The following is a 72,089-nucleotide window of genomic DNA, read 5'->3' as shown; positions in this document are numbered from 1 at the left end:
TGTAAGTACATATTTGAAAAAATAATTTTTAGAAAACTTCCGTAGAATTAAAAAATTCAGTAATAATTGTTTTTTCCATCCATTCTCTAAGACACAAATAATATCAAACCAATGAAGGCCTCTTCCCTTTCCCCAAAAAGGTACCAATTCAATTCAACAAGTTTTCATTAAGTACCTCTATCTGCCAGATACCACGTAAAGCACTGAGATAAATATAAGGATTAAAACAATCAAAAAGCCATCCAGGTGGTTAAGGATCTTCTAGTCTTACTTCAGTAAGAGCTGACAGTTGGGACCAAAGAGATTCAAGTGAGGCAAAGAATGGAACTTGGTAAGGCATTTTGTATCATCATGGCAAAGATACAATGTAGAATCCAGCTTTAAACTCTGGATTCTCTTTCCAGAGTGAGGTCCTTCAGGTACTTCTGATTTTCCATGATGCTGTGGTGAGTTCATCAATTTACCAAACATTGAAGAACTTCCTAACTGAAATATATAATCACTCAAAAGAGTTCTAAGATTACCTTTTGCCAAATATATATTTTATCTTTCATATAATGATTTATGAATCTGTCTCTCTCATTAGAATGTAAGCTTCTTGAGGGCAGGGAATGCTTTGCTTCTTTGTGTAGTTAACATTATGCTTAGAACACAGTACTTAATAAATACATGTTGCTTAATTGGCCTATCTATATGGAAAAATTAAAGTAGATAAAATAGTCTGTCGTGCCAGCAATTATATATAAGTTGAATGGACAGCCCGTCCATTCATATATCTTGGAGAGAATAGATGAACAGAACAGAATGAGATGAGGATAGTAGCTGAGGTTTCATCTAGGAAACAGGGATAGTTTAATAATTCCAAACTTCTCCCTGAATCAAAGATTCAGCACTTCAACGCCATATTTCTTTGACACCAATGCTGTTACTTATAGAATATCAAAATCTCTGAAGAATTAAAAGTCATAAGTCACTCAAGGGACAGTGGAGATATATAGGGAGGATATGATTAGGAGGTAGCAAATTAATGAATGATGAATATTTCAACAAAAATTATAAAAAGGACATTCCCAAATAGATGTACATTAGGATGAGGAAGCAAGTTGACCAATTAGGGAGGGGGAGAGAGAGAGAGAGAGAGAGAGAGAGAGAGAGAGAGAGAGAGAGAGAGAGAGAGAGAGAGAGAGAGAACAGAGGAATAGCTTAGGTGCCTTATTGACACACACACATATAATATCCAGAGATATATAGGAAAATTCCCAGAATTCTGTATAAAATCTCTGTAAGAAGGATTCACAGGAGGGTGATGATAAGATGTGTACATTATGAGGAGGTCTAGATGGGTTATATTCTGTACTTATGAAGGCTGTCTCTATATTTGTGATCCTCTTAGAACCATCAAACTGGTACCAATAGACCACTTTTTATCTTACTTCATTTGCTCAATACTTTCTGACCACATTCTCTTTTGTGGACTATTGTTACATTTCTATGGTGTCATGAATCTGAACTTGTCATGTTCACTTTCTTATCTTGTTATTTCTTCCAGTTCTCCTCTCAGTGTCCATCTATGGCCAGCAGTATTTTAAAGCTCAGAAAGAACTTAGGGATCATCTGGTCCATTAGTGATAAGTTAGGTGCCATCTGAAAACTCAACATCTGACTTCAACAGGGAGTAGATAGTTTACTTGAATTACCAGAGATGAGAAATTCTACATTTTCCTCTATGTCACAGGCTGTACATAATTGTCATCTATCTTTCATGAATTAATAAGAAAAGTTATGAGAAAAAAGTCTTTATATATTGGGGTGTTAAACTATTGGGAAGAATATATATATATATATATATATAAAAATGTGTACATATAAATATGTATAACTTTCTTGTCATTCAACTCAGAACTATTTAACAAAATACTATCAGAGTAGGACATATGTCCTCCTAAAGATGGAATCTGGAATTGCTCCATCTCTTGTTGGAGCACTAGATGATTTGTAGTTCCCTCAGTTTTTTACTATGGAATAAAAAAAAATTCACCTAGTTATAACACAAATACATTCCTGTTGAAAAATTTAAAGTAGTAGGCAAGTGTCCCTATGTTCCAATTTGTTAAAATTATTTAATAAGTCAAATATTTTATCTTAGATGTGCATATATATATGTGCCTATTTAATGATACTTCTTTGGTGTTAACTCATTGTTGAAATACTAAATCTGCTTTTAGTTTCTCATATTTGAATCCCTATTTCTTAAATGGCTTAGAAATGTCACTATTAATTAAAACTTGTATTTTAAATTCCAAGTAGATTTTATAATTCTTACATGGTGAAACACACTTTTCATCCTGTGACTTTTCAGATGACTGAACAGAGCAAATTAGGCTGTAATCTTATTTTAAAGAGTAATTTTCCACTAAAAATATAATATAAACTAGACATACAGTAAAAAGCACATTTCACACAATAATTATTAGGTTGTTCCATAATAAATGACATAACTCCACAGCAGCACATTTAGCAGTAGAATGCTTAGAAGCTAAAAAGAGTTTAAGGTTAAAAAGAAAACAAAAAGCTTCCTGAGATTCTAATTACTAATTACAGAGCCAAAAATATCTGTTGTTTGGCTTTAGATGACATCTGGTTTAATAGATATGATTCGGTTTGCCATAGGGGCTACCCTTTCCCCCCTTAGTCACACAAAAACCATAACCAATCAGACAAAAAACATTTTTTAAGCAATGACTATATTTGGGCAGTGTGATATGTGCTGGAGATACAAAGAACATTTAAAAAAGACGTGATTCATATTCTCAAGAAGGTCACATTTTAACAGGGAATACAATATGCAAATAACTATATACTAAAAGATATAGCAAGCTCAGAATAAAAGCATTAATGGTGGAGGATGAAAGAACTGGACAAGGAAGGACAAGGAAGAGCCTACATTTTCCTCTTTTGAGTCAAGTTCTGAAGAAAGGAAAGGAAACCAGAAGGTAGAGTTAAGAAGAGAGAACATTCCAGGTATGGGGACTAGCCAATGAAAAGAGATGGGTATTCTGTAGTAGGAAGAGCAAATAGGCCAATGTAGCTGAATTATAGAGTACATGGGTGAGAGCAGAATTTTAAAAAAGACCAGAAAGTACAAGGAATGGATTTCAAAAACCAAAGAGGATTTGATAAAGCCTGCAATATCCTCATATTCTCTTTTTTTGTACGGATACTTCAAATGCCACTTTTTGTTTAATGATAATATTTTTTTCTCAATTGTTAGACTCAGATTAGTAGAGCATTTCACTTTGGATTGTATCTTGAGTTCATTTGCTCTTTTTGGACACATTATTCCATTCCCTTCTGCAGTTTCTGATGGCTGCACCATAGTCTTGGTCATTGAAAATTCCCTTTCTTTATATTTGAAGATCTTCTCTCAGTCTCTTGCAGAATTTCACGTTTTCAATTTTAAATGTTAAATTTAACCAGTCTGTGTCCCGGAGTTTGCAGCATAATGTTTCCTTCCCTTTTTCTGGAGACAATATGTGGAATCTTGTTCTAGAAGTTCTGGCAAACCGAATCATATCTACTAAACCAAATGTCATCTAAAGCCAAACAACAGTTCTATATTCTTTCCATTTTGACATTCGGGATTTTTGATCAGTTATGTTGTCTTGGAGATCCATATTCCTTAAGTTATCTCTACAGATCATGTTTTATTTGAATGTGCTTGTTCTTTAGCTGTTTCAGTTGTGCCCACTTGTTCATGACTCCATTTAGGATTTTTGTTATTCCTTTTCCAGCTCATTTTACAGATGAAAACACAAGTAAACAGGATTAAAAGACTTGCCCAAAGTCACACAGCTACTAAGTGTTGGAAGTCAGATGGGAATTTAGGAAGATGAATCTTTTTGACTCTAGACCCAGTCTTCTATCCTTCTATCCATCTTGCCTTTTTCTTTTACAGAGATCATCTTTTCTTTTGACATTATTGCACCTTACTTTTTTTTTTCAAATTGTTTTTCATTTCTGTGTATTTGTATTCCATGTTCCAAGAATTGTTCTCTCTTCTTTTCTTTAGAGAAACTCGTCACTGTGGGTTCAGGTTTTTTTCTTCTTCCATTTGACTCAAGATTTCTCTTGCATATGCCTTAAATTTTGATTTCATAATTCTTATTTCTCTGTTGAATCATTCGGGAACATTTTACTATGTTTCCATGCTCTTTTCTTCCTTTCTTTCCTTTTTAAAAAAAAAATAATAGCTTTTTCTTTTCAAAATATGTGCAAAAATAGTTTTCAGCATTCACCCTAGCAAAACCTAATTTTTCAAATTTTTCTCCCTCCCTTCTCTTATCCCCTCCCCTAGAGAGCAAGTAATTCAATATATGTTAAATATACATAATTCTTCTATACATATTTCCACATTTATCATGCTACACAAGAAAGATCAGATCAAAAATGAAAAAAATGAGAAAAAAGCAAACAAACAACAACAAAAAGTGAAAATATTATGTTTTGATACACATTTAGTCCCCACAGTCTTCTCTTTGGATGTAGATGACTCTCTCCATCTCAAATCCATTGGAATCGGCCTGAATTATCTCATTGTTGAAAAGAGCCACATCTATCATATAATCTTGCTGTTGCTATGTACAATGCTGGTTTTACTCACTTCACTTAGCATCAGTTCATGTAAGTCTCTCCAGGCATCTGTGAAATCATCGTGCTAATCATTTTTTACAGAACAATAATATTCCATGACATTCCTATACCATAACTTATTCAGCCATTCTCCAACTGATGGGCATCCACTCAGTTTCCAGTTCCTTGTGTGCCTCCATTCTCTTGAGGAAATACATTTATAAAATCTTTTACCTTATCAGATGTTTCTTCTGTTTTATAACATTTATTCAGTGATATTTGGACTTGGAGATCATTTCCCTTCATTATTATCAATATCATTCCTTTTCAACTTTCCTGTTGGTTTATCTTAAACTTTTCAATTTTCTTTCTCCTGAGATTCACTTTTTGATTTTTTCCTCATTGAGAATAATTTCCCCAAGGGCTGGGCCTTAGTGCAATCTTAGTTTCTTCTCATGTTGGGGAATCTGCTTTTCACTGGCCTTAGCCTCTGCCCCAAATAACTTCTGGGTGATATTAGGTCCCTTTCCTGCCCCAGTGCCTTATGTTCTTTAGTCCTTTGGTTAAATTACTGAGTGGATTCCAAAACAGAAGCCCATAAGTCTTGCAATGTAGCCTTATCAGTGCATGGGGGAGAGTAGGGGAAAAGAATGCTATAGAAACATTAGGAATTAGGAATTATCCTTCTCTGCTATTAATATATCAAGATAGGAATTCATTACAGTGTTTTTGCCCATGGAGGCAGATGCAATTGCTTAATCTTTTGCACATAATTTTTATTTGGGGAGATTTTAAGAGATTATAAAGATTGGAGAAAAGGTCTAATCTTCCATCTTGTATGTCATATAACCCAAAGAGATAATTTAGTATTTGATACTCAAGGTAATGACAACCACTGAGTTTTTATTAAAAGAGAGAGAGAGAGTGACACACACAAAGAGACAGAGATAGAGAGACATAGAGGGACAGAGAAGAGAGAGAGAGAAGAGAGACAGAGGCAGAGATAGAGACAGGAGGAGCGGAGGAGAAGGAGGAAAAAAGGGAGGGAAGGAGAGAGGAAGGGAGGGAGGGAGGGAGAGCATATTTGGAGACATGGTCAGATCTATTCTTAAAGATCTCTAGTTGCTTAGTCAAGGATAGATTGGAATGGGGTAAAGTTGAAGCAGGGAGATCAACCAGCAGGCTGTAATATTAGTCTAGACATAATTGCATTCGGGTTGTAAGTGGAGATAAGGGAGACATATGGGTGACTTGTTATAAAGATTGAGAGGCTAAAACTAAGCAAATATATTGAATATTTAGGGTAAGTATAACTGAAGAGTTGAGGGTCGTGAGTTTGGTTGTGAGTCTGAGGGACTAGGAGGACTGTGACCCCCCCTCAACAATAAAACAAAAGTTGTAAGAGGAAACAGATTAGAGGTTAGGTGCTGTGGCTGGTGGTCTGAGCTATACATCTAATTGATGTAGTAAAATACTTCATCAGATTCATAGAATACTTATATACTCGACCCAAAATTATGTTTCCAATTTAAAAAAAAATATCCTGTTTGTACTTTGGCTTACAAGAATAAATACTGAGTTTTCATTTAGAAGATTTAGGCTTTCAACTTGATGTAGTGCCTGATACATTAAGAACATCCATAACAGTAGGCTGAGTACAGAGGTTCTGCATAGAGGAGACAATAAATATTTGCTGGTTGAATGATATTCAAAATTGAGGGATGAGTTTAAATTTTTTTTCTAGCTTCTTAAAAAATGTTTCCATAAATTCTGAAGTCAGCTAATCTTTAGAATATCTATGATGAGTTGTTTTCAAGATTGTGTATTTTAAACTCTAATTTGCACAGCCTCAGTGGAGACTTCAAAGGGTACCTACCCGTATTTATAGTTCTTGTCTCATATGTATCATTGTTATATGTAACTTAGAGATATGCTCATTTTGAAAGCCTGCTGACTACCTAATTATTCTTCATTTCCTGACATCCTAAGAAAATTAACATCTGGAGGCTTTCTATTTATCCACTATCTAATTCCTTAGAATCTGCTTCCTAAGTAGAGGACTGGGGACATCTCTCATACTTTAAAGCAACGAATGAGTGGATGTTGGTGAGTCAAAAAGTTCCAATTTTATTATGAAAAGCTCTTTTTTTCCCATTCAAGCAATTCATGCTTTTCTCACATATTTGTTACCAAATCTTTGTGATATAGAACAGAGTAGAAAAGCTATATCTACTTAATATAAGAAAACTTTATACACAGAATTGAAAGGAAACCAGGTGTTTTGATTGTGAATTGCCACTCTATTAGTCTGAAATGCTAAGATTAGAATATATCTAATGAAAAAAAAAGGATCATGAGATTTAGATCCAAATTCTCATTAGATTTTCCTTGTCAGTCATTACCTACTACTTATGAAATGGTGAGATATGTTTTGGGGTAGTATCTCATAGTAGGCATTTGGTTCTCTCTCAAAAAATAAAAATAATCCGGTTTCTTCAACTAAGTTGTGAAAAGACTTACGCTAAGTTCCAGATATCAATTTAGTTATGGCCTCATCAGTGTGTTTCTTCCTTCAATGCAGATTATGACCCAGCTACATTTGGCAATCCATGTTGACTCTTAGCCTTGTCTTCCCAAAAGTTTGCCACAGTACATTTACAAAAGGATAAGTCATCCCTGTTAATCTAAATCAAGTCAAGTCAACGAGTATTTATTAATACCTATTATGTGCCAAGTCCATTGTTAAGCCTTGAGAATACAAAGAAAATAAAGATGGTCCCTATTTTCTTAAAGCCCACAGTCTGTAATGTTCTGACTAGCTTTCTGAAAACGTAATATTCTGGCTTAGCTTTCTGGAGGTTCTCAGAATGGGCCTTGGTTTCAGCAGAATAATCACCACAAGAATAGTTAGGAATAAAGTCCAAAGTCTTTATTATTTCCTTCACAGTCTGTCTCTTTCACATGGGGCTGGGCTAGCTTTCTGGGAGACCTTCAGATGGGCCTTAGTCTCAGTGGAGAAGTGAAGGAGGTCAGGCCAGCCACACCAGGGGGTCTCTGTCTTCCAGTCTCTTCAAATCCTCCTTTAGCTCTGACTTTGACCTCTTAAATACTCTATTATAATTAAATCCATTCATCTTACTAAGTATAAGCCAATCATTATATCATTAGGGAACCATTATTTGTTGTAAGATTAAATCAATCATACTGAACTGGAGGCATATTAATCACCATGCTAAATGATAAGACCAGGTCTTATCAATTCCACTAAGTTAATACCTTGTTGTAAGAATTCTTGCCTCAAGTATATTTCTCCAGAGTTCTGGCCATTACAACAGTCCAATGAGGGAGACAAAATATAAAAAGTTATGTACAAAAAAGAACTATACACAAAATAAATTGGAGATGATCTCAGACAGAAGACACTAGCATTAAGGGGGATCAAAAAGATTTTTGGCAGAAAGTGGGATTTTTATCTTAGACTTGAAGAAAGCCAGGGAACCCAGAAGATGGAGATGAGGAGCTGGAAGTAAAGAGAACATTCCAGGTGTGGCAATCAGCCAGTGAAAATATAAGTATGAGAAAGAGGAAAGAGATCAGTGTCACTGTATTTTAGATTATATGGAAAAGAGTGAGAGGTAAGAGGATTGGGTAGTAGAAAAGAGCCAAGTCTAAGCATAGCAATGGATCATGGAAAAATTTAAATTTGAAAGTGATAAAACAAAAAAAATGACATTAAATAAGTCTGTCAAACACATATTTGAGCTAATTTTTATGCCTTTTTCCTTTTGTTATTAGAAAATATTAATTATTCCCTGAATCTTTGCTTTTCCAGAGTAAACACATCCAGTTTATCCAGCTGATTCTTATAAATATGTTTGGCCCTTTCACCATTCTAGTAAATTGTGAACCTCTTCTGAACACATTTCAATTTGACTTCTTTCAACAGTGTACCTATAAATGAATGTGGTATTAGACATGTATATTAGTCAATGTAAGGCAGAGAGGGATGAAAATCTTTTTAATTCTGCACACTCTACTTCTCTTGGTTATTCCCAGAGTAGCCTTGACTTATTACCATTATTATATTACTGACTTATTATTGAGCTTCCTCATTAAAAGCCCTAGATCTTTATTTTTTCTTATTTTTCTTTCAAATGCTCTAATGGTCTCCACATTCTAGAACTCTTTGGGAAAAAGGTACCTGAATAGATTCGGATTATGAAGCATCAATAGCATATACTCTGTAGATCTTTTCCATAGAAATGCCTGTTAAGCTATACGTCTTCCATCTTTTACTTATGAACGTGATTATATGAACCCATGTAAAATTTTACATTTGATTAATTTAACTTTCAACTGATGATTTGCAGCTTATTGTTAGAGTCTTTTTATCTACATGGCAGATATCTGTTTTGTGTTATCTGGAAATTTGAACAACATATGCTTTTATCTAAATCACTGAAAAAAATGGTGAAGCACATAAAGATCAAAGACATTTCTAGAGTACTCTATTAGAGATCTTTTTGTAGAGGCAGGTAGGTGTTCCAATAGGAAGAAAGCTAGACTTTGAATCAGAAAGACTTGAGTTTAAATCCTACTTTATAAGTTTAATAATTATGTGATTTTTGGGGAAATCATTTGACCTGTATCTTAGTTTTCTCCCTATAAAATGGGAATAACAGCACCTACCTTGCAGAATTGTTGTGAGGATGGAAGAAGGTGGTATTTATAAAAGCACTTCACAAATCTTAAAAGTGGATAAATACTACTACTATTATTATTTTATTATATAGATTCACTAAATTTTAAATCACCTTAACTATGATCCTCTAGCCTCTTCTCTCTCCAACTTATCCACAAACATATTAAGAGGGATTTTGTCAAATGTTTTGCTGAAATAGAAGTATGCTACATGGACTCCATCTCCCTGATTGGAACACTTACCCTATTAACAAAAGAAATGTGTTTAACCAGGCGTGAAGAAGCTATGCTGACCTTCAGGGATTACCGTTTCTGAGTACTGACAAAACACAGAATTACAAAAGTTCAGGGATGGAACCATTATGAATCAATTGACAAACATTTATGGAGTACCTATTATAAGCCAAGAATTGTTCCAGGTCCTGAAGAAGGGGGAGAAGGGAAAGGGAACAAACACCTATATTGTGCCCAGAATGTGTCAAGCACTGTGCTATGTGCTTTCCACAAATACTTTAATCTTTAAAAGAATCCTGTGAGATAGGGGCTATTAATATATATTTTACAGTTGAAGAAGCTGAGGCAGATAGAGGTTGAAGTAACTTGTAAGACAGGTAATAAGGACTTGATTTGACTGAATTTGAACTAAGGCTTCCTGACTCTGGAGCCGGCATTGTATGTGTTGTGCTACCAACTGTGTGTATCTGGGGAGAAAAAATATGTATATAATTATATATAGAATAATTATGGAGAATTATGCTCTGACCTCATGTTACTAGACATGTTATATCTACCTTTTAGGATGCTAGGGTATGCTGGAGTATCTCTTTATTGCTGCTCTGTATGTCAGACTCAACCTCTGCTTCCCAACAGATAGAAAGAGAAAAAATAGAAAGTAATTAGACAGGGAAGTCATAAACAAGTGGAGTGATCACATAAAACTTCATGTAGAAGATGGTTCTTGAACTGCATTTTGAAGAGAAAGAGTCCAAGAAGTCAAAAAGAGAAAGAGTTTGTTCTGGGCCTGGGGGATGCATACAAGGCAAGAGAAAGCTGAGAGCCATTTGTGAGGAACAGAAAGGGCCACCTTGGGAGTATCATAGGGGACACAAGGAGTCAAATTGTGAAGGGCTTTATAAATAAACAGAAGAGTTTATATGTGATTTTAGAGGCATTAAGCAGCCAATGGAGTTTATTAAATAGGACAATAAAATGCCCCAATCTGTTCTTAAGGAAGCTCTATATCTATATACACATATAAATGTATATATAAATATACATATACTATAAATATGTTATATGATAACTATATAATATTTATAATATATGATATAATATAATAATATAAATTTAAAATTAAAATATAAATGTATCATATAATAAATAAATATAAACATATGAATATATATGTGTATATATGTATATATATATATTACAGAGTCAATGGAGTTTATTAAATAGGGGAATAAAATGAGTAAATCTGTTCTTAAGGAAGATATATATGCAAATAAATACTATATATGTATAATTATACATATGTACATACATATATTATATATTTATAATAAAATAATATATGACATGCAATATAATATGAATATAATTAAATATAAATGTTATATAATAAATAGATAATATATCATTTGATAAATATATGTAAATATAAATAAATATAAAGATATATACATGTACATATATATGTACATGCACACAGATATATTCAATTAATTAATTAATTTTTCAGCTGTATGGAGGGTAGATTGGGGAGGGGGAACAAAACAGGGAGACACATTGGAAGGTTATGCAGTGGTTTAGGCAAGAGGTTATGACAATCTAAACCTAGGTGGTAACTATCTGAGTAGAAAAAGTTTTCATGTAAAAGAATAAATATAGCAAGGATTGAATACATGGAGTGAGGCAGAGTGAGGTAATGAAAGACTGAAAAAATGGTATTCCCTTTAATAGAAATAAGAATTTGGAAGAGAGATGAGTTGTAATGTTATAGGGAAATAAAGAGCTAAGTTTAGGACATATTGAATTTGCAGTGCCTCTTTATCTGTCTTTGCTCTTGACTGATTGTATACCTAGGATGTAGTCTTTACTCTACTTAGTTTTCTTCAAGGCTTAGCTCAAATGCTTTTTTATTGGAAGCCTTTCCTGGTTCAGTCATTTCTTGCCAGATATTAGTGGCTTCTCTTCCTGAAATAATCTTGTATGTTAGAGTGAGATTGAAGACGATTTTCAATGCCTTCTTCTGGAGGCAATTTTATGATTCTAAAGATAGCTACCCTAAAAACTACCACTCTTACTTCTTCTCTACACCCAAGATACTTTAATTAAAAGCAAAGAAAATATTCAAATTTATTCATTTGTAATTTTCATATTTTAAAATATATTTTTCTTCCATACTTTTAAAGAAACAAGTTGGTTTAGAGTAAAAGATTTGCATCAAAGATTTACAAGATGGAATCATATACATGAATATGTGTATGTTTATATATATACATGTGAAAGTGTATAGATGTTTGTGTGTATTTGTGTGTAAATGTATATTATATATATGTGGTGGATGTTAAAGTAGATCTTCATTATATTATAAAATATAAAATGTATGTAATTATGAAATCACTGGGGAAAAATTGACAGTAATTTTGGAATAAAAACACATACTTCTCTCACAGTGGTTTTGAAGATCAAATGAGATAATATATGTAAAGCAATATACGTTAACTATTATCATGCCATCTTTTAAAAAGAAGTATCTTAAATGTACATCAAAGGTTAGAACATGTATCTCCCTGATTATTTTCCTCCAGGCTGTTGAAAATCTTTCTAAGGGATTACAGCAAATATTAGAGTCATCTTTCTTGGTTTTGTTAGCTGGATGCATAAAGCTCATAAACAGGGATAAGGACTGAATCTGTTGTTTCATTGGTATAGGAAATTCTCTATCAATGCACTTTCTCTGTCTTTAGTCTTAGAGAACTGTCTAGAATACTGAGAGATTAAAGGATTTGTCCAGCCTTTAGTATGTATTAGAAGGGGAACTTGAACCCATCTCTTCTTGCCTCTATACCATGCTGTCTCTCTATAATAATTTCATGCTATTTCTGCCCCCCCCCCCACTTCTCTAACTTAAGTCCTGGCATAATTCTTTCCCTGAAAATGATTCACATGGATCTGATTCTTATTCAACACTATTAATTTCAGGCACTTCTAATGCAGTTCTTGATTTTTTTAGGTGACTTTTTTTTTATATATAATGCTTAGTTGGTCAGATAAAACAAGTGAATTTTTCTAACCAAGAATACAGTGATATCTTAATATGCTACATTTTTTCCTATTCCTCTCATTGTGATATCTCTACTTTCATTAGATTTAGATATGCAAAAATTCTATGAATAAACTCATCTTTTTACAGTCTTAAGAGAAGTCAGTTCTTCCCTCTTTGATCCTAGCCTTCTGGCCTACTCTTTAATTCTTTCAATTCCCCTTCTCTCATAAAGCCATATTAAAGTATCAGTGCCTCCAGCAAATAGTTCTTTCTGTTGCTTAGCTTTCATGATGATGTTGCCTTCCCTGTGACACCATTTTGCAGGACAACCTTCATATCTGTTAGACACAGTCCATTTATCCAAGTCACGCAGTCAATGTGGCTCCCTTCCTTTTCCCCTTGGGAATCATAGCTGTCTCATCAAAATCAGGAAAAGGAACCGTCTCTGGGGTTGTGATTTCCAACCCAGACAATGATGCTTCTCTTAGCAGATAAGAATAAGCATGACTTTTATTGATCTCTTTTTCAAAACATCATTTAGGGTTGATTACTCTCCTGCCCCACTAACCCCAATAATTCTAATTAGAAGGGAAGATGACATAATTAGAGAGCTGAATGGGCGATTGAAATTATCCTTCCCTCTGGAAGTTCTCAGCAAGGAAATAATCAACAATAGAAAATTTCCTTCCTACAGCCTGGTTTTATCAGCATCTGCTGTACCTGTCCTATCACAGACAGGGATTCAAAGGGAAGCCCTTCCATAAGAATTAATGACCTTGACCTTACGGAGAAGGACTCTGACAACTGGCTAATAGATCCTAGGCACATTTATGTCTTTTGGATATGAGTGGCAGGTGACTAATTGGGCTTGAGTTTTTCCAACCATGCTTGTAATTAACAGTACAAAGAAAACTCTGTCTAGGGGCAGTTTGGCTCACATGGATAGCTGCAAGTAGAAGATTCACAAGAAAAAAGGATAGGTAGTTTCCAGCATTCAGGATTTGGCTGCTAGCTCTTTCAGAAGAATAGTTTCTGAATAATTCTCTTTTTTTTCGCTCAAGTAACTTGACTGACTTATTTTTAAATGTTTAATATTACCTCTGGGGGACATATGGGCTGGCATATGACAAGTACCTTTCTTGAACAGTCGGTTCATCCTTGGAAGAAGCCAGTGACAAGAGCAAAACAAAATGACTCAGGAAGGATCTCTATCACTACTCATATGACCTTCATTGATCAAATCTCTGAGAGGGATGTGCCCACCTCTTCCCACAGGGACCCTTAAAATAAACCTGGAGTGTGGTACAGAGTGTGCAAATTGGAGAAAGTGGCACGTTTGCAGCCTACACCGAATTTAACTTTGTGTTGGAAATGAGAAAAAACATTGTCTGATTCTGCCCTGTCTTAATTACAAATTAATCAGGTGCTAAAGGCACCAGTGACCCTCTTAAGATGATGGAAACTAAAGGAGTTTCTATTGCTTAAAGAAATGGTAAGGTTTAGAATTTCTTTACACTTTGATTTGGATCAATTTTTACTTTTTTGGATAGAGCAAAAAGTCCCATTATTTGATGGTTCCTAAAATCAAAACTAGTCACTAAACGAGGATTTGAGTAGAGGTATTATAAGTACACAATACTAGATCACATCAACACTGTGCTTTAAGGTCTTTAAAACATTACTTATCTAGGATCTCATTTGATCCTCACAACAACCTGGGGAGCTAGGTGCTGTTCTCTCCCCCAGCCCCCATTTATGGGATGTGATGGAGAAATATGAGGATACAGATGAAGGAAGTGAGGTTACTGAGTGTCTCAGACAGGATTCAAATTTTCTGATTTTTTGATTCCAGGTCCAACACTGCATCGCTTAGTTGCCATATATTCATATGTATATGTATGTGTATATATTATATGATGTATTTTGTATTATATATTGTATAACATATAATGTATTATATAAACCCTTTATATAAAACCATATATATACATACGTGTATGTGTGTGTTTGTGTGTGTGTGTGTATACCAGCCATCACATACATACATGATAGGAGCTAATATATTTACACAATATGTACATGTATAGATATATATTTATAAATACACACACACAAACACACACACACACACACACACACACACACACATATATATATTACATGTATTGTGTATGATGGCTTAGTTTTTTTATCCATACATGACTTCATTGATATGGTAAACTCCCAGCTTTCTATCAAAGCAGATGACCAATTTTTCTGCAATTAGAGTAGGTAAACAGCCTGAAAGGTAAGAGACTTACCCAAGATTCACATAGACTCTCTGTCATAGTAGTCTGCTTCTCTAATAATGATCATATTTCCATATCATTTTATGATCAAAATTAATTTGTACATATTATCAAATACTTTAAAAAAAATAAAATGATTACAGTACGAAATTTACAAATGGCTTGTGCAAGAGTTCATTTATTAGTTGGTTGTTTGAAATTCAGAATTATTGTCCCATGAAAATGTTTCCTAGTTAAAAGGCAGCCAAGCTCAGACTAATGGTAATGACTAAGTTTGTTCCTAGAGAATGAAGGCTTAAATAAGTAAAATTAAAAAAAAACTTTATTAGGCACCTGTATTTGCCAAGTTTTATTCTAAATTCTAAAGATACAAAAGAGAGAAAATCCAGTGCTTGTTTTCAAAATGCTCATATTCTAATTAGAGGAGACAACACATTTAAGAGAATTCAGTAGCAGGGTAGATAGAAAGACACACAATATTAAGGGTACATGCCACGCAGATGGCAAGGCTGTACCAGGGTGGTCACAGTGTCAGAGGAAAGAAAGCCATTGTAATATCTCAGGTTGAAACAATAGGACTTGACACTGATCAGACATGGGTAGTGAGAGAGAACGAAGAGTCCAGTATAATCCCAAGATTATTGTGTGTACTTCATTCTTTTTTTTTTTTTTTATTGGAGATACATCTTTTTTTTTTTTTTTTTTTTTTTTTTTTTTTTAGATAATTATAACTTTCTATTGACAGAACCCATGTCCGGGTAATTTTTTACATTATCCCTTGCACTCACTTCTGTTCCGACTTTTCCCCTCCCTCCCTCCTAGATGGCAAGCAATCTTATACATGTTAAATATATCACTGTACATCCTAGATACAATATATGTGGGCAGAACCGAACAATTCTCTTGTTGGTGTACTTCATTCTTGAAGAGGACCAGGAGGTAAATTGCAAGTGAATTGGATTTAAGCGAGGGTAGCTGTGCAAGAACACCTGCCTCACTTTCCCCTTCAGAGCCATCTGGGTGGTCAAGATATAGATTAAGATGACTGGAGATGGCTCTGGATAAAATAGGAGACCTTGGCCCTTTTAAGCTAATGTCTTCAACAGGTCTCAGTTTGATTGAGACCACACCCATTCAGTGATGTGGGTCTGGATAATTGATTGAGTTCAAGAAGCCAGAACGAGGGAAGGGTTTGGGGTAAAAGATCATGAGTGCAGTTTTAGTCGTGTTGACTTAAGATGTTCATAGAACATCAATTTGAGATGTTCAGTAAGCAAATGGAGATATGACTTAAAAATGAGAACTGACAAATAGATCTGAGAGTTATCTACATAGAGAGGATAATTGAAACCAGCTAATGAGAACACCAAGAGAAATAGTTTTGAGGGAGAAGGAAAAAGGACCCAAGATAGAGCCTTGGAGAATCCTGTGGCTAATGCACGAAATATGGATGAAGATCCAATAGAGGACAGAGAAGAAGTCATAAGATGGATGGAAAAAAAACCAGAGGTTAATGTTTCTGGAAAGCAAAGTGTATGAAGAAGAAGAGAACAATTAACATTGTCACGCTCAGCAGAAGTCAAGAGGAATGAGGATTGCAAAAAGATCACTGAATTTGGCAATTAAAAGGGCACTGGATACTATGGAGAGAGAAGTTTCAGCTGAATGATGAGACTGGTAATCAGAGAACATGAGGAAAGTAATTGGAGCTACCCATTGTAGAGAATCTCAATGAGTTTATCTTCAAAAGGGAGAAGAGATATAGGATAGCAGTTAGGACAGATTAATAGGGAAACAACCAGTAGACAGGAAACAATTGATAATTAGAGAAAGAGTATAGATAATAGAGGGGGCAATATGTTGGAGAAGATTGTATGGACTGAGATCATTTATGCATAGAGAGGAGTTGATCTCGGCAAGAAGTAGCAGAAGACATTGGAGGGAGGTGAGATGAAGAGGCAGGGAGAAGAAGGCTCTCTCAGGAAATGATGTCATTTCCCCGTCCCCCCCCCCCCCCCCGGCTTAAATATAAGGTCATCTGAGAGAAAGGGGGAGGAGAGTTATGAGAGATTTAAGGAGGGATGAAAAGGTTTGGAAAAGCTGTTGTGGTTACTGAGGCAGTTAATCAATTAGGGAGCTAGGAGTGAGAATCCAGTGGAGATTATGTAACGTAAACTTCTACTAAACCCAGTCAGCATGGTCTTGTGCTTTTCTTCAGCTTTTCTCAGCAGCACATGAATAGGAATGAAGAAATGATGAGTGAGAGTTATCCAAGTTTGGGACTTGCCAGGGTAAGATCATGGACAGGAAAAAAAGGCAAGAGATTTGAGAGAAGAGTAGAGAAGTAAAGATTGAACTGGTATAAAGATGGGGAAGGGAAGAATGTGTAGTGCGTACAGGAGTGATGGACTGGGGCAGAATTGTCTTGGTGAGAAGGGGGTTTCAGAGTTGCAAGGCAGAGGGAGAGATGGAATGACATTAGATTATGATCACATAAAGTATTATCAGATTTTGTGAAAATGAAACTGGTGCATTTAAATGAAAGAAATCAAGAATTTGACCATTTCTGTTTGTAGTTGTAATGGAGTGGAGGAGTAGATCATGTGAAATGAGTAAACTGAGGAGTGGGAGTTTGGAATATATAAGGGAATATCCATCTGTATGTTGAAATACCCTAGTATGAGATCGGGACTTGGAAAGGAGAAAAATGAGTCAGGCATTGAACTCATTGAAGAAGAAAAAAGAATATTTTGTAAGCCTGGACTCAACAGCTAATAGAATCTTAATAGGATGATAAATGCAAATTGAATGGACCTCAAAAGAGAAGAGGTTATTGAATGATAATGGAAGAAGGCGAGCCTAGAAGTGGCAATGGGGAAAAAAAAAGAATATTTCAACTCCTCAACTGGACCGATGAATTAGAATGAATGAATGAAAATATAGTCAGTGTTAGAAAAAGAAGCCAAGGAGGCTGTCATCAGTCAATCAGTCAGTCAATAAATATTTCTTAATAACTTATTATATACTAAACTTTGGGGATAAAAGGAAAGTAAATAACAGTTCCTGCTCTCAAAGAGTTCAGTGTAATAGAGACATCTAATCAGGAGGGAATCAACTCTTAATGCAAAAAAGATGGAGGAATTAAGAAAAGAAGAAGGCCTTCCAGAGAGCACAATGGAAGGAGTTGGGTGACTACAGAGTATAAATAAATAAATCAGAGAATGTTGCTGAATGAGCTCACAGCTCACACAGTTGAGCCTCCTCCATTTATTGCTTAATTGTTATTCCTTTCCTAGAGGAGTTGCAGTCATGTTGACGTTAGTCATTTTATCTAACTATATGTGTGGTCTTCAGCAAGTCACTCCCCTTCACCAGGTCTTAATTTCCTCATCTTTAAAATTAGGCAACCGAACTAGATAATCTCCAAGATCTTTTACACCTCTAGAATTGTATAATTCTAAGACTTAGATCCTTTAAATTCTTAACTTTTATAGTCAATTTTTTATTTTATATTTTTATATTTTGTATTTTTTATATTTTTGGGCCAAACTTTATTATTCTTTATGGAATCACAGTATATTTCATAATTTGGGATTAATTTTCCCTTAATAAAATCACTACTGGATTACCTTAAAGGTGAAATTTTTCTATGGAAGCAATCAGACTTCTTTAAAACACATTTTCACTAAACACACACACACACACACAAATACAGGGGCCAGGCCCTTTCTTAAAACTGCTGCTAATGAAGGCCTTGCAGACACAAGCAGTCAATGTAATTAGTGTCACTAAGGTTTTCTTTCTGACACTAAGCAAAATTTTCTTTTTCATCATGTTGCATGGATGCTCACAGAAATAGCCTTTGGCATAAAGAAGGGACTGTTTGATTGTGTCCTGCCTGGCTGTGGAATAGAAAATAGAATTATTCAACAACTTAAACTTCCAGCTTAGAAATTACATTTCTTAGGACACCACATGATGGATATTGACAGGCATTTCTTGTATTGATTTGTTGTATTGATTTGATTTGTATTGATCTGATCAGATTCAGGGCTAAGAGATCACTGGATTTATTTGTGAATCTGCTCTTTACTGACTTTCTGTTTTAGAGAAGCCCAGAAAACTGACCCCTGTAACCCAGAGGCCTCAGCTTTTATGTCATGTTGTTCTGTTATAGGGAAAGCCTTTTTATGTTAGTGTTGTTTATTGTGTATCAAATTTGTGTGACTCAAAGCATGGAGACCCAAGACAATATTTTTCATTGGGTAGGCTTCCCTGCCTTAAGCTTGTAATTGTTGGTATCACTTAAAAAAACAAAAACAAAAAAAGCAAACCTTTGCTCATACATACTAGACACTGGTATTTATGGTTTGAATGTCTTGGTAAACAGTCCTGAGCCCCAGGCTGCTTCTTTAAGAAAGCATGCTATTTCCTTCCTGTTTGCTGTGTTTTTTTTGAGAGACCCATCCCACTGGCTGTTGTCACGGAGAGACTTGAGTATGTATTTACCTGAACTCCAGGCTTTATTCCGACTACAAAGGTCTTTCTCTTCCCTCTAACAAATCCCAAATTCTGGAATTGGGAGGGTGCATTTTTAGGAAACTTCTTCATTGAATACAATCATCTACATTCCCTTCTTCTCCTGCCAGCCCACAAAACCACTGATTGATCTTCCTCTCTGTACCTCTCCATCTGGCCCCTGAGTTCATTCTCAACTCCCCTCTGCTTGTAGTATTATAGAGGTTGGAGTTCCTTTTACTTCTGAGCTATAGCAAGGTCTGGGAAACCATTCTATCATTTTCCATGGGAAACATAGGTCCTGCCTACATCACTGACAGTATCCCTTCCATTTGCTTTGAGATTAAGGCAACATATATTTGAACATGTTTAACATATATTGGATGACTTGCCATCTAGGGAAGAAGGTAGGGAAAATTTGGAACACAGGGTTTTGCAAGGATCAGTGTTGAAAAATTTTCCATGCATATATTTTGAAAATATAAAGCTTTAATAAAAAATAGATAATTAAATCACAACTTTTTATATCCTCCATGTTTCCTTCAAGATTCTTCTCGGCAATAATCCTGGAAGGTTGCTTTTTCTCATCAGCCAATGGCCTTAAGCATAATTGGAAGTTAATATCAAAGATGAATCCAATCATTCTAGTCATCGTTGGATTTTCCCACTGCAACCATATTCCTGGCTGTATATAAAAATGAGGAAGCCTAAACTGACTGTTCTTCTATATTAGAAATCTTAGAATTTTTGTTTGACCTTCTAGTGGGTTTAGAAAGTTCAGATGGGGTGAAGATTGCAAAAAACTTTGTAAAACTTAAGACCTTGGTAAATGTCTATTATTATCATGCCAGGGTAATGACCCTGATTCCTCAAAGCTATGCCAGTGGAGTACAGACCGTGGCAGGCTGCATCATTAACATGAAAGGCAAGTGGTTGAGGCCGGTTGCTGACTACCAGCCTCACTAAGTATGGAGGGATTCATTGCCAGCACGGTGCCCACATGGAGTTGATTTTTTGGCTATAGCAGGCCATCATCATCATTATCATCATCATCATTATCCGTTTTGACTCCCTAGTGCTTTGGCCCAGCAATTAAGCAACTAGAAAAACAGTACCCAAAGGAAGAATATTAGGTCAGACACTATAACCTTGATGTATCAGGGCCTCAAATTAATCTGATGAGTTGGTACTCTTGTACTCTGGTATGAAAGCCAGTTAATGGTGCCAGTCTAGGGGGACTCCCCTGACAATTATTTAGGGAATAAGAAGAGCTTTGACCCTTCTGAGATTTTCACAGACAATTTGAGACTGCGACAATCCTGGAGATTCTCTTACAGTCTTGTTGCTTCCCAGTGGATCTTTTGGACCAGAGGAACATGGTAGAGCTCTAAGTACTTTCTAAGAAAATTAACTTGATCTAGATTGCTAAGAACTTCATTAGAGAGGACCAGAATTTTCTTGATGCACAAATCTTTCATACAGATTATCTAGAACCCTGACTCTGGAATCAGAGGAAAATGGATTAAAATCCTAGGTCTTCCATTTCCTGTGTGATCTTAGGCAAGTCACATAACCACCTAGCCTCAATCACTCATCTATGAAATGACAATGTTGAAGTAAACAGTCTCTTGAGTTTCTTTCCAACTCTAATCAATGAGGTCAGGATCTTCTGAACCTTTGAAAGAGTTGGAAGTCAGAGTAGTTAGGGCTAGAAGGAGCCTTTGATTTCCTGGAGCATCTTCTTACAGCCAGGATAATCCAAGAGTTTGTGATTGAGTTGGAGAATATTGATTCATTAAGGAGATATCCCTTCCCCCATCTCAAACCCCATCCCAATCCAATAAATTTCAGTCAGCTCCCTGGATGTGAATAATTCTGTTGGCTCACAGTCGATATCACGATTTCACTCAAATTTTAATTTGAACAGAATAAGATATAAAATACGATATCAAGAAGAAATTTATATTTTGTCTTTTTAAAAATACCTCCTTGCCAATTGCACTGCCCTTTTCTTTAAAGAAGAAACATGATAGAAAGGAGAGAATATTACTATGGAATCAGGAAGAATTAAGTTAATCCTTCACTCTGATATTTATGTTTGTCTGATATAGTTAAGTCACTTAATCTTAGCCTCAGTTTCCTTATCTGAAAAATGGGGATAGCAAAACTCATACTCCTTACCTCACAAACTATGATGAGGCTCACATCTATTTTAGATAGATTTGGATATTTATATATGCAGAAACATAAATATATATATGTCATATATATTACTTTGAAATGTTGAGAGTGCTTTATAGTTCAATGATTCTTAGTCTTTTAGCTAATATGTGTCTGTGTAAATGTGTCTCTCTAAGGAGAAAGTCTTTCTGCTGATGCAATGTCTCAAATGAAGGAGATACATCATAATGGTTTGATATGGTTTGTGGTCAAGCTTATATGAAAAGTAAGAGGTGTAGGCTGTTACTAAGAGGTGTAAATGTTTACTGAGCTGAGTTGGTTCCAGTAATAAGAACATACAGAGACCAGACGGCTCTTTGCTAGTATTGTACTTTCTTTATACAAAACTGGTCTTGTGCTTACACCAAAGTATGAGAACTATGTTAAATCAAACAATGAAGACATTGAGCAACTCTATCTTCCTTTAGTACATATTTTACCTAATCTATCTAGGGGTATCACCCCAAACTAATCCCCCCCACAATAATGTTGTCTTCTTAAATGAAAAAAAATAACAAAAATCATTTTTTTTCTGTCTCATCCTCACCATTAAAGACAAAAACAATACCTTTCTAACAAATATCTGTAATCAAAAAAAAATCGTGCATCCCCTGTTCTGTTGTTAATATGTCACGACCAAGTCCTAACATATTGTAAAAGTCTTCTGTTAACATGATTGGAGAATTTCCCATTGTAATGTAGCGACTCCCGTCTTTTATATGTGTTACCGATCATTTAGTGAGCATTTATGAAGTGCTTACTCTACTCTAGGTATTGTGTTAATCACTGGGGATAGGAAGAGAGACAAAGTTGTTCACATTCTACTGCAGGAGACTATTGTCTAGGTAAGTAAATAGGTACCTAAAAGATTTACAAAGTGTAAATGGAAGGTGATCTCAGAGGTATGGCATTAGCTGCTAGAGGAGCCCAGAAAGGATTCCTGGATAAGGTCATTTTAGGTCATTTTTTGAGGAAGTCTTGTGTAATAAAAAGCAGAAGTTAGGAGGGACTCCATTCCAGGCATGGGGAGACAGCTTATATATGTAAGGACACCAAGATGGGAGGCTGACGGAACAGCAAGAAGCCCATTAGATCACAGAGTGCATGGAGGGAATTCAAGAAAAAGATTGGGAAGGCAGTAAGAAGCAAGGTTGTGAAGAGTTTTAAATGCCAAATGGAAGGCTTTTTTAAAACCTAGATTTACTAGGGAGTCAATGGAAATTTTTTTTTTTAAATAAGGCAGAGATAACCTGGGCTGACCTATACATTTGACAGTTGAATTTAATGCATTGAAGTGGGGAGAAATTTGAAGCTGGAGTACCAATAAGGCTATTGCATTAATCTAGTCAAGAGGGGATGAAGGTGGGAGCTAGGGTAGTTTCTATGTAAATGGAACAAAGGGCATGGATTGGCTATGTGGGGTGAGTGAGAGTGAAGAGTCAAGGATGGAACAAGGCTGTGAATCTGTGGGCCTGGAAGGTAGTTATGTCCTAGATAGAAATAGGAAACTTAGAAAGAGAGGAAGATATTAGGGAGAAAGATAATGAGTTCCATTTTGGATAAGTTTAGTGTGAGATGCCTAGAGGACACAATTAGATCAAAGTAAAGGCATTTGATGGAATAATGTGGTAATAAAGCAGCAATAAAACACTTTCCCCAGAAAATTCAGTCACATTCTCCTTCAAACCCACTTACCATCAGTGGAAAGGGTAAATATATCTAGAGAACACATGTGAAGGCACACACATGCAGAGGTGCACAGGGCATACAGATGGAAAGGCAAACACATAAGGAATACATATGGTTATTATAAAGACTTCCTATTAATCTCCCTGTTTCTGGTCTCTCCCCTCTCCAGGATGGACCCACACAGCTGCCTAATAGATTTTACTAAAGCACACATCTGACCTTGTTATTACCATGCCGAAGAAGCATCCATGGTTTCTCATTGCTTCTGTTTGGCAATAGAAGCCTTTTACAATCTGGCTCTAACTTATCTTTCTAGACAGAAGTCATATTACTTCCTCCCACCCCTTGTTAAATGACCAAATGTGTAGTTCTTCTTTTAAGAAGTTTGGCCTCCAAAGGATAAGTGCTTTCAGTACCTAGAAAAATCATAAATTAAGTAGAGTTCATGATTATTTCATACTTTGGATTTTATTTCCTTTTGCTCTCCATTATCAATGTCTCTATTCCAAGTCTCTATCTATCCTAGGATTAGGAAATCCTCCTGCAAGTTGTTTTTTATTGTTCAGTTGTTTTTAGTCATGTCTGATTCTTTGTGGCCCGATTTGGGGTTTTCTTGGCAAAGATATTGGAGTGGTTTATAATTTTCTTCTCCAACTCACTTTACATATGAAGCTGAAGCCATCAGGGATAGCCTGCGAATTTTGTCAAAATATAATTGCTAATCTATATCTCCCTAATGTAATTTTTAGGACCTACTTTTTCAACAAACCACCAAGGGTGGTCTTATTTTAGCCTCCCTTTTTTGTTCCCACCCAAGATTCTTGGATCTTCCATATAAATGAAAAGGAAAAAGGAAGGCAAGGTTTAATCAGCCATGTGGAATCACAGGATTTTCAGATTTGTCATACAGAATGATATTATATTACATTCTATACTACTTTTATCCAGCAACCGAACCAATGAACAGCCACCTTGTTTTCAGATATTTTTCTTTTTTCTTTTTTTTGCTATTACAGAGAAGTGCTGTTGTGAATATTTTAAGGCCACATTTCCATTTTGTCTGCCAACCAAAGGGCTATTGCCCTTTCTATTTCTACCCCTTATCCCCCTTGAGGTATAACTGAATTTGATTTAGTAATTTATGCTAGATAGAGCTGGATAAACCTCACCAACATAGTAACAGGCTCCCCAGAAGCCAATGCCTATTTCCTCATCACTATTGGTTAGAGAAAGACCTCCATGGCTGTATTTATTGAAAACAGAAATGGAACCACTATCTCGAAACCTCCTTATTTAATATCCAGACTGCTTGGGTGCAAGTTTAATGTTCAGTGGCTTGTTAAATTAATCAGCGACAATGATAAATTGTTTATCTTGCCGACAGTGTGGCTGAAGCATTCACACTGCTCACCTTCATGCTATCTCTTCACAGGGCTCTGTAAATTATTTTTAGTAGATGCTGTAATTGCTGCTAAGAGTGTAGCTTACCAGCACTCTTAAAAATGAACCTATCATACTGCTTTACTTTGACTGAAATTTCACAAGTACAGGAGGAATAGACTAGAAGGATTTAATTTGTTTAGCTAACTTAAGCAAATTATGACTGGCCCTAAAATATTAGGTTTTGTCATTGGAAAAGGAAAAAAAAATGGCTGTGACCTAAAGCTATCCTCCTTCAGGCTAAGGAAAATTAGAAAATATACTTTGATTTCATCCTTCAATATCATTATGTGCCCCATTTAAGATATAACAATCACATATATGTATATATTTATAAAACAATCATATATAACAATCATAATATAATAATCAATGGGCTTTTCTAAGCAGGTATACATTTAGCTGAAGTCAAAGTAGAAAACAGACTTGATTAACATTTATTAAGTTACCACTATGTGCTAGGCACTATGCTAGGAACCAGAGGCACAGAGAGAAAGTGAGAGAAACTGCCTATTCTCAAGGAGATTAATTCTATGAAGGGTACCTGGCTACAGATAATTAAGTACAAAATTTAAATAAAATAAATGCAAATCTTGTGTGTGTGTGTGTGTGTGTGTGTGTGTGTGTGTGTGTGTGGAGGGGGGGGTTACCAAAAATTGTCAGTATTGAAGAAGGCTTTTTATAGGAAATGACACAGGATCTGATCTTGAATTTACCTAAGGATTTCAAGAAGTAGAAGTAAAAAGGAAGAGCATTATAAGAGCTAGAATTTGCCTATAAAGGATCATGGCGGTAGAAGATGATATGTCATATTGGGACCAGTTTAATTGGAACATAGAACATGTGAATTTCTTGACTTAAGAGGTCCCTTAGAGATATGCAATAATATTTTGATTATTTTAAGGGTCTATTTGATTTTCAGAACCAGACCAATAAAATACTGTTTTTGGGAGGTAAGAGAAGATGCAGAAATCTTTTGGCAGTTATATTGTGTGTGCTGTCTGTACTATTCCCATTCTCAAATAGCTTCATTAGAAATATAGAAAAACAAAAAAGCTTCAGAGCAGATCAATCTAAGTGAAAAATTTCAATGATTTTCTTGTCTTATGAATGAAGTTTCTCAGAATACCCCTGAATTTATCTTTTTTTAATGTAAATCCTTGGGACAGCTAACTAAGATGATACAGTAGATAGACTTCCAGCATTGCAGTTAGGAGGATTTGAGTTCAAATCTCGATTCAGACATTTGACATTTTCTAACTATATGACCCTGGGTAAGTCACTTAATTGTCTTGCAAAAAAAGAAAGAAAAAATTAATTCTTAAAATTTTTTCATCTGTGATCAAAAATTCTTTAGACCTGTGATTTTATCCAATTAGGCAATTTTACTGACAAGGCAATTCTATCCATTGAGACATAATGACAACAGCTATGATTTATATTCTTTCAGGGTTGCCTGGGACATTGAGAGATTAGGTGTTTTGTTCATGGCCTCCAGAATCTTGTATGTGTCAAAAGCAGAAGAACCCAACTGCTGTTGGTCACCCATGGCTCTTTACATACTTTGCCCATACTGCTTCTTGGTGAATAGTTTTAAATGTGTAAATAAGGTCAAAGATTAATAAAATAGATAGCATTGATCTAATGCTTCACATTTTAGGGTCATATTTATAAATTTTTATTCTTTAACAATCCCTAGGAGGTGGGTATTATTATTACTTCCATTTTTACAGATGAGGAAACTAAGGCAGAGGGACTGTGACTAATTCAGATTTACACAACTATTTGAGTGTCTGAGATTGGATTTGAACTTGAGTTAAAACTTGGAGTCAAAAAGACTCCAAGTCTAGCATTTTCCCCCATTATATCATTCAGCTGGCTTTGGAAGAGCAATCTAAGGGAAACCAAGGTATTTTCTTCCTTTATTATTCTTCCCTCCAAACACTTGAGCCAGTTTCTTTTTTTCATGGGATCATAATTTTTGAGTGAAATGAAGCCTCTAAGACCTTCTCTTCTAATCTCCTATTACAGGGAAGGGAACTGAGACCTAGACATTGAAGCTTTGTTACATAGGCAATGAGTCTCAGAGGTGGGAGCTGTAGCTCAGGTCCTTTGACCCCTAAGTCAATACTCTTTCCCACTGACCCACACTGCTACTAAACAGTCACTCCTTCTTAATTCTTAAAAAGAATAATTTCCCAGGCTTAGGCGGTCACTTTGTATTTATCTTGTTAAGCTCCAGTGGGTCTAGCTTATTATCTTATTGCTTTGCCTCTGTTGAATTTATTGCATAAAAGGTGCCCACTGATGGCAGTGAGCTATGAGCTGTAACTTCAGAGTTTTAAAGCATCATGAATTAGGGCACCAGATGCATAAGTAAGATAAACCTATTACCCAGGAGCCCTAGGGATGATGAGCTTTTTTCCTCCTAAGCACTACTCTCCCTTCCACAGTGTGAACAGTTCAGCTTAAATAAGTTTAGGTGAATTCAGAACACAAGAAGCCAATTTTTATTTGTAAAGGGATTAGGTTTAAACAAAAATGGGGTGAGGGCAACAATTTAGCCGTGGAGATAAATGATAATGGGATTTTTATGTTTTAAATGCTCTTTTGCAAATATTAACAATGCTATCCTCCTGAAGGCTATTTGGAAATTATGCAGAATCTCCTCTGTGCATTAAAATACATGGTCTTGTAATAACTGTGGGTAATATATTTATACTGTCAGCATTGTGATGCTTGCATTTTAATTACTTTCCAAGTATGTTTTGAACCAGATGAATGGTGCTTATTTCTATGGCATGTCTGCCTAGAAAGCTTAGAAGAGTACTTATTGAGGATGTCCCCAACCCCTACCAATCAAAACTTGGACGTGGTAGTCCTTGATCTTAAGTAACATGCATTCTTAATTCACCTTCATCTATAAATCATTGATAATTCTAATAACTCACATATAGTAGCTAGGTGGTACAATGGATAGACTGTAAGGCTTAGAATTAGGGAGAGTCATCTTCCTGAGTTCAAATTTGACCTCAGACACTAATTGTGTGACTCTGTACAAGTCACTTAAACCTATTTGCTTCATTTTCCTCATCTATAAAAGGAGCTGCAGAAGGAACTAGCAAACCGTTCCAGTATCTTTGCCAAGAAAACCTTAAATGGTGTCACAAAGAGTTGGTCATGACTGAACAATAACAAAAACTATTAAATGTGGAAGGTTAGGAATTAGCTAAATGAGATTATTGTAGTGGTACATTTTCCTCTTTAAATTGTTAAAAATTTCAAATTAAAATCTAATTTTTCCTTTTTCACCCCATTTCACACTCAAAAAAAGACAACAAAATTTTTGTTTGTTTTGTTATTTGGAAAAATAACAGATATGCATAGTCAAGCAAAAGAAAATTTCTTCATTGGCCATGTACAAAAATATATAAGCTTCATTTTTCATCCTGAATTTATCCCATCTCTATCAGGAGATGAATGGTGTGCTTAATCATTAGTTCTTGGGAATCATGTATGATTATTGCATCAAGGGAAATTCACAGCTTTCAAAGTTGTTTGCTTTTAAAGTGTTATTATTCTATAAGTTGTTTTCCTGGTTCTGTTCATTTTATTCTTCATCAGTTTATTAAAGTATCAGAATCATTTGTTTTTATAATATTGCTATCATAGTACACATTGTTTTTCCTATTCTGTTAACTCTTCTTCAAATCAATTCATATCTTTCCATGTCATTTTGAAATTATCTATTTTTTCACCTCTTAAAACACAATAATATTCCATCATGTCAATGTTCTGTCATTCCCCAATTATCAACTATTCCCTTAGTTTCCAGGCTTTTTGCTACGGTAGTATATTTTAAGACAGCTTATTCTTTGCTGGAATTGAAATTGTTGCCATATTTTAGACATATTTCCACCAAAGACTTAATCTTTTTTTTTAGGCTTTTTATTTTCAAAATATATGCACGGATAATTTGAAAATATTGATCCTTGCATAGCCTTGTGTTTCAGATTTTCTCTTCCTTCCCCCCCATCCCCTCCCCTAGATGGCAATATGTTAAACATGTTAAAATATATGTTAAATCCAATATGTATAAACATATTTATACAATTCTCTTTCTGCACAAGAGAAATCAGATCAAAAAAAAAAATAAAGTAAATGAGTAAGAAAACAAAATGCAAGTGAACAACAACTAAAAAGTGAGAATGTTATGTGGTGATCTACATTCAGTTCCCACAGTCCTCTCTCTGTGTGTAGATGTCTCTCTTTATTACAAAATCATTGGAACTGACATCAGTCATCTTATTTTTGGAAAGAATCACATTCATCAGAATTGATCGTTGTATAATATTGATGTTGTGTACAATGATCTCCTGGTTCTGCACATTTCATTCAAGCATCAGTTCATGTAAGTCTCTCCCAGCCTCTCTGAAATCATTCTCCTGATAATTTCTTATAGAACAAAACTATTCCATAACATTCATATACCATAACTTATTCAGCCACTCTCCAACTGATGGGCATCCACTCAGTTTCCAGTTTCTTGATAGTACAAAAAGGGCTGCCACAAACATTTTTACTCACGTAGATCCCTTTCCTTCCTTTAAGATCTCTTTGGGCAAAGACTTAATCTTAAAGGATAGAGAGATTAGATTTTTTTTTCTTCTAAGCTCCATGAATTGGATCTAGGAGCAATGGGTAGGAATTATAAAAAAAGTCATATTTAAGGTTAATATAAGGGAAAAAATTATCAAAAAGTATGAACATTTGGAATGGATCATTTTGAAGGTAGAAGCATCTCTTTTAAGTTCCTCTCCTTGAGAGATGTCTAAATCACCTCTTGTTGGCTATATTGTAGAGAAGAATTTCTTTTTCAGTTATGGTTTGAATTTGATACCTGCAGTGGTCTCTCATCTCAAATTTGGTAATTTATTTTCTCTGGTGCTTTATCATGTTGTGAAAGTAGCCCATGATTCTTATGGGCTAGGCCATAAAGAAGTTTTCAGATTCTGAAGAATTGTGTAAATGTCAATGATCATGATAGTTATTGTTAGGAGTAAGCATCACTTCAATTGGAAAAGATTTCTAGTTGTGAGCTTGGTTCAATTCAACATGATAAACTCATCATCAAAAGGGAAACTAGGATTTTTTTTTTAAATCAGCTTATAAAACTATCTACTGAAGGTGAAATGGGAGTACAAGATATTATGGGAAGGGAAGTGTCTAGACTATGCTTTGGTTTCAAGATGAATCCATGTTTTAGTCTATATTGAGTATCATAGATCCTTTTGGCAATCTGGTAAAGACTAATGGACCGTCTTCTCAGAATAATAATTTTACATGTGTAAACGTTTAAAAATAGGATTACAAAGGAAACAAATTATACTGAAATACAGTTCAAAAACAGAGTTGTTAAAAAGTTCACAGACCACAGCCCTTCCTCCTGCCACAGGAGAGGCTGCTTCCAATGTACTTGGATGTGAAGCAGCGGGAGTCAGCATAGCAGCTACATCAGCTGGCAGGTGTGTGTGTGGGGCCACTGTGGTTGATCTCCTCTTCCTCCAGAGTTGGACCTCACACTCCCTCAGCACATTGTGGTCAATCAACCCTCCCCCTTCAAGACAATGGTGCTTTCCCTAGGACAGGTAAAGCGTTCTTTCCTGGGACAGAAGACTGGACAAAATGGAAACTTTAAAAGCTACCTTAAGACTGAACGGATTTCTTCTGGCTAAATGACAGAGAAGTCTATAATGTAAGAGTTCAAGGACTGGATTTCAGGTTGGTATCATATAAAAATCAATTCTCTGTTTTTACCCTCTATAATAATGTTGAGATATGTTTTTCAAATTGGTTAATTCTTGGCTGCTTTTAATTACCTCCATTTTATAATGGGGTAGATTGGACATGAGAATTGTTGCCACAGTGTAGTCTTATGGTATTTCTGCAGTACATTTTGCATGTTAAAAAATTATGATGTCCACATCAAAAGACATTTTTCACCCATTTTTAATCACCTGCATGATCCTGGTTTCATGTTTCATGGCATGCCTGCTCATTTACATCAAACCCATCAACAGCTGGATCCTTGGCCCCATAGAGACAAGCAGCTCTGTTCTGAAAATGAAAAATTTCTTTTTCATCAGAACCCATGATTTGACTGAAATCATCATACTGATTTGGATGTGGCCTTTTGAATAAACATTTGACTTTCCATCCTGTCAAGCAACATTTAACATCCACAGGCATCATCTTACCACAGAGCAAGTCTTTTTTTAACAAATTCAATGCCATTCTGATTCATCATCGAGACCTCACTTAGGATCACACTAATTTAGGCCAGCAGGCTAGGCCATCATTCCAGAAGTGAATTTGGATGAACTTGGAATTGCTTGCCCATGTACTCTAAACACCTTTTAAATCTAACTCTGACTTATTGCCATGACTTGGATGTAGAAGTCCCCTGTGACTTAATGACAATAAGCACAAATTCCTTTGTGCTTGAAGGGCCAGGAAAGAAGTTATTATGCTGAATTGTTAGTAACTGGAATCTTGAGCATTTAAGAGTTGAGTATTACCATAAACTGAGTAAAAGCATTGAAATTCATACCATGAACAAGTATTTGGAGAGTATGTGAATGATAAAAGTTTGATTTATATTATATCTACTTGCAAATTTTTTTTCCTTTGAAAACTCATTTCACAAAGATTCTATCACTGAAAAAGTTACAATTTTTTTTCCCCTGAGTGGTCCAGTACCTGTTGTGCCAGGTCCATCTAGGGAAAAGTATGAGAATTTTCTTCTCATAGGACTCCTTTTATTCATTAGGAAGATTATAGTTCTGTCAGTGAGCTAGGCAAAAATCTTAAAGAGGCAGATAAAACAATAGATTATACCTCAGCTATTTTAACTGGAGGAAGTTTCACAATGAATTTCCCATGGTTCTGCGAAAACACATACGTGCTCTGCTTGTGACCACATGAAGAGTCATCTAGAGTACAAGTCAGTTGACAGTCTAGAAAAATGTTTTTGAATTAACATTTGCCATCTCTTGCACACATCGTAGAAGATTCTGATGGAATCTATTTTAAACTATGATGATAAAAAGAGATATTTATGTTTTGTCAGAGTTTTAAGAGATCAGTATCAGCGGTCTTCAGCACTTGGTTTCACATTATCTTATATATAATTATTTTCACAGAAACAATTCATTTCCTCTTATTGTTTTTTAATTAATGTTGCTTTTTTCTTCTACATTTGAGTTAATTTGTTGGAAAGGTAAATTTGTTATTTAATTGTTATGGTTTTACATTAATCAACTACTTAATCTATTCAGAAAATGAAGACCTAAATTTTAGTATCATGGAAGATTTCCATTTATTTCTTTCCTCTGGAGCTTAAATTTTCCACAATATAATGAGAAGGGAATGTGTCACAATTGAATTAAAATTAATTTTTTTGCATTCTCACTTAACAAGGGCATAGTTGCTTCTCTTTTATCTTATCTCCATACTATTGTTGTGACTTGAAAAAATATATTTTTACTCTCATTATTTTTGTGTTAAATTTTGGAGTACTATAAAAAACTATTTATTTGTATTCTTGTGGTTCAGGAAATGGCATTTTAGTAACTTTTAAATGAAATAACAGACTATTTCCACTTTGATAAAACAATTACATCAAAAAAGATAACTTTAAAAAAAGAGAGATAACTTCCCTCCCAATAGGAAAATATAGATATATAGAGGACGTGCCAATAATAATAATCATAAATATTATCTTAACATAAAAATTTACATACAAACCAATATATTTTTACTACAATAGTATATGTGAATAACATCTGAATAAATTTAAAAATGTGCATCAATATAGTTCTGTTCATAGGTCCTAGGTTAAAAATCTCTGAGACCTAGACAAATAAAATGACAAATTCTTTGATGTATTTAATTTCTGCAAATGTCTTTATGACCAGATAAGAGTTCATTTGCATGGAAAAAATCGTGAAACAAAAGAGAATTACCTGTGTTACCTTTAACTCTACTTGAAAAGGGAATTAAAAAAAAGAAAGCTATCATAGATGAGATATTTTATTTTGAAAATGATTTTTAAAAAACATTAATATATTGAGTCAATATTTTGTTATAGCTTGGGCGACTTTTGAAGGAAATAGTGTAATATCTGCCAGCCACCTGCTCCTTTGGTCATAGATTAATAACACTTGACCAAGCATGAAAGCGTGCTGAGGCCATCTGCCTTTACCTATACCTGGATGCTTTTCAGTGCAATTCTGATTAACTACTTAGCTCAACCCTTTGTTTATAGCAATCCTTTTGGATGGGATGACCTAGTTATCTTGATAAAAAGAATTCAGACTGCACATACATCAAACCATTCTATTTAGTATTTGATGTTAAAGGGCATGAAAAAGCATGAAATAAGAAATAAGTTTAATGCTATACTATGCTATGCCACTCTAGTCTTTTCATTTTCTTTCTCTTTCCCTTTTTCTTTGTCTTTCCTCTCTCCCTCTCTTCCTTCCTGCTTTCCTCCTTCCTTCCTTCCCTCCTTCCTCCTTTCCTTTTTTTCCTTTTCTCCTTTCTCTTTTCCTCTTTTCCTCCTTCTTTCTTTCCTTCCCTCCTTCCTCCTTCCTTCCTTCCCTCCTTCCTCTTTCCTTCCTTCCCTCCTTCCTCCTTTCCTTTTTTTCCTTTTCTCCTTTCTCTTTTCCTCTTTTCCTCCTTCTTTCTTTCCTTCCCTCCTCTCCTCTTTCCTTCCTTCCCTCCTTTCCTCTTTCCTTCCTTCCCTCCTTCCTTCCTTCATTTCCTCCTTCCCTCCTTACTTCCTTTTTTTCCTCTCTTCCTTTCCTTCCCTTCTTTCTTCCCTTCCTTCCCTCTTTTCTTCCCTCCTCCCTCCATTCTTTCCATCAAAACTTCATCTCCACCTTGGTGTTAACAACTAGTAAATCTTTTATTGTCAGCCCGGATTTCTACTTTGATTTTTGTATCATTACCTCCAAATGCCTGCAGGACATTCCCGCCCCTCCCTCCCACCCAGCTGAATATAGTCTCTCCAACACCTGATGGCTAATATATCCTTCTGATTTCATTATTTCTGTCTGATAAATGTAGTCCTATTTACTAGATTTTCAGTATTTCTATTGTTAGTGTTATTTAACTGTCATCACCCTTCTCAAGAAGTGTCAGTGGCTCCTAATTACCTCTAGAATAAAATACAAATTCCTCAGTTTGGTCTTTAATTCCTTCATAGTCTGGCTTCATCTACCTTACCAGGCTTATTTGACATGATTCCCCTGTTATGAATTTTATATTCCCACCAAGCTAACCAAACTTAGCCCATAGTCCTTTGCAGTTTCTTTCCAATTACTGAGGTTCATTTCTCATAATATCTAGTTTCCTTCAGGGCTCAGTTTAAGTGGAACCTCATCTGGGAAACTTTCTATTTCCCACCCCCCACCCCCAGTTGTGAGTAGTTTCTCTTCCTGAAATGATAATGTATGCATTTATGTCTATCAGTTATATTCTCTCCCCGCCCCAATAAAATATAAGTTCTTTGAAGGCAGGCATTAATTTCATTTTCTAATTTGTGTTCTCAATACCTAGTAGAGTACCTTGTACATAGTATGACCTTTGTAGATCCTTATTTACTCTTACAGATTTACTAATGATCTCTTTAAATTCTAAGGCTTTTTATCAGGCTCCATTCTTCTGAACTTTTCTGTGGCATTCTATATTGGTCATCACTTGTCTCCTGGGTACTCTTTTTCTCCATGGGTTTTCATGACATTTCTGTCTCCTAGTTTTTTTTTTCCTATTAGCCTGATCACTTTTTCCTCAGTCTCCTTTGTTGTTATCACCATCCATATCATAGGATGTGACGGATGAGTGTGCCTGACTTTTTAGTCTTAATCCTTGCTACTCTACTTTTCTGTCTTTATACTTCCCCCTGGAGTAGATCTGACTAGCTATCATGTATCTGAGTTGAATTAATATCCCTATGCAGATAGCACTAAAATCTACATCTTCTACGAGAGAGACACACACACACACAGAGACAGAGACAGAAATAAAAAGAGGGAGACAGAGACAGAGACAGAAAGAAAGAGGGAGAGATAGAGATACAGAAAAAAAGATATCTAGAGAGAAGAATCAAGGATGACACCTAGATTGGGAGCCTGGGTAATTAGAAGGGTGGTGATATCTTTAACAGTACTTGGGAAGTTGGGAAGAGGGGCAGGTTGGGGGTAAAAATAATAAATTTACTTTTGGATATGATGTATTTACTACATCTTTGGGACATCTAGTTTAACATGTCTAATAGGCAGTTGGAGATGTGAGCTTGGAGGATATAAGAGAAGTTAGAATGGGATAAATAACAATGAGAATCAATCACATTTTAAATGATAACTGAATCCCTTGGAACTGATGAGATTGCTAATGAAATAGTATATGGGAAGAAAAGAAGAGGAACCAGTACAGAACTTGGGGCATATCCAGTTACTAGATATGACCTGGATAAAGATCCAGCAAAACTAACTAAGAAAGAATAGTTAGTTAGATGGGGAAATAAGAGAAAATCATGATATGAAAAATTTAAAAGATGTGAATATGAAGAAAAAGGTGATCAACAATGTTAAATGTTGCAGGGAGGCAAATAACATTAACAATAATAATACTAGCTAGCCTTTATATAGTGCTTACTATGTGCCAGACACTATGCCAAACACTTCACAAATATCTCATCAAATAATGGAAAACGAATCTATTTGTACAAAATATTGATAGCAGCTTTTTTTGTGATGGCTAAGAGTTAAAAATTGAGGGGATGGTGAAGAGATTGTAGTTTATGTTTATAATGGAATATTATTGTGCTTTAAGAAATGGCAAGCAGGTTCCTTTCAGAGAAACCTGGAAAGACTTATATGAACTGATATGGAGTGAAGTAAGCAGAACTACAAGAACACTGTATAGAGTTAACAGCAACATTGTATAATGAAGTACTGTGAATGATGTAGCTATTTGTAGCAATACAATACTCCAAGACAATCCCAAAGAACTCATGATGAAAAATTGTATCTACATTTAGAGAAAGAGCTGATAGCAACTGAATGTAGATTGAAGGATACCATTTTTGACTTTCTTTCTCTTTTGTTTTATTCAATTTTTAAAAATAAAAATGACTAGTAGGGAAATGTTTAACATGATAACATATGTATAACTTCTATCAGATTGCCTACTGTCTCAGGAAGGGGAGAGAGAAGGAAGGGAGGGAAAGAATTTGGAACTCTCAACAATGAGTGTTAAAAATTTTTTAATATGTAATTGGGGAAAAATAAAACATTAATAAAATAAAAAAAATCAACTATTATCTCAAGTGATTGAGATTATCTCATGTGACAATAACCCTGTGAGCTAGATGTTATTATTATCTCCATTTTGTAGTTGAGGAAATTGAGGCCCATAGAAGTTAAGTGATTTGCTCATTTACATAATCTGAAGCTGGATTTGAATTCAGGCCTGACTCTAAATCTTAATCTACTAGGGATCAAGAAGAATGAAAACTGAGAAAAGGTTTTGGCAATTAAACTTTTATTGGTCACTTTAGAGAGAATAATAACAGTTGAATGACAAAGTCAAGAAACCTAACTGTGGAGAAAAAAAATGAGAGAAAAGGAAATCGATTGTACATGACTTTTTCAAGGAATTTAGCCATTAAAGGGAAGAGAGATACAGAATTACATGTAGCAGGGATGGCTGGAGCAAATTAGTCTTTGACTCATTTTCAATCCTAAATACAGTCAACTTTTAAGCTTTTTTGAAATCAACAATTGCTAAAAATAATAAAAACAAATCATCCCGATCTTTTAGAATAGTGGGAAGTAGCATTGTATCGCCATCCCAAAACACCAATTTGATATCAGAGACAATCAAACAATGACATTCCCATTTCTAACCCTCCCCTTTCCCCCAGTTAATCTTCCTCAGACTACTGGAGGTGAGTTCCATAGCATGGGCCTGAAGGAAAACAGATCAACATTTTTGCCTCCCATGGGAAAGGAAGGTATCTTGGTCACTCAGTATACTACCCTAGAAACCCCTATTTCATTCTTGTGAGACAAGATAGTGAGCAGCAAGCCCAGCATACCTTCCCCTCTGCCAGTTTCACTTTTCAGGGTTATGTTCTGCTCATCTTCTTCCACTTCCCTTACCACTTCCCCTCTTTCCCACGGGCCTGGTTTGTATCTGAATTACTGAAAGTTAGAGGAGCATATGGGATTGAGAAGCAGTCTCATAGATCTAGAACTTCAGAGAATATCTAGTACACCCCATTCTTCTGGCAAACAGAGAAACTGAGGCTTAGGAAGGCTCAATAACTCCCCAAGATCACAGAGGTAAAAAAGAGGAATTGAGGGGCAGCTAGGTGGTACTGCAGTAGAGCACCAGCCCTACAGTCAAGAGGACCCAACCTCAGACACTTGACACTTATGAGCTGTGTGATCTAGGGCTGCTCATTTAACCCCAGTTGCCTTACAAAAACAAAACAAAACAAGAATGGGAATTAAATCTAGGAATTATATCTCTAGGGCCAGGGATCAATCTACTTTTCTACTTGGCCTTCCCTAGAAGTAAGGAAAGAAGGTAAAGCCTGAATAATTTTGCAGTTACTAAGAAACTGATATATTTCATTAGAGAATCACTTGCTATATTACTAGGAGAATGCTTTTCTCTTCACTGAGACATAAAAATGACTTTGTACTACACCTACTTCCTCCACCCCTAATACCTTCAATAGTGGGAGATTGTAGAATTCCTTTTTTTTTTTTTTGAGGCAATTGGGGTTAAGTGATTTGCCAGGGTCACATAGCTAAGTTGTGTTAAGTGTCTCAGAACAGATTTGAACTCAGGTTCTCTTGACTTTAAGGCTGGTGCTCTATCCAGTGGGCCACCTAGCTGCTCCAGTTGTAGACTTCTTACTCGTGTGTAGGGCTCTCTAATGTGAAAACAATGTTATGAGAGCTTACTCTTTGCCCAAAGGAACCCTTCAAGGATATGAGAAGCAGTGGCCAAAATGACTTGTGTGCTGGAGTTATAATCAGCCAGTCTTGCTAAAATTCTATTTCTGCTACTATGTGATCATAGATTTAGTGCTGGAAGGAGACCTCATCCAGCTCCTTAATTTCACAGATCAGGAAACTAAGCCCCAGGGAGCTTAAGTGATTTCCCCTAGATTACACAGGTAATAATCAAGAGGCAAGATTTCAATCCAGGTCCTCATTCCACTGTACCACACGCTACTTTTAAGATCGGTGATCATGAGCAAATAAATGAATCTCTTTGGGTCTTTTCTCATCTATAACATGCAAGATAATAATACCTGTTGAACCTGTTTGACAGATAGATTTAGATGTAAAAATGCCTTATTAACTTAAGGTTCTCTATAAATATCAATTTTTATTATGAAATTTTCCTATGACATGATCCTCTGTTTCATCAATTAATCATCAACATCCTTCCACTTTTAAAAAATTCATCTTATTTTGGTAAGATATTCTTTATATTTTATTATTATTATTAATCATCTTGGTGAGTTGGTAACTTGGTGACTTGCTCAGGATCAAACAGGTAGTTGTGTCAAGTATCTGAGACTGGATTTCTGTTGTTTATCTACTTCATTCCATTAGATTCCCACTAATATTAAGGCATTGTGCTAAGTGCTGGAATTACAAAGACAAAACAAAAAAAACTTTCATCTCAAGAAGCTTATAGTATATGTATATGTACATATACTTATAGTTTATATATATATGTACATGTACATATAGTTTATACATACATATATAAAATACACACACATACATATATATATATATATATATATATATATATATATATATATATAGTATACTATCTGATAATCTGAATTATGGGATAGTTTTAGCACCTAGGGGATTTAGAACATTCTTTTTATAGAAATATGATGCTTGAATTGAAGTTACAATAAAGCCAAAGTTCCTACGAGACAGAGGGAAAAACAATATATATATATCCAAGACATGGGATATATATATCTCAGATATGGGATATACTCAGGCTGTGCTAAGTTGAAGAACCAGAAGTTAATATGTACCAGGAGTGGAAGTGTCAGCACAACATAGAGATTAGGACATTGGATTCAGTTAGGAAAACCTAGAATGAAATCCTGCCTCAGATACTTACTAGGTATATAGCTTTGGTCAAGTAACTAAATTTTAATCTGTTGGATCCTCAGTTTTCTGATTTGTAAATTTTGTTCTCAAAGTTCCCAAGGTCCATTTCCAGTTCTAAAATCTGTGGCCTTTCTGTGTACTGTATGAAAAGATAGTTTAGAGCCAGATTGGATTTATCTTGAATGTCAAAGACAAGAGCTTATGTTTGTGTTTGTTTGTTTCCCCTAGAGGTAAAAGGGTAACCTCTGAAGTTTTAATTGTTTTTAAAAAAATTTGGAATAAAACAAGCAGTTCCATAACATAGTACAATAAAAATGATGAGGTCAGACCTGTACTCCCAAAAGTTTCATTTTGGCTGCTTGATAGAAGATAGCTTGGGAAGGGAAGAGAACTGAGAATTGGGAGACCAATTAGGAAATGTTTTGAAATAAAATATTATACCTAACATTCATTGTGATCTTGCCCAGTTTCAACCCTGACAATTTCAGTTCTAAAACTAGAAAGCTTTCTTTCTTCTTCTGGGTATCTTTAGAACACACTGGCAGACAATGTTGCTTTAATACTTCCTTATAAATGTCCTATTCACAAGCTACTTCTTTCTTACCCAGTAATAATAGATAGAGGTCAGTCTCATCAATCATGCTATACAACATTAAACTGGAAAAAAAATACTCTAGCTCTGGAAACAAGTCTGGAATAAAAGGAATTTGATCATTCTGGGGGTTCATGGAAGATGCTGTTGTCTTTTTGAAAGTTGTTCCCTAACATATTTTTTAATAAACAAAACATTTATTTTTCTATGCCTTTTATATGAGAAAAATGCAGCCTTGTCTTAAAAAAAAACCAGCAACAACAACCCACAATGACGACTAACTGTGGCACAAAATGAAAATGTCATGGAGCTGAAAAGATTTTCAACATCAAAACTGACCTACTACAAAATAGTAAAGCTTTTTTAGGAAGGGAAATGAGAGAAGTTCTTGAGTAAATCCTATTTATCTTTCTAGTGATTTAAACAATCCATGAATTTATAGTAAAAATATGTGAAAATAGAACTTAGTGTTAATAACTACATCATATACAGATTTTCTTCACAATCTGAAAATTTTTAGAAAGCTGTATTAGCTTTTAAGATATGAAATGAAAGCATTTTGGGGGTTTTGTTTTGGATTTGTGAATTTATCCAAAAGGGGAAATTCCTTGAGGGAACTCTCTCTCTATCATTGCAAAATGATATCTGCTCTTAAACATAGATTCTTAGAGAATGCTCAGGATCCTAGAAATTGGCCATAGTCCCAGTATATTCTAGGGATAGAATTAGAACCCAGATATATCTATTAGATAACCTCTCTATCTACTCTGTGAAGCCACTCAAAGGCATCTTATAATAATAATAATAATAAAATCATTTTTGAGCATTTTCCATATGTTGTCTCATTTGGTCTTCACAAAAACTCTGTGAGGGTATGTACTTTTATTAATCCCATTTTACAGGTGAGGAAACTGAGGCTAAGTAACTTGCTCAAGGTCACACAAAAAGTAAAGGTCAATCAAGGCTGGGATTCACAAAACTGTCCTTTCATGTAAAACACGGAATAAAACAAATAACAAGAAAGGGAATAAAATAAGTTATCTCTACCCTTATGTATCCTTATTTAAAGGGATACAAATCACCGATAATCCAGAAAAGTTACCTATTTTTTTGTTTTCTTTGGATCCTCTGAGGTCAGACTTGTGGAAAGGCTATGAGCTTTCACTTTAACTTTCCATCAATCAGCCAACAAGAAACACTCATGAGTCAAATGAGATGCTGGGCTCCAGGACTCCATGAGCACTCCTCTCAACATAGTCATTTTCCCTCTCTCTACCCACCCACAAGTTCATGTCTTGACAGATTCCTCTCCATACCCCTGCCTCTTTGCTTTTGCTGTATTGCTTTCTAAATTTCCTAAACTATGAAGTATCCTCATGAAAATATTAGCATGGTGATGTTACTATGTTGTGGACTCATGCACCATTCTCTAGGTGCATCGTCCCCCTAATATTTATACTAATTATTATGTTATCTGGAAGAAAGTTACCTTAAAAACAGTGCTGCTAAGCTTTCTTTAGACTAACAATTTGGAAATTATGACCATTTGCACTGAGCTTGGTGAACGTTACCTTTGACATTAGGTGACCACGGACAATTTATTTAACCTCAGACAGTTTTCTTATTTGTCAGATAAAATTAATATTAAATGTCCTACCTATGTTGCTCACAGTGTTTAAAAAACGTTTTGTTAACTTAAATGACTATTATAAGTGTGAGTTATTTTATTCATGAAAAAGGCTTGCTTTGCAAATTAATAATCTAAAAAAAGCATTGAAGGAGAATCTTCATCTCTAGAGGACAGCAACACTTTTAAAATTCTAATTCTTATATTTTGTTTAAGTAATTTATCAATTAATTCTTGTGGTTCCATATTATTACTAGGATCCAATATAAAATCCTTTCCTATCTTTGTAATTTTATCACACTTTATTCTCCTTCACATTCTCTATGACTAGCCATATTGGCTTAACTTCTGTTTCTTAAAAGATTGTTAAATCTACTCTTCATGCCTTTGAACTACTCATCTCCCCATCTCGGCATTTTAATTTTCCTAATTTCCTGCAATTCATATCCTATTTTTAAAGAGGTTCTTCCCAACTTCCTTAACTACTAATTCCTTTCTCTTTCAGATTTCCTTCCTTGAAGGAGACCCCTTTCAAGGTATCCTACTACATAGGAATTATGAGGAATAGTAACAAAGAAGATTTAATAATCTCTGCTTTTATGGATTTGTTAAGTTTCAGTATAGTAAATGTACTTTTATTTCTGTTGTTTATAAATTAGACTTCTCACTAGCTCCTCCCTATCTTCCAAGCCCACCCCCAATGCCTTAAATTCGAACATCTCTATGGAGAGGTAGTATGTATCATCTCTGATTATTTCAACAATGCAAGCTTAATATCTACTTTAGATCATCAATAAAAGCTCTATTGATCAATTAGAAAATGAAAATGGAGATAGATGGTATACAAAGGAAATGTTATATCTGAATTCAAAGGAACATTTCCATCGAACACATCAGTACACAAATGGTTTCCAATCTTGGACAAGATTCATACTGCGAGTTCCAATTAAATCAAGTGTACACTTGGATTTGGACTGAAACCACCAAATTATTTAGAATAAGCTGTTGAGTTGCCCGGGCAATTTCAAGTTTGATCAACATTGAGCTCTTAGTCTTTCATTTGGAGTCAGTCATTGGCCACATCAACAAGGACCATGTAAGGATGCAAGAAAACAGTGTTAGATGTCCTGAATAGCTCACGAAAGCTCTCAGCACGGCATCTCCCACAAATGACTATTATACACATTATAAGATTTTGTAACTCATACCCTAATATAGCACTTGAATTTAGTCAGCAAAGAATTGAAGTTCATGTGACCATAATATCACATGTAAGTCTCCAGGGACCTCTCTTGGCTGCCAGACTGTCACCAATGAAAGTTATAATTCTCCCCCCAAGATAGTCCCATCCCCACCCGCGAGCATAAGCAGTCAGCTGAGAACTTTCCCTCTGCATCTTACAGTGGTTGTAATTCATTCCAGGGAACATGATGGAACTCTTAGCAGTAGAATTGTGTCCTTGAATAACTTTTTTTCATCAAAAATTTGAACAGAGGACAAAGAAGCATTAAAACCAGAGGGAGAGAGAAACAACTGAAACAATCTGCCACAGAACAAATTAATGCTTTTATTTCTTCAAAATTTTTATTGAAATGGTTATTGTTCTTAAATTTTAAAATTTCCCTCCTAGATCATTAAGTTAATCCTAAGACTTTAGGATAAGAATTCAACTTCAATTATTGATGTGATTTTTAGGTACAAATAGAAGAGAATTAGAAAGATTTTCATTTCAAAAAACAAGCATTTGTTGTATGTTAGATTTTGGGATTCCAGATTTGAGTTCCCAATTTGGGAAAATTGAAATAATAGTCCTAACATTTTTATCAAAATTTGTTGAGTTTATACAGTTCTAATCCAACAATTCAAGAAACATTTATTTTAACATGATTGATATCTTTTATTTTTACATCATTTCTTATTTCTGAATATATCCCTTCCCTCTCTCCTACTCAGAAAAACTATCAACATTGAACAAGAATAAAAACAGATAGATGGCAAAAAGAATATTTTAAAAAAAAACTCACCAGAAATATTCCATATTTTGTATACCATTCATTCCTGCCAAGAAGGGAGGGAGGTTCATTTTCTCAGCTCTTTTTTGCTTCAATATTCATTTAATAAGCACCTAAAATTACCAGATACATATTCCTGATCTCAAAATTGCCTAACCCCTACTGGGGAAAACAGTATGTACCTGGATATATAGATAGAAAATATCTTTAAATTAAATACAAAATCTTTTGCAGGGTGAGTTAGGGAAGGACACTGTCTGTGATGAGGGGTAGATACTTAAACTGAGGCTCACCGTATAAGAGTAGTTGCAGTAGTGCAATATTTTGGAAATAACGCTGGTTGATTAGAGTCAGGAGATGTGGATTCAATCCCTAGCTTGTTGGATAGCGATATAGCTGATTGGCCCAAATGAGAAATGTTTTCAGACCATTCTTTCTTTCATGCTTTATTTCCTCACCCTCCCTGACAACAATCTTTGATTCAGAGAAGAAAATCATGGAAGAACAAGTTTGGAGGAAAGAATCTAAAATTGGACTTTCTATAAAACTTGCTTAGGGTTGCTTCTTCATGGGTAGAATTACTTAGAGGATCCAATACCATTTTAGACAGTATTATTTCCATCCACTTTATTTCCATTTTATATGCTCTGGGGATTTTTCAAATTGTTTCATCTGCCTTAGGAACAAAATGTTAGAAAAGGAAAAAAAAACGTGGCATTTGGTGTGAAGGAAAACTGCCATGTTAGAGAAACTCTTTGGGAAAGGTCACTGATGCCAGGATGATTAGGAGAAGAATTTTGAGATAATTGCTATTCACTGCTCCAAATTTAGAATTTGAGTCTGAGCCTTGAAAGGACATAGTTGGAGTGATTGTTGCAATACTTTCTATATGAGAGGAGAGAGAGCATAGTTTGGTTATATTTCCAAAAGCATGACTTTTCTGAACCAGTCAGGACATTTCCTGTGATCACTTCATAACTTTCAAATACAAGTCACAAGAGGCACATTTTAGGACTGGTGTGACTCTGAAAGTTAGTCTGCTGAATTTTAAGGTGAGAAGAAATGTCAGAGGGCATTCTGACAAAGGCAACCCAGACCTGGAAATGGATTCCCTCCCTCACCAATACAGTCACCAGGATTAAGGAACCCATCTCTCTCTCTCTTGATCTCTCTCTCTCTCTCTCTCTCTCTCTCTCTCTCTCTCTCTCACAAAGAAGTAAATTGGGATTATGTGACACATAGCTAATGAGTGTTTGTTAAGTGTCTGAGACTGGATTTGAATCCAGGTTCTCCTGATTCCAGGATTGGTGCTTTATCTATTGCACCATCTATCTGTCCCCAACCCACCTCTTTCTAAGGTAGTCTAATCTTTTCTAGATACGCTAATGGGAAATAAGTTTTTCCCTAAATTTTTCTACTTTGCTCCTAGTTGTATCCTCTTGAACCAAAAGGAAGGATCCTTTTTCCATGCAACAGTATTTCAAATACTTGAAGAGATCTATGTTCTTCCTAAAAAATGTTTTTCTTCAGGATATTGTTCATTCCTTTGGCAAATCTTCATAGAACATTTTTGATTGCTTATGTAGATGGTGTGGCAAAGCAAAGAGAAAGCCACTTGGATTTGTGTCCTCTTTATAATATATACAAACTCTAAGAGATCATGGGCAAATGGCTTAAAATCTTGGTGCTTCAGGTAATTGTCTAAGACTAGAAAGTTAACGATGATTTTATAGAATTAAATTAAATTAGGGGCTGCTAGATTAGAATTTCTCTTCACTGAGGAAATCAAGGGTCTAAATCTCTCCTTTCGCTTACCCCAGTATGAGATCCACAGACCATATAATATCCATGATCTAGCAATGCACACAACAAAAAAAATCAAGTGGATATAAAAAATTCTTCTTATACTAGTTGATAAATGTGCTTTAAATTTTATAGTCTTATATGTATGCTACTTCATTTAAGTCTAAAAGCAATTTTATTACAAATCTCATTATACCCATTTTACAGATAATAAACTGAGTCTTAGAAAAGTTAAATGGTATTTGTAGTCAAAGAGCTGGTAGTTATCAGAGATGGGATTTGAACCCAGAATCTCCCACTCTAAGTATGATGATCTATCTAGTATACCATAATCTTTCTCGCAATATCTAAGTCAGGGCTTCATAAACTTTTTCCACTTGTGATCCCTTTTCACTCAAGAAAATTTTACATGACCTTGGGGATGTAGGTATATAAAATAGGCATACAAACAAAATATTTACTGATAATAAATCATAATTTCACAACTCCTACATCCAATTATAAGATGCCACAGTTTAAGATACAGGCATCTAGGGCATTGGATTTAATGATTTACTATTTTTTATATGTATGGTCATTTTAAACATGCTTTCATATGAATCATGTGGGGAAAGAAAAATCAAAAAAAAAAAGGGAAAAACCATGAGAAAGAAAAAAGACAAAATAAAATAAAAGGTGAAAATAATCTTCTTCAATCTGCATTCAGTCTCCAAAGTTCTTCCTCTGGATACAGATGGCATTTTTCCTCCCCAGTGTATTGGAATTGTCTTGGATCACTCTTATTGAGAAGAGCTAAGTCTGTCTTAGTGGACCATGATCTACTATTGATCAGATTAAAGCATGGCTCCATTTTCTTGATGCCTATTTTCTAAGTTGGGGGAATTTTACTAGCTGTTTCTGGTAAAAAAAAGTTGCAGAAGACAATCAATAGCAGCCTAATTGACAAATAGCTTCTTTAAATTAGAAATATGAAATTAATTTTCTAAAGAATCTATTTTAAAAAACAACAGAATTTCTACTTTTTTTATGTGATGGTTCATTTTTCACTTCTTGTTATTCACTGTTAATATCTCAAAACTTGGGACTCACTGAGCAAATGTTGACCTTCTTGCAAGATAGGTACTTCTAACACCCTTTGAAGAATCTAATTAGTAAAACAGCACATTCAGTGACTCAGCTAAAAGAGATCTATTTTTGTTGAACATTTTCTATTTCTATTTCAAATTGCTTTAAAATTTATCTAAAGGAATAACATTTTGTGAGTATATGCAAAAAGTATATTAAAAGAAAACTGGCCAACTCTTTTAACCTATCATTATTTTCAGCCTCTTTTCTACTCTACTTTTCATTATTATTACCCTATACAGGGTACTTTGTAAACCTTAAGACACTATATATATGCCAACTACAACTATTGCTATAACATAATTAAATATATTCTGTATATCATAATGAAGGACCTGTGACTTGTCAATTTGAGAAACTCCTAGCATGGAAACCCCATCTCCCTGCACAAATTTCTGCTCATGATACCTCAAGCAAACAGGTCCTCAAGAGTTGACTGAGGTACATAAAGGTTCAAAGATTTGCTTAGGACTCACATTAGCTAATAGGCTAATAATGCTTCAAAGGCAGAATTTGATTCCTGTTTTGCCCTACTGTCTCTTCTCAATGAGACAATACATAATAATTAACACAAAATATACAGAAAATAGTAACAGAATCCAATAGAATGTAATTTTGTAGTTTTAGGAATTAAAGAAACATTTTATCTCATTCTATAGTTTAAAAATTGAGGCATTGAAAAGATATATTTATCTCTAGCACTAGCCCTTTTGTAGATTTGCAATATAGCAAACTCAGATTTCCCAGTGTACATTCAGTTCTTGAAGACAGATGAGGATGAACTAGCTGAGTTTTCTAACTGCTTAGATTGGTTTGAAATGGGGTCTGGGGAATGTGGCTGGGGCTATTTCTGCACTTTCAAATGGAACTCATAGAACCATATATTTAGAGCTTGAAAGGACCATAGAAATCATCTCATCTAATGCTATTATTTTACAGATGAGAGGACTGAGGCACAGAGAGCTTAAATGATTCATCACATAGGAAATAAATGTCTGAGTTTGGATTTGAACCATTGTTTTCCTGATTCTAAGCTTGGGATTCTATTGATTATATCATGTTGCCTCTCATGGGATTTCCTTGTCTTTCACTATCAGAACTCCTGTATTCCATGAAAATTCTGGAATTCTTCTCCCAACCTCCACTCCGACTGACAGATCAGGTACTCATCTGATGGCTAATTCTTATTTCCTCAGAAGCTAGGGGTTGCCCTGAAGAGTTATAGATGTTTTTCCAATATTACATAGCTCATTTGGCTGTTAAATGGTACAGTGAATAGTACAAAAGGTCTTGAGAAAGGAAGACCTGAATTCAAATGTGGTCTCACACATGAGTTGTGTATCTCATGCATTTAAACCTAGCTTGCCTCAGTTTCCTCAACTGTAAATGAGTCATAGAAATAAATGACAAACCACTTCAGTATCTTTGCCAAGAAAATCCCAGATAGGATCATGGAGAGTCAGACATGACTGAAATGACTGAACAATCATATAGTTCATTGTTCACACTGGGATGCTTCTTGCCATGATTATTATTTGATATCAATAAATTACTAAGTAATTAGCTTTAGAAATGTGGTCACGTTAGCAATTTGGTGGTATGGTTGGCAGCCAGATGGCACAGTAGAGAGAATATTGAACTTGGAGCCAAGAAGACCCGAATTCAACTCTTCCTTTAAACAGTGGCTGTAAGACCCTGGGCAAGTCATCTATCATAGAAGAAAATGGCAGACTATTCCAGCATCTTTGCCAAGAAAACCCTATGGATTGTATTGATATGCTATGGTCATAAGAGGTCACAAAGAATTTCATGACTGAAAAACTGAACAACAACAAATAGTCATAATCCTTACCAGAAGTCTGAGGTATGGTCTCCCACAAGTGTATATGAAGATTAGGGGAGAGTAAGCTCAAGTTTAGAGATGGGACAATGGGAAGAAGCTCCCAGAAGTACATTTGCTAGAATCCTCTAAATGTTTCCCTTAGGTATGGTATAGCTTTTCTTCTGGACCCTATGTCAAGTTGCATCTGTTATCCTCATCTTTGGATTCCCGTGTAGACTTTACTACACCACTATCCTATGGGAGATGCTAGGATACTGATGAGTAGATAAGAAGTCCAAAGTTATTTGATTCCTCTGAGGTACACAAAGTCTCTTTCTGGCCAAGGATTTGGGAGGAAACTGTAGGCTAAAATATTTGTACTATGCCCCATTCCGGCCCCCTTCCCAATAATTCCTTCTTAATGATTGCTCTCTCTCTTTTTCATTTCTGGAATTTCAGATCCTACCCAGCCTTGTGGTTTTATACAGGCTCCTGAGGGAGGGGAGTGACCAAATTACACAGCCAATTCAAACTGACTTTGTGTCACACTGAGAGAAGCATCCAAACATATTCTCAAATAGGAAACAATTGAGCTGTGTGGTCACCTGATAATGGGCAGATCAGGGATGAAGTAAAGTTCATCTTCCTGAGTTCAAATCTGGTCTCAGACACTTATTAACTGTGTGAGCTTGGCAAGTCAATCTCCTGAAAGCCGGAGAGGGAAATGGCAAACCACTTTGCTATTTTTGCCAAGAAAACCCCAAATGAGGTCATAAAGAGTTTGGACATGATTGGAAAAATGATTGAACCTGATAGATGAATTAGGGCTTAGCATCTTGACACAGCCTCCAGTAAGGGAAGGATAATTGGAGGTCCAGTCTCCATCTTTACTTTCAAAATAGGCTTCCTTTATTCCTTCATTTCACAAGAGCAATAGTAAGCAGCACAAAATGTTATCCACTGCTTCTTGATGAAGATCCGTCCACAATTATTTGCATGCATCTGAATTTTACCCTGAATTACCACAGTAGAATTCTCTGTGGAAGACTTAATAAAACCAGCTCCATTATTAAAACCAAATCTGCTCATTATGCTAAAGAAACACATGCAAAACATTTGCCTGATGGCCTGTAATAGTCTCAATTTCATTTGTGGTGAAATCTGATGTATCAGCCTTCTTCCCATTCATCTCTTCAGTTTCTATACCATGGGCATAGTACAGATGAGCTCGGATATTCTGGTGGATAACCCTTAAATCTGAATTAAGGCTGTAAAAAAGAAAATCATGGAGTCTAGAATTGTGGTTCTCAAAATGTTCCAGGATGCTCCTGAGGTTTTTGGAATAAGGTCAAAATGGTTTTCGATGCTGGGCCATTTAAATTTCTAGTTTGGTAATATTAATAGATATAAACTAGATAAATAAAACTCCCTTTTTGAGGGAGATGGTGGTTCTCAATAATTTAATGGATATTATGATGTCCTGAGATCAAAAAGTTTGAGAACCACTGGTCTACAACATTTGTTCTCTACCACATTTAGAATATGGTTTCAATTTGAGTTGTCACATTTTCAGAAGGGCATGATAAGCTAAGGAAGAATAGCCAAAGGAAGCTGACCAGGATGATAACCGGACTGGAAATCATGCCAGATAATGATCAGTTGAAGGAATGGAGATATTGCCTGAAGAAGAAAAGCCTCTTAGAAGCATGATGTTTATTTTCAAATATTTAAGGGACTGTCCTTAGCAGTGGTGTTCACTTGTTACTGTAGGGACATTAGGGAACATTTGTGGGAAAATAATGGGCAAAGCAGCCAAATGAGACTTGATTGAAGGAAACAAGCAATTCCACTTCCTAACAGAGCTGTACAGAAATGTTAATGGACTTTGATTGGCCAAGGGCGATACTGCCTTTGTCCTCCCAAAGGGTTTTCAGTCTTGTTTGTTGGTGAGATTTTGCAGAAGATTTATATTCAGATATTAGAAGGTTTTGATAACTACTGAGATTCTTTCCAATTCTGAGAGACTAGGATTTTCCTGAAGTTTTTTCAGAATAATTACATTCCTTTCAGAGTCTGGAATAATGTTCGATGGTAGGAAAGAGTTTGATGGATTTTGGTTTTTAGGAATTTAGAGCTAGGGGAGGACTTTAGTGATTATGTAACTCAAATACTCCATTTCCCAGATGAGGAAACTAAGGCTCAAAGAGATGAATTTCTTTATCCAAGACCATATATCTTTTGGCCTAACCTGAACTAGCCTAGTCTTAGTTTCCTCATACCAAATCTCAGGCTTATTCCATTACCCCATATTACCTTCTTTTGAAGTCACTATATATATGTAATTATAGGTCTATGAAGTCCTAGGAGTGGCCATTCAGTGAATAGATTCTATGATTTGAAATTGCCTCAGTTGGTTCATTTTTACTGCTGAATTCTCCATGTTTATATACGATCCAAATTCATGAATAAATAAGTTGGCAACTTGTCTATGAGAGAAATGATTGTTTTTTCTGTTGTATTAATAAATAATTATTGAATCAGAACCAAACTTTTCTCTGTTTCTACTTTCTCATCCAGAAATCAAGTGTGGGAAATCTTTCTCAAAGACTTATTCAGATAGGAAGGCTGAGACCTAATCAAAGACAATAAAAATAAAGCAAATTCTAAATTAGTCTAATGGGGGCATTTCTTCTCACTATGTTTGCTCAGACAGATCTGGGAAAATATGGATCTTCCTTTCTGTCAGAAAGGTGATATGAAAATTGATATCTTTTTGACTAAGACTTGAGATCCAAGTCACATACCCCAAGATCCTCATTGTAATGTAGTCCACTTTCCATTATAATATTTATTCTCTCATTATTTATTGACCAATCAGAATTGATTGCCACCCTGAAAAATACCTACACTTCCAAGAGCATAGAAACTGAGTTCACCGCCATGAGAGGTCTTTGGTCTTAGATAGATAGCCAAGTCATCATCTCTTTATTAATAAACAATCTGGTCTTGTTAATAAAATAAAAAAAATTCCCAAGATACTTTCACATTTGATAGTACAATTCATCTTGTTTCATTTCTAACTTCCTAGCCAGGGTAATAATGGTAGTAGTAGTTCTTTAACTATTGGTTACTGTCTCTGTGTATCTGTCTCTGTTTTTATCTGACTCTATACGTACATATGTATATACATGTATATGAATAAATACACATATATCTCTAATCATCTCTCTATCATCCTTCATCTATTTGTGTGTGTCTATCTAGCTATCATCTCTCTATCTATCTTATTTAACTCTTTATCTCTATCTCTATCTATTTCTCTAGCTACACAATTGTAAGACCTGGATATTTCATTTTCATCTAACCTATTGGATAATTATTTTCTCCAAAAGATCCTCACCAGGCTTCAGGCAAATAGAACTTTCTGTGCTAACTCAACCCTAGTACACAGTCTGTCAGATTTATTCAAAACACAGCTTCTTGGGTGATCAGCATGGCCTACAGGACTGTTACCAACATGGAATTAATAAGACTCACTCATCTCCGGGTTATTATTTTCTTTGATCTAGCACTGCCTTTCTGTATTTCCCTTTCCTGTAGGGACCTGTGTATCGTCAGGATTCCAAGGCACTGACTTATTTATATCCAAATCTCACAAACAAACAGAAATTACTCCAATTCATGTTGAGTCTGTCCCCAACCTCCTGCTCTTTTCATGCCTTCACTATTTCTCCCCTCTGGCTATTTTCTCTTCTATTTCCCATACCACATTTTTCTTTTTCTGGCTTTCTTGCTTAGTGGAGGTTTTATGTCAGTTTTTTTCCTCTTTAATTCACAAAACCTCTTTCTGTCTATGGAGGACTCTAAATATTCTGATGACATTATTAATGACCTTATTGTTAGATTTTCCCTGACCACAGTCATGACACAGTCCTATGGAGTCCTAATGTTAACCTTTCTAGGCAAAGCCCTTCTGATCTCCTTCTGTTCCTTCAATGAAGCATTACAAGGAATTGAATTCAGGCAATATTACTTTCCATTGAACAGCATGGCGAGCGTTGCTCCTTTGGAAAGGGACAGTGGGAACCAGGCCAGTATATAATGTGCAGCTGAGGGGGGGCTAGTCTGTAGGGGAAGGTTTCTTGCCACAGCTATTTTTCCTTTCCTTGTTTCTCCTGATTCCAGGTTTTCACTGGTATTCTTCCTGCAAGAAATAATTGCAAAGCTTTGGTGAAAATTAATTAGCTGAATGCTTGTAAAGCCTTTGAAGATGAAAGGTACCATATAAATGCTAATTATAATTTATAAAAATGTTTTTATGTTTTGCTATCATGTGAGATTTCATCTACAGAACTGCTGTTGACAAGTCAAATATGCTAAAATAGCTTTGCTTTGAAGCACCACTTACTGAGGCATATTAACAGAAATATTAATCCTCAGATTTTTTTACTTGATTTATTGGTGGAATATACATGTATGTATATATGTATGAAGGTATGTACCAATCAGAGTTGTATGTATATGTCTATAGAAGGGAAGCAGTGGATGAAGCTTTGGATTTCAAGTAAGAATTCTGGGATTCAGCTCCCAGCACCCTGACTTAGTACTTACTATGTGACTTTAGTCAAATCCCTTCTCTCTGAGTCTCATTTTATTCATCTGTATAATGAGATGATTGATCCTCATTTTAGGTGATCAATGGCCTCCATCTAAGATCTCCTTCTGTTCCTATGCTACAAGGCACTAAAGGAGCTGAATTTATTCTGAGCAGGCAATATTGCTCTTTTATTGAACATCATGATGAGAATTGCTCTTTTGGAAAAGGACGCCATTTTATATTACATATATTATATCACACACAGCATCATATTATCAAACATGGTATATTACACATGTCACATATAAACATACATTTAAACATCTGTAAATACACATGTAATTTATGTACATATATACATGCATATCTCTATCTATGTATCGATAGAAACTTGTTCTGTCATGTCCAACTCTTCTTGACCTTATTTGAAGATTTCTTGACAAAGATACTGGAGCGATTTTCCATTTCTTTCTCCAGTTCATTTTACTGATGAGGAAACTGAGGCAAATGCCCAGGCTCATACAGCTAGCAAATATCTAAACTCAAGAAGAGGAGGCTTGCTGACTTCAGACGCAGTATACTATTCACTGTGCTATCCAGCCACCATAAACAAATAAAACTGTGTCTGTCTGTCTGTCTGTGTATATATGTTTATACATAATACACACGTGTGTATATCTATATATAACCGTAGCAGGGCATTAAGTTTGCTAAGTACTTTATATATTTTCAATCAATCAGCAAGAATTTATTAAACATTGCTATATTTCAGGCACTGTTTTGGAGATGTGAAGACAAAACTAAAACAGTCTCTGCCCTAAAGCCTTGACATTTTTAATGCCGGAGGTGAGAAACATTGTGAAGAACAACTTGGCTCCACCATAGAGTGTATAAAGGGCGCTGGATAATCAGCTTGGGCAGGTAGAGTTTGAGTTATAAGAGGTCTTCGTGGTCATTCAATCCAATCCCTTAATTTTCTAGTGAAGGAACTGAGGCAAAACAAGGTGAGGTGACTGGCCCTGAGGAAACAGTTAATTAGTATCTAGAGAAGGGATCGGATCTGTGTTTCCTGATTCCAAGTCCCGTGATCTGTCTCGTTTTCAGCAGCCAAGTGTGTGTTTATAGAGGTGAGAGGGAAATTTTGGGAGTTTTGTAGACCTTTGTTTTAGGAAAATCACTATGGCAGCTGTATGGGGCTGGTTTAGAGAATGTACCTCCCTACAGCTGCTAAAGTGATTTTCCAAAATTTTGAGGTAAAGGCTGATGCAGGGAAATTAATTAGGAGGCTTTTGAGGCAGTGGAGGGGATTGAGAAAAGAGAGGAGTGAGAGTGTGAGGGAGCCAGCATGTGTACCTGTAGGGAAGTATGTAAGTGTGGATGTATGGAGATGGAGAGAAAGAGGGAGAGAAAAAAGAGAGGGAGAGGAGAAAGGAATGGGGAAGATGGAGGGGAAGGAGAGGGAAGAGAGGAACAGGATTAAGGGTAGGGGAAGAGGAAGGAGAAGAACAAGAGAGGGAGGGAGAGAGAGATAGAAACAAATGGGAAAGAGGCAGAGAGAGTGAGGGAGAGAAAAAAGAGACAGAGAGAGACACAGAGAGAAAGACAAAGACAGAGAGAGAGAGAGAGAGAGAGAGAGAGAGAGAGAGAGAGAGAGAGAGAGAGAGAGAGAGAAAGAGAAAGAGAGAGAGAGAGAGAGAGAGAGAGAGAGAGAGAGAGAGAGAGAGAGAGACCGAGACACAGAAACAGACAGAGAGAGGGGGGAGGAAAGAGAAAGGGTGAGAGAGACAGAGACACACACACAGACAGGGAGAGGGAGAGGGAGAGGAAGAAAGAAGGAACAGGAGAGGGAAGAGAGGAGTGAGAGGGAGAGAGAGAAAAAGAAGGGGAAGGAGAGGGAAAGAGGGAGAAGGGAGAAGGGGAAGGAGAGGGAAAGAGGGAGAAGGGAGAAGGGGAAGGGAAGAGGAGAAGGAAGGAGAAAGGGGAGGGAGAGGAAGGAAGATAGATGGTGGAAGGTACTTGCAGCACTAAAAGAAGTAATTGAGGCAGAAATAGCAAGATGTTGAAGCTGAAAATAAGTTAGTCAACAAGAATTTATTAAACACATGTGCCAAGCACTGTGCTAAATACTGGAAGGAAGGAAAGAAAAAATCAATCTTTGCCCTCTAGGAATAAATTAGAGCTTGTTTCAGAGAGGGGAGAATTAAGGAGTAGGAGAGGGAGGAGAATAATAGATTTTAAGTGAGACTTGTGAGAAATTAGGAAGTGAAGATGAGAATGTGTTCGGGGCACTGGGGATAGCCGGTGAAAATACCTAGAGTTGGGAGATGGAATATCCCATTTGAGCAACAGTAAGGAGGCTAATCACTGGATCATAGAATAAGTTGAAGTGAGTAATGTGTCAGAAGATTGGAAAGGTTGAAGGGGATGGGGAAGCAAGCTATGAGGGCTTTGAAAAGCAAATTGAAGATTTTACATCTCATTTCAGAGGCAGTAGGGAGCCACTGTGGTTAATTGAATAGAAGAGTGACAGACGTGACTTTAGGAAGATTACTTTAATAGCTGAGTGGAGGTTATATGTTGTGAAAATAGAATTGGTGAGATTTGGTAACAAATTGGCCATGGTGGGTATTATAGAGAATGAGAACTCAGGGATGACGCATAGTTTGCAAGCCTAAATAATGGGGAAAATGGTGGCACTCTGCACAGTAATAGGAAATTGGGAAAGGGGAGAGCTATGAGAGAAAGATAACAAGTTTAATTTTGGATTGTTTAATTTAATATTTTTATAGGACATCCAAACACAGTTGGAGGATGTGAGAATGGAGGTCAGGGCTGGATAAATGGATCTGAGGACTATTTGCATAGAGATAATAACTGAATCTATGGGAACTAATGATAATATCAAATAAAATAGATATAGAAGAAAGCCCAGAAATGCTGTTGTTTTTCTTTTTTTCCTGAAGGGCATCAATGATAAAAGGAGGGTGATATCTTGACTTACAAGTGAATTGGATTTAAATAAGGCAGAGCTGTGAAAAATCATCAGTCTTATTCTCTCTGACAAAATTGTTGGAGTCCAGTGGCAAGATATAGGTCGAGATCGTTGGAGATGACTTGGAGGCAGAAGGGAGACCCGGGCCTTTTTAAGCTAAGATCTTTCCCAGGTAATACCCATTCAGTATTTATTGCTAGGTAAGACTAGGTGGGGAATGACCTCGTTCACCTTGATGCCCTCAGAAGGGAAGGCTGAGGATAGAGCTAGGGAAATGCTCAAAATTAGACATTGAGACCTTGAAGAGAAGAGAGTATGAAGAAGAGGGTGGATCAGCAGTGTCAGTGGTTGCAGAGAAGTCAAGAAGGATGAGAACTGAGAAAAAGCTATTAGACTCAGCAATTAGGAAATCACTTGTAGCTTCGGAGAGAGCAATTTCTGTTGAATGATGAAGTTGGAAACTAGACTGCAGTGAGTTTGGAGGAGAAAGAGAAGGAAGTGATTTTAAACATCTTTGCCAGGAAGTTTGGTACAAAAGGGAGCAGAGATATAGGATGTTAGCTAGAAGGGATGTAAAGAGCTTTTTGAGGTTAGAAGGGAGGTGTGAGTATATTTGTGGGCAGCAGACAAGCAGCCAGCAGGCAGGAAAAAATGTTTTCTATAGCAGTGGTTCTCTTTGAACATGGGTTATAATGGATGGTATTTTGTGGTTTTCTCAAACTCTAAAATTCAAGCTTTAAGAGACTATTGGAATACAGGCAATGAGGACCAGATCTAGGGAAATGTCACTGTGAATTAGGAAATTTGAGAGGTGTTATCGAGTGTGAATTGATGGGATTTAGCTAATGAGTAGATATGAGGGAGGGAGGAAATGGAAGAATCAAGGAGTTACTGAATTTTCATGTCTAGGATACTGGAAAGATAGTCAAGTTTCTAATAGTAATAGTGAAGTCAAGAGCAGGGGCAAAACTGGATTGGAAAATAAATTCTATTTGAGAAATTTTGAATTTTAAGATCTTTGGGACATCTAGGGGAGAAATATCCAACTGGACAATGGGATGTAGGACCGATGTCTAAGGAAGACATTAGGGTGCCATCTGTATAGGAGGGACATCATTCAATTCCTCTCCCTACCCTATTTTAGTTATGCTTCAGAAACATGATATGACTTGTTCAGGAATAGCAAGCTTATTATTGACAGGCTAGGATAAGAATTCATATCTGAATTCCTGGTCTCCTTATGCAAAGGCCCTTAACCTCTTTAGGACTTAGGAATTTAGAGTCCATGATACTGAAGTTCTTTTTAATTTAAAGAGTCTATTATTCAATGATATATTACTTTTGGGAAAGTTCCCAAGAAATAATTCTTTGCCTAGAGTCAGGCAATACAGTCAGGGGAGTAACAACATGAGTCCAGAAGCTCGGTTTAGTCTCCTAGAAATAACTCTATGTGATAATAAAATATTGGCTCTAGTATCAGGACAGATATAACTTTAATCCTTCTTTCAGGCTTTTTAAAAGGATGCTTAACCATTTCAAGCCCAGTTTTCTTCTGAAAAGTTTTTTATAATTATTATATATTTTTTTGCATCACCTAGATTTCCCGCTCCTGTCCTATTTATCTGTCTTCTCTCTTCCTATAGAGATATGCTATGTCATAAAAATATTTAAGAATGAAAAGAGTAAAAGCCCAACAAAACTGATTAACACATGGAAAAAATCTGACATTATATGTAGTGTTCTATAGCCATATGTCCTCCCCCCCCATTCTGTACTATATTCTCTCTCTCTGTCTTTGTATCTCTGTCTATCTTTCTGTCTTTTTCTCTCTTTCCTCTATACACTTCTATTTCTTTTTGGAGTCAACCTTGATCTTTCTAATTTCACATTTTCAATTGTTTTGTGCTGGTTATTCTTTCAATTTACATTGTTAGAGTTAACATGCATACTGTTTCTGCTCAAGCCTCAGTCTCCTGAACTATAAAATGGGGATTATAATATCTAAGAATTATTGTAAGGTGCTAATGCATTAATGTCTACAAAATCATTTGGAAAACTTAAAGCTTTATATACATTTCAGCATTATTTTAAACATATTACAAAGCCCAAATGGCACATTTTCTCACATGAAGCTCAAAAAATCTATACTCAATACCCCATTTTCCCCTCTTTTATTTTCTCTTAAATTCCCATTAAAATTTACTTTCCAAATATCATCACTTAACTTAAATTGCACTTTCTAAGTTGCCAAAGATCTCTTAATTGAGAACTTTCTTGGTCTTTAATCAGGTTACATTCTTGTCTTTTCTGCTGAATTTTTACATTGATGAGCTCTTCCTGGTTCAGACATTTTGTCTATTTGGACTTTTGAGAAAGTACTATCTCTTGGTTCCTCTCATATCTCCCTGACTTATTCTCAGGAGCTTTAGCTAGACTTTTATCCATGTCATGCCCACTAGCTAAAAGTGTTTCCTCAAGGCTCTCTTTCAAATTTTCTCTTATTTAGTGATCTCATCAACTTCCATGGGTACAATAATCAGTCCCATGCAGCTAGATCTCAGATCTATATAATCAAGCCTTAAGTTCTCTTCTGAGCTCTAATTCTTAATCACCACATGCACATTTGACCTTTTGAATTGATGTCTTTTGGCAATTCTAACATGTCCAAAACATAACCAATAATCATTTTCCTCAAGTTCACCCTTTTAAGAATTTCCCTATTCCAATAAACCTAGGTTCAATGTTATCAATAATTTCTCTCTCATTCACCCCAAATCTAATCTATTTACAAACATTGTTTTTTTCTCTACAGTATTTTTTAATAGGTTCCTTTTCTCTACACTCATACAATCATCATCATAGTGCATATTCTCATTACCACTCAATTACACTATAGCAATGATCTTCTAATTGGGTTTCCTTGCTTCAAATCTTTCCTACTCCAGAGTCAAAGAGTCAAAGTCAATAAACATTTATTAAGTGTCAGCTATGCTTATGGTGCCAGACACTATGCTAAGCACTGAGTTATAAAGAAAGATATAAGGTTATGTTGGATGAAGGATAAAATGATTGAGGAAAAAAGGTTTGAGCTTCTGAACATTTTGCTTTATTAAACAATGTACACTGACTAACCAATAAATTGGGACCAGATTCCTTCCTCAACTTAGAGCAGGCCCCTCTATACAGGAGGAAAAAGACTTTTATATATTAAAATGATTAATCAAATTAAGACTGATTAATTATCAGGAAATGATACAATATTAGCTAATCTTATTTCTGATTGTACTAAAGATTAGTGACTTTCCAGGTTGGGAAGGGGAGAACAAATAAGTTCTGAATTCAGAAAAACAGATGTCCACTTCCCTAAGTCTCTCTAAGCTTTCAAAGGAACATGAAAATAATCAATTGCTCAATATGGGACAGTTTTTCAGATAAATGGTTGAGATGTACAATTGTCCAAAAAAAAAAAATCTTGCATCAATCTTTGGATCTAATTGGGTTTCTGGTCCTCAGTAAAGCAGGTAGAAGTGGTCCAGCTTCCCACTAAATAAATTTTAATGCATTCAAACAAATGCATTCCAACAATGCATTCCCAATTCCCACAATTGAATAAAGCTATCTCACAAGCCAAAAATCAGACTAGACCCATAATTCAACAGAAAGGAAATCGAGCTATTTCCAGAACTGCACAAGATCGAGTCAATGTGGTTCACTATGTTCCCCACAATTAACCACTTGCAGTCCTAATTCCTTCATTTTCCTCAATTCTTTCAAGGCAGTCCCTGCCTTCAAGGAGCCTACTGTGTTTGGGGGGAAATAACACAAAAAGGAACTGTGGTGGGAGGGAGCATAATGAAATCCTGCTGCTGAAACGGGAAAATAAACTCAGGAGGTGAGAGTTTCAAGGTTGATTTCATCTTCTAGGCTTATGAATTCTTGGGGTTGATATCTAGGAGAGCAGCTCAGTGAAAAATAAAGTGAATTCTCTGTGTGCTCTCCACAAAAATGATGGAGAATTCTAAGAGGGATTCCTAAATGACCACTCTCATCCTTTCCAGATAGAGGGAGGGAGGGGTCCCAGAGGCAGGGGTTGCTAGCTGAATTTTGTATTTGTTTCATTTTGAAGAATGAGTTTCTGGATATGATGAAGTCCAGGGAAGACTCAGATATGAAATGATAAGGAGAATTTTCTGCATATTCTTCAGAAATTCCAACCATCTTCTGCCCAGCCACCAAAGAGATTTTCCTGAACTGCTAAATTCTCCCTCCTTTCCTCTGTCTCTTAGATTTCCTGGTTTCCTTCAAGTCTTAGCTCAACATCACCATCTGCAGGAGGGCTTTCTAGTTCCTCTAGTAGCTAGCCCTTCCCTTCCCCAATTACTGCTTAGTTGGTTTTACAACCTTAGAGAGATCTCTCTTCTCCACTATTAAAATATAAGCTTCTTGATTAAAATATAAGGACTCTCTGCTTCTGTCTTTAGATCCCTTGTGGCCAGTACAGTACCTGGCACTTGATAAATGCTCGTTTATTGATAGATTGAGTTCAGCATTATAACTACACTCTATCTCTCCATACTCCCTCATCAAACTCCTGCCCATCGAAAAGTACCACATCATATTTATTTCATAAGCAAAGTCATTTGTTTTGATTATAGATTCCTGCAAACTGCTTTAACATTCTAATTGCTTACCTTGCAGATGGCTTGGAACCTGGTCTGGGGGTGGTCTAATCCTGGCCCGGATAGATGAAGCTGGCTGTGTTTATTTCACAGTTAATTTAGTAACAATTCTCTTTTGACTTTTCCAGTCTGGTTCATATCAGATTTGTCGGAATAGGCGTGAAACTTCTTGATAGAAAAAACAAAGACTCTTTTATTCTAAATAAATATAAACTTAGAAAGTGATTAGAAGGAGTTGTAGACTTGTCTGTACAACTTTTCTTCCTGATGGCTATAGCACAGCTTTTGGCAACAGAAGCTGTTTGAATGAGCTGAATAGAAACACACAATGTCCACTCCAATCTAATACAGAATTTGTTTTATTTTGCTTTTTTATGAAGGAGATTGGCAGGACTAGCCTGAACATATGGTAAGACAGAGAAGAGAGACAATATGTATTAATAGATAGAAAGCTGGCTTTAGAGTCAGGAAGACCTGGTTTAGCCCTTTCTCTAACACATACTGGCTGTATAACCCTAGGCAAATCATTTAACTCCTGAATGTTTCCAGGCAACCCTATGTTGCAGGGAACACAGGGATCTGCATTGATAGAAGTTCTTCAGCCAGAATTCTTAATTTTAGTGATCAGAATGAATTGTCAGGACATTTGACTGGAAAAAGGCAACTATTTTCTTAATTTTCAAAGAAGACTTTGAAAAAACAGGGCCAGGAAACTTGATTCCCATTCTGATTGAAATCCTGGAATGTGTTGTTGAAGGAATGCTAAGAAAAAGAGCCATAATTAATCCACATGGTTTAATTATGAAGAGATTATTAATTTCTATTTTTTTAGACTGTCACGGGAAAATTCTGTCAATATAATTTACTTATAGATTAGCAAATCATTTGACTAGTTTCTCATTGCTTCTCTTCCCTTCTTTATTGCTGTGGACAACATGGAGAGGAGTGGATAAAACAACAGCACAGACACATTAAAAATCCCCTTTTTGGTACAACTGAATATAGGAAGAAATGCATATTTCTCTGGTCAAAAATCCTTATGCTTTAGACATGTGGGCAGAGAAAAAAGCTAACTAACATCCTAGGAAATGTATCATGGATGATAAGCAAACTTAATTCTGATGGAGATAAGATCATTATCTCCCCAGTTTCCTGTAGAGATTGCCACCTTGGCCCACCTAAGGGCAGGGTTCTCTCTCTCTCTCTGTCTTTTTTTTTTTTTTTAATTTAAAGTAAAGATATTGATCACAGAGAGGAAGTTCTTTTAGTTTTTGAAGGAAATGGTCAAGGAAATCTCTAAGGAATAACTATTTTGGAATGTTAAAGCCAAACTAGATTTTAACATATTATGGTCTTTTCTTTGTTCAGTATTCCTATAGATGTTAGCTCAAATCATTTGGGGGGGTAGAAAAACGCCAGAATAAGGGGAAGTCATGATAGCGTGTACTTAAAGTTATTTCTGGCAGGATTGTGTCTAAAATACAAAGTATAGGAGTAGTGTTTTACTTTAACAATGTAGAAATATATATATATGTTTATGTATGTGCTTATATAGGCACACACATACACAAATATATTTCTGTTCACATATGTAGCACACACATACATAAATATTTCTATTTATATATGTACTTTTTTTCCTTTTCATTAAATTAGCAGATGTTCAATTAAGAGACACAGCTCATATGCCAGTTGACAGAGTTACAATTTAAGCAGAAGTTCTGAGGTTATAACATTAGTTCAAATCCAGTGCTGAGATTTGTTAGGAATGATGTAAAGACTTGATTCTACAGATTGGAGATGGAAAAGCTATGAGTAGATAGCAATAATGATATGAGGGAGGGACAATATATTTTCAGCCTATTGAAATTTATCGTGCTTTTCTCTAACGGTCTTTACTTGTTATTCCTCAGAAGTTGTAGGAATTCCTGCTGAGGTATGTATCACTGGGAGGATATTAGTTTTTAAAATTTTCATTTTAACTCAGTGAATATTTATGAAGCTTCTACAATAGTACTAAGAAAACAAGACCAAACAAAAGGATCTATGCCCTCAAGTTGTTTATGTTCTATTGGGTGTATATACTATATACAAACTGAGAAGGGGAAAGTTTATATAACAAGTGGTGCAAGGTTAACTTCAAGGGCTAGAGGCCACTAATTGAATGGGGTTGATCAGTAAAAACTACCTACATGAAGGAGCATCTAAACTGTGATTTGAGGAAATTTGGAGATACTAAGAGACAGAGAGAGTATAGAAATGGAGGACAATCTGTGTGAAGCTCAGAAGAGGAAGGCAGGCTTTCATGAGCAGAGAATACTACAAGGTTCATTTGAATAAAGTGGAGAATGGGGAGTTATATGTAATAAGACTGGAAAGAGATGATGAATGCCCAAAGCAGAGTAGTGACTGACCATATGAGTAGAAACCAGTGGTCAAAGAGATGCTGTGGCAATTGAATCAACAAGAAATGGCACATACCAATCAAACTCCCCAGAAAAAATAGTAACAAAGTTCATCTGGAAGAATAAAAGGTCAAAAATTTTAAGGGAATTAATGAAAAAAATGCTAATGGAGATTACCTAGCTATGCCAGACCTAAAACTGTATTATAAAACAGGAGTCATCAAAACCTGGCTAAGAAATAGACTAGTCGATCATGGAATAGGTTAGGCACAGGACAAGAAAGGCAATAACTATAGCCATCTAGTGTTTGACAAACCCAAAGACCCCAGTTTTTGGGATAAGAACTCACTATTTGACAAAAACTTCTGGGAAAACTAGAAACTAGTATGGGAGAAATAAGGGTATTTACTAATACCACATACCAAGATAAGGTCAAAATAGATTTATGATTTAGACATATCAAAAATAGCAAACAACCAAGAAAGACTTTGAGATTATGGGTAACCAGGAGAATAGTGTGGTACTCTTAATAGAAATTAGGTTTGTAGGAATGGCAGATTTAGGAGGAAAAATAATGAGTTCTGTTTTGTCATGTTGAACTTCATATACCTAGAGGATACTGAGCAAGAGATAGAAAGCAAGCAATTGGACACATATAACTAGTATTCAGGAAAGTGATTAGGGAGGGTTATATAGATTTGGGTATAATATGTATAGATTTCTGTGAAGGATTTTTGAAGTCTTATAGACAAGAGTCTGATAGAATAAAGTGTTTTGTGGAGAGGTTATACCTCATATCTCATTGAAAGGAAACTCATATTGAAAATATCATGGATCAATTGACAGATACCCACAGATACTATTAATGTTTGTGCTTCGTCACAGAAGCAAAAGTTCTCAGGATAAGTAGAGATCTCAGTAGTCATCTAATCTTTGTCCAAGAGTCCCTTAATGAATGTTCATAGGATTCAAATAAACACTTTTCACTATGACCAAAAGACTGTACAACTCTGCATACCTTTTATCCAGCAGTCCCAAAGAGATCATTAAAAAAAGGGAAAGGACCCACATGTGCAAAAATGTTTGTAACAGCCATTTTTGTAGTGGTAAGGAATTAGAAATTGAGTGGCTGTCCCTGACATGGGGAATGGCATATGAATGTAATGGAATATTATTTTTCTATAAGAAACGATGATCAGTAAAGTGAGCAGAACTAAGACAAGATTGTACATAGTAACAACAAGATTCTGTGATGATTAACTGTGATGGACTTGGCTGTTTTCAAGATGATTCAAGACAATTCCAATAGATTTGTGATGAAAAGTGCCATCCGCATCCAGAAAGAACTATGGAGACTGAATGTGGATCAAAGCATATTATCCTTATATCTTTTGATATTTTATATATATGTATACACACATAAATACTATAATATACAGATATACTCGTTTAATATATTTTTCTGTGTAAAAATTATTTCCTTTTACAAGCTTCTAGAAGACAGTGGTTATTTTATTTTTGTTTTGGTAGCCATGGCATGGGGCATAATATCTTGCACATATTTAATAAATACATGAATGTTGAATATAGGAGATACTGGATGATATAAATGAATTAAGGAAAAAAAAGATAAATTTCCTCTCTACTCTGGAGTTAAGACTACACCTGGACTCAGAGTCCTAAATAGGAACTTGAAGTTTCCCATAGAAACAGCCTACCTGATAGTTAGTTTCTGTAGTATTATAGTCCTATAGTCTAGCTGTATTTGAAGTTAAGTGGAATTTTGTGAGATAATATAGTTTTTAAAACTTATTTTATTTTATAATAATTTTATATTGACAGAATCCATACCAGGGTAATTTTTTTTTATAACATTATCCCTTGCACTCACTTCTGTTCTGATTTTTCCCCTCCTCCCTCCACCCCCTCCCCTAGATGGCAAGCAGTCCTATATATGTTAGATATGTTGCAGTATATCCTAGATACAATATATGTTTGCAGAACCAAATAGTTCTCTTGTTCCACAGGGAGAATTGGATTCAGAAGGTAAAAATAACCCGGGAAGAAAAACAAAAATGCAAATAGTTCACATTCATTTCCCAGTGCTCTTTCTTTGAGTGTAGCTGCTTCTGTCTATCATTTATCCATTGAAACTCAGTTAGGTCTCTTTGTCAAAGAAATCCACTTCCATCAAAATATGTCCTCATACAATATCGTTGTCGAAGTGTATAATGATCTCCTGATTCTGCTCATTTCACTTAGCATCAGTTCATGTAAGTCTCTCCAAGCCTCTCTGTATTCATCCTGCTGGTCATTTCTTACAGAACAATAATATTCTATAATTGTGGTATTCATATACCACAATTTACCCAGCCATTCTCCAATTGATGGGCATCCATTCAATTTCCAGTTTCTAGCCACTACAAACAGAGCTGCCACAAACATTTTGGCACATACAGGTCCCTTTCCCTTCTTTAGTATTTCTTTGGGATATAAGCCCAGTAGTAGCACTGCTGGATCAAAGGGTATGGACAGTTTGATAACGTTTTGGGCATAATTCCAGATTGCTCTCCAGAATGGTTGGATTCGTTCACAATTCCACCAACAATGCATCAGTGTCCCAGTTTTCCCGCATCCCCTCCAACATTCATCATTATTTTTTCCTATCATCTTAGCCAATCTGACAGGTGTGTAGTGGTATCTCAGAGTTGTCTTAATTTGCATTTCTCTGATCAATAGTGATTTGGGACACTCTTTCATATGAAAGGTAATAGTTTCAATTTCATCCTCTAAAAATTGTCTGTTCATATCCTTTGACCATTTATCAATTGGAGAATGGCTTGATTTCTTGATTTGAGTGAGTTCTCTATATATTTTGGAAATGAGGCCTTTATCAGAACCTTTAACTGTGAAGATGTTTTCCCAGTTTGTTGCTTCCCTTCTAATTTTGTTTGCATTAGTTTTGTTTGTACAAAGGCTTTTTAATTTGATATAATCAAAATTTTCTATTTTGTGATCAGTAATGGTCTCTAGTTCATCTTTGATCACAAATTCCTTTCTCTTCCACGAGTTTGAGAGATAAACTATCCTATGTTCCTCTAATTTATTTATAATCTTGTTCTTTATGCCTAGGTCATGGACCCATTTTGATCTTATCTTGGTATATGGTGTTAAGTGTGGGTCCATGAGATAATATAGTTTGAAACCTCACCCTCTCCCTAGTAATATAGTATTCATGGGACAATATAATCCCGAGTTACAAGTAGACAACTTACAAATAAACATATGGGCAGATTTCATAAGTAAATCTGTATAAAATTATATGTAAATTTTTATATTAATTTATTAATTTAAAAAATAATCTGATTTGAAGACCAGATGAAACAATTTTCACAAAGTTATTTGTGACTATAAACCATGACACAAATGTAAACTTTTATAATTTTTGTCAATAATCTTTCTAATCAAGTCATACTTTGATTTCTAATTATGTAGGACATGTAGATGATCCTATGTTCTCAGTAGGTATTCCAAAGGAATACAAACTCAGGCAACTTCCATGAACCTGGAAAAGTTTTGAATATAAATTTGTAAGGTACAATATCTTGTGTGAGGTACAGTCTGGTTGACTTCAGAGGGGTATATCACTGACAGTTTTGCCATTGGGTGAAGGATATTTTGAGAATTGGCAACTCATAAAGGGCTTGTGAGTTATCCTGATGGAGGGAATGCTTCCTACATGATGAAATCACAGCTCTTTCCAAGCCTACATAAACAATAATTGAAACATGATGCAGTAACATTTCTTAAAACACAACATAAACAGATGCCTTGTATTCTCTAGAAATGCTTTAGTGTAAAAATTCTTCAAAGGACTGGGGGAAAATATCTTGTGTACATCAAGGATACAAAAGCATGTAATTTGGCATTGACTCAATAAATTACCAAAACATGTTAGATAATCCAAATACAGGATAAGAGTACATAAACCCAAATGGTGCATACATTGACTTGAGATGATCTACTTATCTATCTATCTTTTCTATCATCTATCTACATATACATTGTTTTAAGATAAAAATATGTCTATTCTACAGTTTGTTGATGGACAGAAAAGTCCAGCGAGTGTATTGTTGGCTTCCTACCACTATATGAATAGTGGCCAATAATTATTTCAATATCTCCTGACATGATTTATATGTAATTCAAATTGATGACATCCCAAGCAATGCCAAATGACTTGGCAATAATCCAGATACTTCTCAGAATTTGGCGGTTCGTGCTGACCTGTTCTTTAATGTGACATAATGGAATGGGAATGATGCAGCAGAATTTCTAGGCATCTACCAGAAAGCTAGAAAATTCTGCTTTTTTCCCATGCCATGTGAATGCGAGAAACATGACTCAGCTATATGTGTTGAAAAGAAATATATTTTATATTAACATGTGGTCATTCATTATATCAGAAATATGTGATACTGAGTGAGGCTTATTGCAGGCAAAAGTCCACCATACGGAAGTATTTGTAAGGACCCATCATTCTCCAGAGAACAGGCATTTACCCAGTGGGAAATCATATGCCAGAAGCTACTATACCAGAAATATAATAGGTATACTAGGTAAGGATTTTATTGAATTCCAACAATTGGGACAGAGGGAGGAGCAAAAATTACATTCATTGACATTTTGAGCCTATTACAATCTAAATCCAAGTTATCTTTCTTGACTTCATACATATATATATATATATATATATATATATATATATATATATATAATTACTCCATGAATTCAATAATTTTGTCCAACTGGCCTCTTTGCTATTCCTCATATTTGGCAGTCCATTTCCCATCTCTGTACCTTTACATGGTCTATACTCAGTGCCAGTAAAGCATTCCTTTGCCCCCATCCAACTCTTAGAACTTCCATTTTCTTTTAAAACTTGATTAAATGATATCCCTACCTAAAACCTTTTCTGAGCTCCTGCTGCTTTAATTACCATATCCTTGTTTTGTTTAAATTTTGCATATTTTAAAAATATTTTCTCCAAGTTGGTCTACTTTATAGAATGTAAGCTTCTTGGGGACAGGGTCTGTTTTAGCTTTACTGATACCCAGTCAGTTATCTAATCAATAAACATTTGTTAAGTAAATAAGTGTCGAGTATTGCCTGAAGCACTGGATGAAATGTGCTAAGTGCCAAGTAGAGTGTTTGACTTATTGGCGCATGGCAGCCATGTAGTTTTTGATTGTTTTGGCCATCCACTTAGAATTCTCTCTTTGTATGTCTTAATCCCTTATGAGACTGTAGTCTATGTGAAGGCAAGAATTGACTTCAGCATATACTTATTTTAAGTGCTAACTATATGGCACTTATATAGACTCTATGCCAGGGAATTTATAGATGGAGGGAAAAAAATTAAACAATGCTTTCTCTCAAGGAAATTTTATTTTTTATTCCCCTTTCTTCTTTTATAGCTTTCCTAGTTCTAGGACAGTGCTCAGTACAAAGTTAATGCTTAATAAATGTATTTTGAATTGAAATGGTAGAACCTAATCGATCAGATCATTGCCAATGAGTATTAAATTAGCATGCCTTTTATTAATTAGAGAGGTATATGACTTTTCTTTTCTCTTGTTTTATACTTAAAAGAGGGCTAATCCTGATTCTTATTCTAATTTGGAACTAAAAAATCTAGCTTTTAAAAATCTTTGGCAATTCTTGCTTTTGCTTAACTCTTTCTCATGCTGTTTTTAAAATACTTTCTACTGATAAAAATGAACTTTATATTACCTGCATTTCCAAACACGTCCAATTCCCTATTTCCCACTTCAGCCTCCCATCCTTGGTAATAAAGAATTAAAAAAAACCCATAACAATTCAACAAAATTAACCAATATATCAACTGAGTTTAACAATAAATGTAATATGTCCCACCCATATTCTCTACAGAAAAGGAGAAAGTTATATTTTCTAATCTTTTCTTTTAGTTCAACCTTGTTCATTATAATTATACAATATTTAGTTTTATTTAAAAAATTGCAAGTGTGATTCGCATTCGCTGTAGTCATTTATTTTTCTGGCTCTGCTTACTTCATTTTATATAGCTCTTTTTTATTTAAATTTTTTAGTTTTAATTTATGGAATAAAAGAAGTATTCCCATAATATAATATAATAAAAAAAGATTGCATATGAAATGGCAAAATTATTATATGCAATTTGCTATCCCTTTTAAATAGATGATATCTTTCTTTTTTCTTCCTTCTCCACCATCTCAGAGATGGCTTGCTCACAAATAAGTGTGTGTGTGTGTGTGTGTGTGTGTGTGTGTATGTGCATGTGTGTAAAATTATATGGATGTATATATGTAAAATTATTCTGTACATAATTTTTTATCAATTCTTTTATTTATCGATTCTTTTATTTATTTTTCTTTTTATTTATCAATTCTTTCTTTAGATAGTGTTTTTCTCCATATGTCATTTATAGTGAATTTGGGTATTTATAAAAGTCAAAATGACTTAATTATTGAAAGTTATTCTTAAAAAATATTGCTTTATTGTATACAATTTTCACTTGGTTCTGCTCACTTCACTCTTCACAATTTTGTGAGTCTTTCCATGATTCTCTGAATTTCTTTAACTTCCTAATTTCTTATGACAAAGTAAAATTTATCTTCCACAGCCATTTCCCGATCAATGGGCATCTAACTTGTATCTAGTTCTTTGCTATTACAAAAGTACTGCTCATTTATACTAAAATGAGACTTTTCTTTATGTGTTTGATCTCCTTAAAACACATATGCTCAGAAGTGGAATCTCTGGGCCAAAGACTTTAAGTTTTAGTCCATTCTCTTAGCATAATTTCAAATTACTTTTGAGAATGTTTGGATTTGCAGACAGATCTACCATCATGCTGACTTTTTTTTATCATCCTGTATAGATTTGACTTTGAAGATTGAATGCAGGGCATAGTATTTAATGGTTTGAGCCTTTTGGGATTCTTTTCTCCCAGTTGTAGGTACCTATGCATAAAACCAGTTGTACAAGAATTTTATCAGAGGGAAGATCACACTTTTGCAGATAACCTTTTGCTACTTTTTTTCCCTTGTAAATAGGTAGCTTGGAATAGAAGAGCAGATTTGAGTTTTGTAAAACATGTTTTTCCCCCTCCCAGGAACAGGACCTTACAGTGAAAAGGAAACTGATGCAAATGTAATTCTCTTCTAGGAGCTGTCTGCCTGTAAGATTTTTGGAATATGAAACTGACTTTAAAATGAAAGATGTTTCATAATAAAACTGATAGTCTACAATTATAAGAGATAAGAGAACATATAAAAACTATATATATATGCATATGTATAAATATCTGCCCAATAGACTGAATAAAATATATATTTTGAAGATTTAAGTTACAATTTTAGACAGAAATAAAGTGTGTATTTTAGTAACCATAACTGTTCTTCAGCAACATGGGATAATACAAAGGTTTCAAACACAGGACAGCTGGACAACATTGATGCTGTTATATTACCAAGTATCCTCTCAAGCCAGATTAAAATGTAATTTTGGGAAATAATAACACCAAATAAATAAAAACAAATAAAATGTGGTATAAAATAAATAAGAATATAATAGAAGACATATGTAGTTTTCAACTCAATATACAGCTGCAGTGATCTTTATATCTGGTTTAGTGGATCCCCGTTTCTATTTGTTTGATCCCTCTGTATCTTTGTGGATAGGGAGAACTTTATCTAGGAGCAAGAAAGATCTAAATTCTAGTCCTGCTTCTGAAATATACTCATTATGTGAACTGGGAAAGTCACTTGGTCTTCCACTGCCAGGAAACTCTCACTCAAAGAATATAAGTTGCTGAGAAGGTGCTGACTCATGCTGGTGGAGGAATTTCCCCTCCTGGAAATGCAATGGAATCATAGATTCAGATTTGATTTATATCCTAAATGCTAATAGGTAGCATATTTTATTCAAGAGGACAATATTTTAAATTTTCATGAAGTATCAGAGTTTTTTTTTTTAACCTTTCCAGTCTTCTCACATATTATTTTCCTGCTGACATTCTATGATCTTGCTCTGCTGACTTCCTTCCTGTTTAGTCTATCTTCCATCTCCATGACTTTTCTCTGGCTCTGTCTAATGTCTTCTTTTTTTGCCTTCACTTTTTGGCATTATGGTCCTCAAGTTCAAGGACCATATTCTCTATAGGAAGATTGCCTAGTCTCCTCCTGCATCTTCCATCCCCAATCTGAATCCTTTCTTCCCCAACTGTCTTATGTTGGTTTGATCTTCATTACATAACTACTTATGTGTTCCTGTTGTCTCACCCATTTAAAGGCAGAATACAGAGACTGTATCTGTTGTTTTTGTTTGTAGTTATAGAACTTGAGTGTCTGGTTGGTATTTTCATTCATTTTTTTTTCAATCATTTTAGTATGTCTGTGACCCCATTAAGATTTTCTGGCAAATATCCTGGAGTACTTGGCAATTTTTTACTCCAGCTCATTTGACAGATGCAAAAACTGAGGCAAAAATCTTTGTGTTCCCTCAATACAATATACTTTTAAATTTAATCTATTTTATTATTATTATATTAATAATAATAGCTAACATTTATATGGCATCTATTATGTACTAGGCACTGTGCTAAGTTCTTTACAACTGCTCACAAGAGCTCTGGGAATTAGGTACTATTATTATTAGTCCCATTTCACAGATGAGAAAACCATGGTAAAGGGATTAACTGATTTCCCCAGAGTCATAGAGCTAATAAGCAACATAAGGTCACACAGCTAGTTAAGTGTCTGAGGCTAGATTTGAACATGGGAAAATGAGTCTTTCTGACTCCTGAACCAGATCTTTATCTACTTTACCACCTACCTGCCCCATTAAAATGTTAGTGTAAAAACACTGTTATTTTTTAAAAGTGGATTCAGACTTTAAAAAAGAAATAGAATATTCTCAATAATTATAGCAAGGTTGCTTAAAACCACACTATGACTTCTGGGTTACCTTGTATAGCCCTAGTTTTGGAAGTAGAAGCAAACAGTTCTTTGCAGTCACCATTTAGAATATGCCAGGGAAAAGGATGTGGGTTTCAAAGCAACTCACCTTTGTACCTCACTTTCATATCCAGTAATCTATAGAATCTTACACATTGAGCCACAAGAAATATGCTGGCTTAAGAAGAGTTGGAAGGCTTGCTTTTTCATGGATCCCCTTCATTAATGGTTGTGAATTTGATCAATACTTGCATCATCTGACAGAGATGCGAGAAAAGTTTGCCTGATAGTTTTTCTCAGCCCATACTTTCATAACAATTTTCATGCCTCATCCTGCATTAATTTAACTGAACAACTCTCTAGATTCTTCTTAAGTTGGGTCTAGTGTTTGCAATGCTTTACTCTGTAGATCCTTGTTGCACTTCCTCCTTTCA

At 35.3% G+C, this 72,089-nt stretch overlaps 1 pseudogene; it reads left to right on the top strand.

The window, feature by feature from the left end:
* Positions 1 to 30,729: 30,729 nt before the first annotated feature.
* Positions 30,730 to 31,790, top strand: LOC127556995 (4-galactosyl-N-acetylglucosaminide 3-alpha-L-fucosyltransferase 9-like; annotated as a pseudogene).
* The last annotated feature ends 40,299 nt before the right edge of the window (positions 31,791 to 72,089 follow it).

This window comes from Antechinus flavipes, chromosome 3, assembly GCF_016432865.1.
Source record: "Antechinus flavipes isolate AdamAnt ecotype Samford, QLD, Australia chromosome 3, AdamAnt_v2, whole genome shotgun sequence".
In the NCBI taxonomy this organism is placed as follows: domain Eukaryota; kingdom Metazoa; phylum Chordata; class Mammalia; order Dasyuromorphia; family Dasyuridae; genus Antechinus; species Antechinus flavipes.
The sequence above is the reverse complement of the archived record's forward strand: the minus strand, read 5'-3'. Positions and strand labels throughout refer to the sequence as shown.